General features: G+C 39.6%; 7 protein-coding genes and 4 pseudogenes across 10 annotated transcripts; 5 read left to right on the top strand and 6 right to left on the bottom strand.

Annotated features, from left to right (window-relative positions):
• Positions 1–5,188: 5,188 nt before the first annotated feature.
• Positions 5,189–6,091, bottom strand: LOC121740928 (RNA-binding region-containing protein 3-like). The gene is made up of 2 exons (XM_042133587.1): positions 5,858–6,091; positions 5,189–5,589 (listed from the first exon to the last, which is right to left on the bottom strand). Exons 1-2 carry the CDS (start codon positions 6,041–6,043, stop codon positions 5,407–5,409), a joined length of 369 nt encoding a protein of 122 aa, XP_041989521.1. The 5' UTR covers positions 6,044–6,091; the 3' UTR covers positions 5,189–5,406.
• Positions 6,092–8,288: 2,197 nt separating this feature from the next.
• On the bottom strand, positions 8,289–9,270 carry LOC121810413 (annotated as a pseudogene).
• Positions 9,271–9,432: 162 nt separating this feature from the next.
• Positions 9,433–11,883, top strand: LOC121741949 (protein SYS1 homolog). 2 transcript variants are annotated; one of them, XM_042134933.1, is made up of 3 exons: positions 9,433–9,833; positions 10,343–10,569; positions 11,681–11,883. In XM_042134933.1, exons 1-3 carry the CDS (start codon positions 9,625–9,627, stop codon positions 11,686–11,688), a joined length of 444 nt encoding a protein of 147 aa, XP_041990867.1. In that variant the 5' UTR covers positions 9,433–9,624; the 3' UTR covers positions 11,689–11,883. The 2 variants fall into 2 exon arrangements, with proteins under 2 accessions (XP_041990867.1, XP_041990866.1); XM_042134932.1 differs by lacking the exon at positions 11,681–11,883 and adding an exon at positions 11,281–11,538.
• A 55-nt stretch (positions 11,884–11,938) lies between these two features.
• On the bottom strand, positions 11,939–15,653 carry LOC121741947 (MAR-binding filament-like protein 1-1). Of its 3 annotated transcripts, XM_042134931.1 has the most exons (5): positions 15,302–15,437; positions 14,545–14,667; positions 14,403–14,459; positions 14,179–14,316; positions 11,939–14,017 (listed from the first exon to the last, which is right to left on the bottom strand). In XM_042134931.1, exons 3-5 carry the CDS (start codon positions 14,403–14,405, stop codon positions 12,167–12,169), a joined length of 1,992 nt encoding a protein of 663 aa, XP_041990865.1. In that variant the 5' UTR covers positions 14,406–14,459; positions 14,545–14,667; positions 15,302–15,437; the 3' UTR covers positions 11,939–12,166. The 3 variants fall into 3 exon arrangements, with proteins under 3 accessions (XP_041990865.1, XP_041990863.1, XP_041990864.1); XM_042134929.1 differs by lacking the exon at positions 14,545–14,667 and having other exon boundaries at positions 14,416–14,459; positions 15,302–15,653; XM_042134930.1 differs by lacking the exon at positions 14,545–14,667 and having other exon boundaries at positions 15,302–15,386.
• Positions 15,654–19,052: 3,399 nt separating this feature from the next.
• On the top strand, positions 19,053–21,153 carry LOC121741319 (trihelix transcription factor ASIL2-like). The gene is made up of 2 exons (XM_042134039.1): positions 19,053–19,382; positions 19,832–21,153. Exon 2 carries the CDS (start codon positions 19,912–19,914, stop codon positions 21,025–21,027), a length of 1,116 nt encoding a protein of 371 aa, XP_041989973.1. The 5' UTR covers positions 19,053–19,382; positions 19,832–19,911; the 3' UTR covers positions 21,028–21,153.
• A 158-nt stretch (positions 21,154–21,311) lies between these two features.
• LOC121741317 lies at positions 21,312–27,129 on the bottom strand (annotated as a pseudogene).
• Positions 27,130–36,550: 9,421 nt separating this feature from the next.
• Positions 36,551–42,968, top strand: LOC121741322 (annotated as a pseudogene).
• A 1,752-nt stretch (positions 42,969–44,720) lies between these two features.
• LOC121741320 (40S ribosomal protein S12-like) lies at positions 44,721–46,538 on the top strand. Its single transcript, XM_042134040.1, has 5 exons — positions 44,721–44,835; positions 45,296–45,341; positions 45,668–45,965; positions 46,157–46,222; positions 46,314–46,538. The coding sequence occupies exons 2-5, from the start codon at positions 45,334–45,336 to the stop codon at positions 46,371–46,373; spliced, it is 432 nt and encodes a 143-aa protein (XP_041989974.1). The 5' UTR covers positions 44,721–44,835; positions 45,296–45,333; the 3' UTR covers positions 46,374–46,538.
• A 1,272-nt stretch (positions 46,539–47,810) lies between these two features.
• LOC121810412 (stromal cell-derived factor 2-like protein) lies at positions 47,811–48,655 on the bottom strand. The gene is made up of 4 exons (XM_042211185.1): positions 48,647–48,655; positions 48,350–48,399; positions 48,140–48,269; positions 47,811–48,049 (listed from the first exon to the last, which is right to left on the bottom strand). The coding sequence occupies exons 1-4, from the start codon at positions 48,653–48,655 to the stop codon at positions 47,966–47,968; spliced, it is 273 nt and encodes a 90-aa protein (XP_042067119.1). The 3' UTR covers positions 47,811–47,965.
• Positions 48,656–51,384: 2,729 nt separating this feature from the next.
• LOC121741318 (trihelix transcription factor ASIL2-like) lies at positions 51,385–53,479 on the top strand. Its single transcript, XM_042134037.1, has 2 exons — positions 51,385–51,704; positions 52,155–53,479. The coding sequence occupies exon 2, from the start codon at positions 52,235–52,237 to the stop codon at positions 53,351–53,353; it is 1,119 nt and encodes a 372-aa protein (XP_041989971.1). The 5' UTR covers positions 51,385–51,704; positions 52,155–52,234; the 3' UTR covers positions 53,354–53,479.
• A 120-nt stretch (positions 53,480–53,599) lies between these two features.
• Positions 53,600–59,472, bottom strand: LOC121741321 (annotated as a pseudogene).
• Between the last annotated feature and the right edge of the window lie 1,476 nt (positions 59,473–60,948).

The raw sequence follows: 60,948 nt of genomic DNA, 5'->3' as shown, positions 1-60,948 counted from the left end.
TTGCTAATTTTATGCGTAATAGTTTTGCGATGAACCAACCAAATCCACCAGAAACAGCTGTCGTGCCATTCAGAATCGACACGCAGCCCCTCCACATTGGTGGGAACAAGTTAAATGGAGAAAATTACGCCCTTTGGTCCGTATTGATAAAGACGGCAATAAGTGGTCGGGGAATGGTCTCTCACGTCACCGGAGTGCCTCCTTCCCCACCGCGAACCGATCCAGCCTTCATACAGTGGCAATAAGCCGATCACTGTGTGATCACTTGGTTAATACAAAACATTGAGCCTCGACTGGTTAGTCGAGTTTCACAACATCCGACGGCGAAGCATATCTGGGATGCGTTGGCCGTCACATATGGGAGTGGAAGAGATAAAATCCAGGTGTATGATCTTCAGTTCAAAGCAACCACACTAAGACAAGGAAGCAGTTCATTAGAAGAAATATGGAGCCGCTTGGGAGAGATCTGGATTTCAATCGACCAAAAACAGACGAATCCAATGAAATGTCCAGAGGATATGGAGATTCATAACAAATTCATACAAGATCAGAGAGTATGTCAGTTTCTATATGCAATTGATAGCAAATATGAAACAACCAAGAGGGAGATACTGAAAATGGACCCGCTTCCCTCCGTCGACTATGCGTACAACCTGATTCAGCAGGAGGAGACACGACTCCGAGTGTTACAACAGGCAAACACAGGCGGAGCAGCTGCCACGGATGGAATCGGAACCGGCCTCGCCATCCGAGGGTGGCAGAACCCTACCGGCGGCTCTCGGGGTGGCGGTCGCGGCAACAACGGTGGTGGTCGCGGCAGCCACGGTGGTGGTCGCTGTGGCGGCAATGGCATAAATCGGCCAAGTGATGAAGAAGACAAGTCAAAATTGGTGTGTTCCTACTGCAAACGGAAAAGACACACAAAAGATTCATGCTTTGAACTAATTGGGTATCCAGATTGGTGGGAAGAGAAGCACGGCAAGCCTCCGCAACCGCAAACACCCTGGAACCGTGGCGGGCACGCCGCCCCAGCAGTTGGAGGCGACGGAGGCAACGCCGTGCAAGGGGTCGCGCAAACCGCTGGTGCTGTCCAGCCAGGAGGAAGGACCGGAAATGAAGCTGCTCAGCCGGCGAACACAACCGGGGCAGCAAACTTCGTCGCCGGCGGAAGTGGGAGTGTTATTCGTGATTGGAGTGAAGAATTGATGAGGAAAGAGGTGGCGCCCGATTCAGGTAGATTAGGGTTAGGGGGCTCTTTTATTGGAAGCCCCCAAATCTTTGGGAAATTGCAGGTTTTACCCCACCAAAATTCTCAGTCACAATTAGCCCCCAAATCTCCTGAAAATTCCATAATTTCCCAAACTACTTGCCAAAATCGATTTCAGCTTCTAGAGAAGCTTGGAGTTGTGTGTGCAGTATCTAATGGCCATGAGAAAAATGATAAATGGATTTTTGACTGTGGGGCAACTGATACCATAACATATGATGCCTCAGACCTTACCAACCTTTAGAAACCTCTAAAATCTCATATCCAAACTGCCAATGGGGAATTTACAGTGGTTGAGGGGGCTGGAACTGTTAACATTTCCCCAACTTTGCAGTTATCGAATTGTCTATATATTCCTTCGATGTCTCATAAGTTATTATCCATTAGTCATGTCACAAAAGAATTGAATTGTACGTTACTAATGCAACCACAATTTTGTCTTTTGCAGGATATCCGAACCAGGGAGATAATTGGGAGTGGCACTGAACGTGATGGGCTTTACTATGTGGATGAGATAGCTCAAAAAGGGACTGCCATGTTAACTCACGGATCAGCTGACCGAAAAGCTTGGCTTTGGCATCGGCGCTTGGGTCATCCATCTATCGGTTACTTAAAATTGTTATTTCCTAGTATTATTCCTAAGCATGACATGTACTGTGAAACTTGTCTTTTATCCAAAAGTCATCGGAACTCTTACCCATTAAGTAATACTCGTGTTAAAACCCCGTTTGCCTTAGTACACTCTGATGTTTGGGGGCCCGCACCAGTTATTGGGGGGCAAGGTTTTCGATATTTCTTAGTTTTTGTGGATGATTGCACTCGCATGACCTGGATATATTTCATAAAATAAAAATCTGAAGTTTTGTCACACTTTACCCATTTCTATAACCTTATCCAAACTCAGTTTCACAAAACCATCCAGGTCCTTCGGTCAGATAATGGGGGGGGAGTTCGTTAATTCTACCATGAAACAATTCTTCCAAAACAAAGGCCTTATACACCAAACCACATGTGCTCATACTCCCGAACAAAACGGTGTGGCAGAAAGGAAAAATCGATCTCTCCTCGAAATGACTCGTTCTATGCTTATAGAGTCAAAAGCCCCGAAACACTTCTAGCCAGAAGCCATTGCCACCTCAGCCTATCTCTTAAACCGATTGCCCACAAGTATTCTCAAACACAAAACTCCTCTACAAGTCTTGTCCACCTTCACAAAAATTCCTCTGCCCTTGACTCTTGAACCTCGCGTCTTCGGATGCTCTGTTTTTGTCCACATTCCTAAACATGAAAGAACTAAACTATCCTCATGCGCTATCAAATGCGTTTTTGTAGGATATGGGGTAAATCAAAAGGGGTATAGGTGTTTCGATCCAAAGTCCAACCGGATGTTTGTTACAATGAACTGCAACTTTCTTGAAACTGAGTACTTCTTTACCCATCTTAGCGGTCAGGGGGAGAGTAATGTTAGGGATAACAATGATACGGACCCGCTAAGTTGGATCTCAATGCCACTGCCAACGCCAAGCAATCCTGATGCGGATCTATCAGAGAAAACAGTAAGCAATTCCGCTGAGCAAGTCTCTGATGTGGTAGAGTCCATCGTAGAAGGTGGCATCGCCTCAAATATTTCTTCGTTAAGGTTATCCAATGTAAGTAATCATGTGGATACAGATAATTGTTTGGCTAACACTGTAAGTGCAGAAGAAAATTCAATTGAGACCGAAGAAAGGGAAATTGAGGAAGTCGAGGTCGAAGGAGTTGACCTTGACACTGGGAGGTACATACTTCCACCAAGGTCAAACAGAGGAGTTCCACCCAAAAGGTATACACCAGAGAGGATTGACAGGAAAAAGCAGTACTCTGTTGTGAACCTAGCCAAAGGCCATTTATCAGAGATGGCTCGGGCTTTCGAGAATGCACTATATGAGGAAGAAGAAATACCACAAACATGGGAAGAAGCTATGAAATACAAGCATTGGAGGGAAGCAATGAAGAAAGAGATTGATGCACTGATTCGAAACCACACATGGGAGAAATGTGCTCTACCAGAAGGGAAGCGACCAGTGGGTTGTCGATGGGTCTTCACTATCAAAAGAAGACCTGATGGCTCGATAGAAAGGTACAAGGCACGACTTGTCGCAAAAGGCTATACTTAGACATATGGAGTTGACTATTCTGAGACCTTCTCTCCAGTAGCTAAGATGAACACTATTCGGGTGTTGTTATCCATTGCTGCTAATAGGGACTGGCCATTACACCAGTTTGATGTGACGAATGCCTTCCTACATGGAGAGTTGAAGAAGGAAGAAGAAGTTTACATGGAGGCACCCCCAGGTTTTGCAACAGATTTTAAAGTAGGTGAAGGGTGCCGATTGAGGAAGATCTTGTATGGATTGAAGCAATCTCCAAGAGTATGGTTTGGGAAGTTTGCTGGGGCAATGATTAGCTATGGATATACACAGAGCAATTCAGACCATACGCTATTTTTTAAGAAGCAGGGTGATAAGATCACATGTTTAATCATATATGTTGATGACATGATTATTACAGGTGACGACCTAGAAGAGATTGAGGAATTAAAGAAAAATCTTTTTCAGGAATTTGAGATGAAGGACTTGGGGAATCTCAAGTACTTTCTTGGGATTGAAGTGCTAAGGTCAACCAAAGGAATTTTTCTGCGACAAAGGAAGTATATCTTGGACATCCTAGCAGAGACTGGTCTACTGGAATGTAAACCAGCAGACACTCCTCTGGCATTTAATCACGGATTACAAATCAGAGAAGGAGTCAAGTTGGCTGACCGTAGTCGATATCAGCGACTGGTCGGAAAACTCATATATCTCTCGCACACTAGGCCAGATATTGCCTATGCAGTTGGGGTCGTAAGTCAGTTCATGCATAAGCCGCAGACAGATCACATGGAGGCAGCACTTAGGATTTGTCGGTATTTGAAGGGAACTCCAGGGCATGGAGTGTTGTTCGCCAAAAATGGGCATCTTGAGATTCATGGTTATACAGATGCTGACTGGGCAGGGAACCCAAATGATAGGAAGTCTACAGCAGGCTACTTTACCTTTGTTGGAGGTAATTTGGTAACATGGAGAAGCAAGAAGCAGAAGGTGGTGGCTCTTTCGAGTGCTGAAGCAGAATTTCGTGGGATTAAAAGTGGGTTGACCGAGATTTTATGGTTAAGGAGATTGATGAAAGAGATTAATCTCTCTCCAAGCAAGTGCCAGTTGTATTGTGATAACAAAGCCGCTATAAGCATCTCACAAAATCCAGTACAACATGATCGAACGAAGCATGTGGAGGTTGACAGACACTTCATCAAAGAAAACATTGAGAATGGGATTGTCGAACTCCATTTTGTTCGCTCTGAGGATCAACTTGCCGACATCCTAACTAAAGCAGTCAACTCAAGGAGCTTTGAAGATGTGCTTTCCAAATTGAGTTTTGGAGACTCCACCACTCAATTTGAGGGGGAGTGTTGAGAAAAAGGAGAAGTATCAATAAGCATTAAAGAAGAATAGAGTTCCAAGAATGAAGTTCCAAGAAGCATTGAAGATGTGCATGCCTTGTTCCAATAATAGTGTAGTTCCATGAATATACATTTATTATAGGATCTCAAAGGTCACCAACATCCCTATAAATATATGGGTGTTGAGTACCATTTCATCATTCAATCAAATACAATTATCTTCTCCCATTGATTTCTTCTCTAAATATGTTGTCTATACCATTTAACATAATCAACCTCCATTCTCTGCAGCTGAGAGCTGCCCTTGTCGTGTCAGCGTTGCTCCTCCGCCACCAACGGAATTCGTATAATCTTCTGCTCTTATCATATTACAAGTCACGCTGATTCATGTCCTATCTACCTATGTTTTGTAGTTACAAACACAACGCAAGGGAGGTTCTCACTCAAATAAAAGCACATATCTTCTACTGTAACAAGAAGAATATAATGTGTTTTATAGAGATACATAGACGTAAACACACAGGATGACAAGCATACCCTACAAACACAACTTTACATTCCGATGTCTTCTACCCTCAGAAACCAATCATCGTCGTCGCTCAAATATAATCTGCACCAGAAAAGAGTCATTCTTCAAGTGCAAGAGTAGTAGTAGAACATATCACTTGTCTTCCTTGTCCGGATTCTCCTCCTCGTTCTCCTCCTCTTCCTCTTTTTTCTCTTCTTCATCTTCTTCGTCTTCTTCAGGAGGATCAGCAGGCATTGGTGGGGGTAGTGGAGTCTTCATGGGACTGAACTGAGGAAATATATCTGGTCTCCTTCCTGGCTTCGGCCTGTCCCACTCCTAAGGAAAGAGGATGCGTCAAAAACATTCTAACAATTAGTATGTAACTTTGCTGAATAGTGAATAGCAAATGGCAGCATTTAATTTCAAGTCATGAACATTTACAAAGATCTTTGTGCACCCTACCTACCTACCTAAATAAATAATCTTCACCATCAATCTAGTTCCCAACATAGAGTGAATATTGACTAACTTATTGGATAAAACAGTAATAAATAAGAATTAGCAAGCACATAAGGTGTTGGAGAAAAGAAAGAGCGATACTGACGATGGGGAAATCGAGGGGCGAACGGCGGGTCATCTTCTCTTCATCGGGAGCCATAGCGACCACTGATGACCTCATAGACCTGACGGAGGAGGGAATACTCAGCAGAAAAAAGGAAGAGGGTTTAAAGGGGGTTGAAAGAGTAGAAAACAAGGGCGGCAGAATGGAGAGGGCGGCGAAGAAAGCCATTGGCGACGTGAGCTCAGCTGCTGGGAACCATCATATTCATATACTATGACTATCTGCTAAGCCACCGCCACAATTTGAGATTTGGTTGGTTACCTATTTTCGGGTCGGTTAACCGGATCGGGCATGTTCTAAATTCCATATTCGGCCCACTTTCTAGATCCGAATCATACACCAGCTTGAAATAAATTGTTGAAATAATAAAAGACATAAGAAAAATAATAATTAAAATACTGTTAATAGTATTATTAGTGTTTTGATGATAGTATAAATGGTGAATAAATTGACATAAATGTGCATATTTTAATAATGACAATAATCATTTATTAGAATTAAATTTCGTAAATAAAAGGGATAACTGCCTTAAAAGTCACCAACTTTGCCCAAATTCTGGTTTTTCCCACGACCTATAAAATTGGCGTATAAAGTCACCAACTTTGCCGGGTTGCTGGTATCTCTCAAATTGACCCGACTCTGTGTTTTCCGGTAAGTAAATGGCCTATGTGGCAGGCCTGAAAGTTGACATGGATGATAAACGCGTAGTTTAGCAAGTATTTTGGATGTTTAATGTGAATTTTTCAGTGTTTTGTAGCATATTACTTGAGGTTGCATCCATTATCCACTATTTAGGTGTTTTGATGAGTTTGTCGAGTGTTTGTAGTTAAAACAGGTGAAAATGAGTTGAAAATGAGTTCGGGGCTGGAGTACAGAGACTTCGCCCGACCGGGCGTTCGTGCTTAAGAGAAACGCCCGGTCTGGCATTTTGAGCAAAGAAAGGACGTAGTCCAGAGAGTTCGCCCGACCGGGCATCTTGGCGACTTGAAATCGCCAGGCCGGGCGATTCGTGCGGGAAAATTACAATTGCTTTTATTTCCTCCCCGGGTATAAAAGGGACCTAGGTTTTCGACACCAACACACATTAGACAAGCCCAAAAGCAGTTTTGAAGGTTTGAGAGCGGATTTGAGAGACAAGGAGCTCCAATCCTCAACAAGATTGAAGACGAAGACGATTTGCCCATTCCATCCACCCTTAGGAGTATCTTTATTAGTTTTCCTATGTTCAGTTCACTTTCTATGGATTTATCTTGTGAATTTGCGTTGAATATGAGTAGCTAAATCTCTTGTAGAGTTTTGGTGAAGACTACAATGAACACTTTTGATTAATTCAAGGACTTTTGATTACCTATGCTATTGTGATTTCTTTGTTTCATTCTTGAGCTTTTTCAATTCAATTGCTTAGCTACCAATTGGGTTTGTTGACTTAGTTTTGAGTAATCGAGAGATACCTAATTAGGATTGATAAAAATGAACAAACACCTAGATAATTTACATTCGAGAGAAGGAATTCTAGAGTGAGGGCTTGAGCCTTTTGTTTTAAGGAGTTAATTGTGAAGTATTGGAAGGAGACTTCAATATTAATGTTTAATCAACGGGTTGAGTGCACTCGAGAGAGGGCTTAGCCTAGACTAGCGGCTTTCCTAGTAATCCAAGAGACTTCAATTGGGTAATCAAAGTTGTTGAATTGTCCGTATTGTGTTCGTTGTAGTTGGATCCAAAGCTCTACCTCGTTTTCTTATTTGAAACTTGCTCTTTTGTCTCTTGTTTTACTTTGTTTATGTTTAATAGTTACATACTAAAACCAAACATTTGCTTTGTCTAGATAGTAGTTAACATCGGTCCGTGGTACTTGAGTTTATACAATTTGTCTCTGTGGGATACGATACTCTTGCTTGCTTAGTGCTACACTAGCCCCGTACACTTGCGGGAATTTCTTGTGTTAAAATAAGTTGAGTCAATGGATTCATCGGAAAAATTTCTTTCTGTACTTGCTCCAAAACTCGAGAGAGGGCTTAGCCTAGACTAGCGGCTTTCCTAGTAATCCAAGAGACTTCAATTGGGTAATCAAAGTTGTTGAATTGTCCGTATTGTGTTCGTTGTAGTTAGATCCAAAGCTCTACCTCGTTTTCTTATTTGAAACTTGCTCTTTTGTCTCTTGTTTTACTTTGTTTATGTTTAATAGTTACATACTAAAACCAAACATTTGCTTTGTCTAGATAGTAGTTAACATCGGTCCGTGGTACTTGAGTTTATACAATTTGTCTATGTGGGATACGATACTCTTGCTTGCTTAGTGCTACACTAGCCCCGTACACTTGCGGGAATTTCTTGTGTTAAAATAAGTTGAGTCAATGGATTCATCGGAAAAATTTCTTTCTGTACTTGCTCCAAAACTCGAGCTTCGAACGCTTCATCCAATTTGGGAGATACCAGCTAATTTCCGTCCGATTTCCTTAAATTGATCGGTTATCGGCTAACGGCGGCCCCACCGCCGTCAACCGGAATCTCGGAGGTCCCCCCGGCCTCAGCGCCAACGCCTGGAGCAGCAGCGGCCACTGCATCCCCTGCTTCATACTGAAATCAACAACGTGGACTAAATCTCTACTGGCGAAGGATTCCAAAATCGCTTGATTCGCAGTGAAATGCACGAATTTCAGATAGGGGCACGTCTCGTAGAAATGAATCTGGAGCAGATCGGTGAAGGCGGAGTCCGGATTCGCCGGATACAATCTGTAAATTCACCTCGCCAAAGCTTCAGCGAAATAGGTCGCGGCCTTCCGCATCGCACCGGCTTGCGACACCGCTAGAAAACCGATGTTGTTCACCAGCGCTTCCGCCAATTTGAAATCCTCCTTCTGCACAACCTCCGCACACGCCATCAGTGAGTGAACAAGCCTGATTCCGTTCTCCTGCGAGTCAACCATCACAATCGACTCGCTCGACTCAGTCTCCTGCGTCGAAAGCTTCAATTTCTTGGCCGGAGATGGGGGTTTCGCCCTAGGGTTAGGGTAGACCGCTTTTCCCGGTATGGCAGTGAGATCCGACCCGAAATCAGAGTCCACAACCATTCTATTAACGGCGGAATCGAAATCCGGAGTAGGATTGAGGCCGGAAATCATGGATTCGAGCCAGGAGGAGAGATCAGAGGGGTTGTAATGAGTGGTGTCGGAGGCGAGCTGAGAGAGGCCGTCGTTTTCAACGCTGCACATGACCTGCTCCAGGTGCTCGATCTTTTACGTGATGTCGGCCATGTCGGAGGGCTTGACGCTGTAGTCGAGGACACTAAATTTTTTTTATTGCACAGTCAATAATTGTTGACCATGTCAGCCGCCACGAGACGCCACGTCAATTAAAAACGACACGTCAGCTCGCTCTTTCACCGGAAAAATCATCATCGGAAATCGGCAACTAAATGCAAAGTTGGTGACTTTATACGCCAATTTTATAGGTCGTTGAAAAAATCGGAATTTGGGCAAAGTTGGTGATTTGTAAGGCAGTTATCCCTAAATAAAACTATAACTATACAGCAAATAGTAGTATTTGAATTTAAAATGATCACTTCTGTAATTCTTCTTCAGAAAAATGTTGCAATTAGTAGGAGCATTTATTTTGCATTTTTTGGTGGTTAAACCCCGACGGAATTGGGGATCCTTTAATTCTTCTCATATCATATCATATCAATTTGGTGAAGAATTGGATTGAATTGAATTGAATTGAATCGAATCGAGGGCCGAAGCAGTTTAGTGATGTTCTATGGCGCGGCGGCGTGGGACCCGTGGCTGATAGTGGCGCAAATTGTGTGCCTTCAATGTCTGTACTACCTCACTCTAGGGTTATGCCTCTCGGTTCTCGTCGCTCCCCGCGTCTCCAAGATGAGCCTCGTCTATTTCTTCGATTTCGCCACTGTTACTGATTGGGGCGTTATCGCTTCCAGTTTTCTCACCTCTATTGCTGGGTGGGTCCTACTTACTTTTTTCATTTTCTTCCCCGATTTCATCATTTTATTGTTTGCAGAGAGAGCGAGGATGAATTTTGGGCTTATGTTTTTTTAGTTTTTCACTATGCTATGACACTTAAACCATGTTTAAGAAGTTCAATAACAAAAAAATTGACCTGCAACTGTGCAGGAAATACATGATTGATTGGACTTGGGACTCTTTTTTAGCTATTACCTGAGGATAAGTTTATTATTAGTAGAACATAAATTCATAATCAACCAAGATACTATGCTTATTGAATCTTCTCATGTGTATGCTACTGACGTATATCATATTTGCAGCATAATGTTTCCTTAATCAAAGATTTGGCTTCATTTGTTACACTTAGTGTTCCATAAAGCTCTATTATTCACTGATTTTCCGTCTAACTATGACCTTTGTGTTAGATGTGAAATATTATAGACTCTGACATGAGATTTCAGAAAAATCTCATTCTAAACATCACTGTGTTTTTCTATTGAAACAGAGCTGGAGTTTTGGTTTATTTAGTTGAGAGAACAAGGAAATGCTTGGATTTTTCCTCTACCCTTTACATCATACATCTTTTCATTTGCTTGTTGTATGGAGGTTGGCCCTCAACTATTACCTGGTGGGTTGTGAACATTACTGGCTTAGCAGTGATGGTACTGTTAGGTGAACATTTGTGCAAGAAACGTGAGTTACGAGACATTCCAGTTGGAAGATACAGATCAAGTAAGCTTCTTCTCTTTGGACGGAATGCTTTTTACTAAGCTGTAATTATATTTTCCCAGATTCTGTTCAAATTGTCTTTTAGGACCTCATTTGTCTTCCGCTTAAATTTGGTTCTTTGATGTATTTGTTTTGGTTTCACTCAAGTTCAATGCTATATGAGTCTGAGCCGCTCCACCTCCACTGGCATAGTATCAACTATTGAAGATTTATAGAACATTTTTACAGCTATTAAATTTTCCATTTATTAGCCATGGTAGAAATTGCAGATTGTAAAACTATGGTAGTCATCTAACAAATCTTAAGTAAATCAAACAGCATGCCTCAAACACAAACGATCAAAGTAATAATAATAACTAATTCCTCAAAATCCTTCAATTCTAATGTAGACTTCAGAACTTCCTCAAACCAATTTTTAACTTTCATTCCTGAGTAGCAGACCGAACTTCAGCATCTGTACATAGCATTATAGTTATTCTGACTTCTATTTAGACCAATGTATCATGTTCTACCCGGTTCATTTCGTTGAATTGCTAAAAAAATCTAACTTATTTGCCCATTCAGAGACTACCATTTTTTCTTGAAAGCAAAGGTTGAAACTTATCATATTAGTTTTAAATTATTAGGATAGAGACATTTTTTAATTGAAGTGAATAAACCTTTGCTTCTATACATCACACTGTATTCATGCCAGTGTCTTAATATAATATGCAGTGCATTAAGGATGACTCTGTAAGAAAGCTTTTGCAAAGGGCAAGGAGCTCATCTCATTTGGATCATGGGAAGTGGCTAAATGAAGTTGACCTTTCTTCTATCCAGTCTAGAGACATCAAAATACATATATCTGTAGATTTGAATTTCGCTCCCATCATTTCCATAATTAAATGGTCCAGTGTATTGAATTAGTTTGATCTAACCATTGACATTGCATGAGCATTTATAAGAAGTGCATGGAAATTGCTGAGTTGATAACTTTAATGTGTATCCATTTCGTCTGAACTACCCAAATTCATTGGGATTCAGATACATTTCTATCAATAGAACCATTTATAGGGTATTGAGATTCAACAGCCATTATTTTGACGCTGTTGCTAACTTGTTTCAATATACGCAGATGTCTGATTGCAACTAGATGCTGATCTCACGAAGGTGAGGCTACCGTGTGTGGCTTTTCATTAGACGTCTTGCTAGCAAAATATTGTATAAAGACGGAGCCTTATGATGTCTCATAATTCTTGCCCAGATTAAATGTAAATATAGTATTGTGTTTTGATTTTGGGATTCAAGTTTATAATAGATGTGAGATTTTTTACAGTATGAATTTACATTTTTTTACAGTATTTGTCAAGGGTCGCAAGAAATCAGCAGGATATGATGAGCTGTATATTCAGCATGCCTCAAAATTACCATAACCAGACTACTCTTTGCATACAAATAATACAAATGAACAACATCATTATGTATCCTCTCTTCCCATCAATCATCATACACTCCCTAAAATCAACCAAGTATGCAGCTTAACACGATCAAACACAACCCTCCAATCTCAAATAATGATGAATGTCGAAGCAAACCTGCGAATTTAGAAGTATATTGTTAACTACGAATTTACTTTCCTTGAGCTCACTTTCTTCCTCCGAGTATTTTTCTTCGTGGGTGCAGCAGCTTTGCTCGTCACTTCAACTTCTTGATCACTCACTGGAGTTTGTGATGAGCTGTTATTGCTTACACTCAAGTTGCTTCCCACTTCGACTTCTTGATCTTTCACTGGAGTTTCTGATGAGCCTACTTTTCTCTGAGTCGAGGTGCTTCCCACTACGAGTTCTTGATCATTTACCCGAGTTTTTGATACACTGATTTCATTCCTTAGCCGTAGTATCTCTCCCTTGGCAGAAGCTAGTTCCTCTTCTAGCTTCTTGCCTCTGCTCTCTAAATTCTCCCTCTCCTTCCCAAGCCTCGCAACCAGGTTTTGGGCGTCTTCCATGTTCTCTCGAGCCTCTTGAGACACCTGCCTTTGCTCGTCAAGGGACTTGACAAGCGCGTCCTTTTCATTCTCAAGGCTTGAAACCCGAGAATTAGAAAGCTCCAAATCTCTTGACAGCAGTGATGCTTCTTGGTTTATCTCATCAAGTGATTTAGCAGATGCTTCGAGATCCCTCTCAAGACTTTTCCGTGCTTCATTCTCTTCGGAAGCTTGCCTCTCCAATTCCTTCAACTCCATTTTCAATGAAGACACGACATTCTTTTCTTCTTTCAGATTAGAAACCGCAGTTTCAGCTTTCTCATTGGCAGCTGCGAGTTCTTTATTTAAGCTGTCGCATTTTTGCACTGCGGAGGCCAGCTCATTGGAGACTGTTTGAAGCTTGTTCTCTGATTCAGCAAGGAGCTCCCTAGCTGACTTCAACTCTCCGGCTAATGTTTCAGCACCTTGTTTTGCCTCATCAACATCCCTCTGTAGTGAATATCTAGTTTCACTCAACTCAGTCTGAACTTTGAAGAGCTTCTTCTCAATCTCCGAAAACAAGTGCCTCGACTCATTCAACTGCTTTTCTAGGCCAGATGCTTCATCTCTCGATATCTCCAGAGTTTCCTGCACAATTTTGAGTTCTTCCTCGAGATTCTTTATGATTTCGTGCTCAATGTTCAGACGCTCTTTTAAACTCTCTTTGTCATTTGTCAAATCAGAGATCAGCACTTCTTTATTGCTCACATCATCCAAAGCAACCTTCAGCTTGCCCTCGAGTTGTTGAAGAGCTTCTTCTTTTTCACTTAGAAGCTCGGCCTCTAGAGCTGCCTTCTTCTCAGAAGACGACTTGAACTCATTGTATTCCTTCAGAAGACCATCGAGCTTTTTCCTAGACTCGTCCAACTCAGCACGTGACGAAGATAAATCGTCATTCAGACCATCTAATGCTGTGTTTTTCAATTCCAGCTCCTTTTCCTTCTCCACAATCTCGTCTTTAAGGTTTTGGATCTCTGAATTTAAACTGCTTATCTGATCTTGAGCTTGCTTATAAACAGAGCTCAGTTGTTCCAACTCTCCTTCTTTTTCGATAAATTTAGAATTAACATTGGTCAGATTGACTTCCTTCTCCTTGACCTCTGAAGAGACCAAGTTTATCCTCTCCTCCAAGACAACTAGGGAGTCGAGTTTTTCCTTCAGCTGATCTTGCAGTTCTCTTTTCTCGTTGCCTGCTTCACGGAGGCTGGCTTCAAGGCGCTCAGCCTCGTATCTCTTCACTTCAACCAACTTCTTTTCTCTTTGTAGATCCTTTCCAAGACCACTAATTGTACCATTTGCAACATCCAACTGATTATCTAAGGACTGCTTCTCCTCATTTGCTTCAGCGAGTGCCTTCTTTCGCGCTTCTTTCTCATTCAATATCTCAGACTCGAATGTCTTCTCCAGAGAAGCGATAGCAGCTGCCTTTTCCTTTAGTTTGACATTAAGCTGTGCACACAATGTAACAGTTAACAATTAGCAATAAACACCATGAAAATTAACATTCAACAAAAGGAACTACACATTTCTATATGATACGGGAATTTGGGAAACTACCGGAGAAAGACCATGGATTATACAAGCAATAACCAAGAACCTGAGAGGCTTACTGATTCTATGTTTGCATCTGCAGCGGCCTTTTCCTTCTGTAGTGATGCATAGAGAGCAGCAAGGACACCTGACCCCAGAAATCCAAGTGCATTCAGAAGTGAAAGAAACGGGCTTGAAGACGCCTTTTTCTGCCCCGACTACAGAGCACAAGAGGCGCAACTTAGCACAAAATGAAACTAGAGATATGCTAATCAGTACTTGAATCATTGTAGACAGTGTTCACCATAAAACCAGACCTCTTCTTCTAGATTCTGATCTACTTTCCTCGACTCGGATTCAACTGAAACAACCAGAAAAGGGTCAGTCATGACAACAGCTCATAGAAGTATATATCTCCAAATTTGTTAACCATTAAAGAATCGTACTTCAATATAATATAATGAGAAGGAGACATAGTCATCTTCGCAGATTTTGGTGAAGGAGAACAAAGTTAGGTAATGCGCTATCTTAAGCCTCAGAAATTTGTCTCGTAGACACAGACCTTCAAACTGTAGATTAACCAAGAAATTGCAATCTAACTTAGGAAGTGACCAACACAATAGAACAAGAACGTAATCCCCTCAAGATTGCATAAAGAAGATGATAATGACAGTAACGTGACGTGATGCATCTCGAATGTCAGATAATACATTAGCAAATGTCATTCCTAAACAAAAACCTTCTTCATCACCTTATAAAGAAATTCATCTCAAAAGAAACTAACTAAGATGCCCAAATGTGTGTGAGTTGAAACGCCTAGTGATAGAGTGGTTAATGCCTATGACACTGGTCTCGGGTTCAAGTCCACCGTGGTGCGGCCTTTAAATTTCTGTTCACTTGCCAATAAAAAAAGACCCAAATTATAGCAATATACTTAATTTCCATAGATGACCTCAAAATCATTCCAAATTTCGTTTCTTTCTGTGTTGTTTTTTTTAGAATGCACCTTCATATATACCACCAACAAGAATGCTGATATACATTAAAAACAATCCAATAACAAATTCAGATTAAACACAAATCACTACATCAAAAACATACAAACACTAAACATACAGCTTTAATTTGGCGCACACAAAATAAAGCGGAAAAAAAGTAAAAAATAAAAAAGTAAACACATTTTAAAATGGTAGAGTGAGTGACCTGCAGCTGGCAGTCCTTGAACAGAATCGGCCCTCAAAGTAAGAAGGGGGATTGCAGCGAAACCCGTGTAAAGAATCGCTCTGCGATGGCGCAAGTTTTCATCTTTTGGATTTTGTTGCTGCAAACAAGCTACAGCAGCTGTCTTCTTTCGGCGAGAAGGCGCATTTCTTGGCAGAATTGGGGAAAGGGGTTTGGAGAAGATAGAATAGGGGAGTAAAGAAACCATTTGATCAGCCAGTTGTTGATTGTTGAGTAGCGAAGCTAGGATTTGTTTTCCTGGTTATTTCAATGGATGGTGTTAACACTTCATGTACGTTTGTCCTGCTCCATTTTCCTATCTGTTTCGATAGCATCTCAAAAATGTTGCTCTTTCCGGAATTACCCAAATGCCCCTCATAGGTAAGTTGTACTACTACTATTCTATGTCAAAAATGCGTCATTTTACTTTTTTTTTATATAAAATTGTATGCCAACGTCATTTATGCATTATCATTCCAGTTTTGGAAGGTGATGTTTTCAATCAGCTCAAAACGACCGTGTTTCCAATCATATTTATTACTCCATCGATCCTTTAAATTTTGTCACATTTTCATCAGGTACGGATTATCAGAAATGTAATAAAAAGTGAGTTGAAAAAATTAGTGGACGTGAATCCTACTTTTAGATATTAATTTTATAGTAATAAAATGTGAGTGAGAATGCGTTAGTGGAATGTGAGGTCTATTAAAAAAATAATCAAAAGTGAAATATGATAAATTTTGTGGAATGATCAAAAATGGAAATATGTAGCAAAGTTTTCACGGAAGGAGGGAGTATTTATTATTATTATTATTATTATTATTATTATTATTATTATTATTATTATTATTATTATTATTATTATTATTTACTCTTCATTTGAACTTCTACTGAGAATTTAAACTCACTACTTCTTTGAATCCTAGTTCAAGGCCATAAATATTTTTTTTATTTTCTCATTTCTTTCTGGCATGGGTCTTAAGAAAGGTTAAGAAAACTAGGTGAAATAACGTTAGTGTTAGGGCATCCACAATGGGACGCCCGATGGCACGCCCGATGCGTGCCATCGTCCGCGGGCGCCATCGTCCGCCCCGTTGTGTGTGCCCGCCATCGTCCGCGCCCTACGCACACGCCCGATGCATCGTCCGCGCCATCGTCCGCGCCATTATGGGCTCGGCGGACGACGGGCGCGGACTATAGGCCATCGTCCGCGCCATCGGGCGCCCCATTGCGGGATCGACGGACGATGGTCGCAGACGATGCCTCACGTTTTTTATTTTTTTTCTATTTAAACCTCGTTTCTCTTTCACTTGTTCATACGAACATCTCGCCTCTCTCGTTTCGCTCCTCTCTCACATTTTTACCTATCTCACATACCAAAATGAACCACGACGATGATACCACTAGTTCTAGCTCCTCGGAGTCGGGTAGTTCGCACTCGGAGACCTCGGCAGCCTTAGATGCAGCCGTTGAAGAGGCCATGGCGGCATGCTTACTCGAACTGCAGCGCGAGGAGGCGGCGGCGGCGAAGCAGATCCGCAAGCCTATTCGACGTCGGACGTCTGTCCGCCGCGACCACGCGGCAGCTCACCAACTTCTGGTTGAAGACTATTTTACCGATCAACCACGGTGGGGACCGACTGTTTTCCGCCGGCGGTTTAGAATGCAGCGTTACCTATTTCTCAACATTGTCCGGACGTTGTCGTCACGTGATGAATACTTCACGTATCGGGAAGACGGCATCGGCAGACCCGGCCTTACACCGTTGCAAAAGTGCACGGCTGCACTCCGTCAGTTGGCATACGGCACCACGACGGGCATTTTCGACGTGTACCTCCACGTCGGGGAGACAACAGGCCGGGAGTGCTTGAAGAGATTTTGTAGGGGAGTTGTGGAGGTACTACTTGGCCGATGGCATATACCCACGGTGGCCTGTTTTTCTGAAGACGATCAGCTGCCCAATGGGTGAGAAGAGAGTTTTATTTGCCCAAAAGCAGGAGTCGGCGCGGAAGGATGTCGAGCGGGCATTTGGTGTGCTCCGATCACGGTGGACCGTTGTGAGAGGCCGGCTCGTCTTTGGTTCAAGGAAATCATCGCCGACGTCATGTATGCGTGCATTATCATGCACAACATGATAGTCGAGCATGAAGGTGGGAGCATCACCGAGTGGAACAATGATGACGGTGCATCTAGCTCGTCCAGCACGACGACCGAGCCCCCCGCTAGAGGATTGCCGTCGGGCTTCGACGAGGTTCTAGCTAGACAGGCCTCAATGCGCAACCAACAAGACCATGCGCAACTCATGAACGACATGATTGAAGAAGTGTGGGCTCGTAACCGCCGTCGTTGAGTTTGCGTATTTTTATGTATTAATTTTTATATATGAAATGAAGTTTTTTCTCAATTTTTTGTTATTTAAATATTCAAATAAAATAAAATGCATAGGGCGCGCCTTAGGGCGCCCATTGCAGGTGTGGGGGTAGGAGGATAAAACTGCTGACGTGGCGCGCCTTAGGGCGCCCCATTGTGGATGCCCTTATATAGGTCTCACTTGTATTTGTGTATTAATTTTAAATAAAAATTGAGTGAAATGAGTTAGTAGAATGTGGGGACTATTGCCATATGTAGTATAAATGAATCGAGACTCCTATTTGCGGACGGACTAAAATAGAAAAACGAGACTCCTATTCACGGACGAAAGGAGTAATATCCAAACCTTGGTCAGTAGATTCCTTCTGTTCGTGAGTAACAAGTATTCCCTCTGTCCCAAGGAAGATGACCCCTTCCTTGGGCGGTACGGGTTTTTATGCAACTTCATTTTGTGTGTTAAGTGGAGAGAGTAAAGTAAGAGAAATGGAATAAAGTAGAGATAAATGTATTTTCATTTTTAATAATGGGTCATCTTGATTGGGACAAATCAAAAAGGAAAGTGAGTCATCTTTAGTGGGACGGAGGGAGTACATCTCTACACTTAATATATCATAGAATCTACAAGTTTGAATGCTAATAAATGTTCATTCATTCTACAATAAGAGTCATATTTTGTCATTTTCATTCGTCCCAGAGCTCTATTTTACTTTTATCATAATGGTAAGAATATCTCACATTTTATTACTCCCCACGTTCCCAAAGAATATGCATTTGGGTTCGGCACGGGTTTTAATGTGAAATTGGTAAAGTAAGAGAGAGTTGCAGAGAAAAAGTAATTAAAATATTGTTAGTGCAGAATGAGTGTCACCTCGTTAGAGAGAAAATACTTTCCAAAATTATAAAGTGCATATTCCTATGGGACGGACTAAAAATGAAATAATGCATATTCTTGTGGGACGGAGGGAGTATAAAACTATTATATATAATTGAGACTCATATTCCATTAAATTATTTAATTTATTTTTCTTTACACTTTTAAAAACTCTTATCCAAATCAAATAGTACTCCCTCCATATTAAAAAAATAGAAACATTTGAAACGGCACGGGTTTTAATGCAATTGGTAAAGTAAATGAGAAAAATTGTTAAAGTAAGATAGAGAAAAAGAAAAATGAGTAAAGTTAGAGAAATGAAGAAAAAAAATAGTGAAAGTAGAGTCAGTGGATGGTGGGATCCATGTGCTAAAATAGAAAAATTTTAAAATTTATATTTTTGAGGAAGTACCTAAAATGGAAATACTAATTCTATCTCATAGGAGTAATATAAATCTCTCTCTCTCTCCCTCTCCCTCTCCCTCTCCCTCTCCGTATATGGTTGGGCCCAAAATGGTGAGAACCTGCCAAGTATAACGAGCGCATTCCCGGCGCATACTAGCAAAGACCACTTCACAATACGTCCTCGGCCGATTCTACCAAAAAGATGCGTCTTTGTCCACTTTCTCTCTCCAACGCAACAAAATCCTTGACAAATTTCTCACTTCCCAACAATTCTTATGTAATTTAACTGGAATCCGGTCGTATTAAATAGCCCAACATTTCTCAATTTGGTTTTTCATTTATTATTTGTGTTCTCATTACCGGGCAAAAGCTTGAATCTTGAATGCACCTCAACAGCATAATTAAAACAATTTTCAGGTAAGATTTTTTTCATTTAATTGGCATTTCAATTCGTGGGATCATTTATTTAATTTTTAGTAGATTTCTTGAAATTCGTGTTTGTTCTTGGATATTATTATGTACAGTATCTAGTTTCCTTCTCTTGAAATCGATCTTTATACACTTTTAATTGCACTAGGTGAGTTTATTACAATTGGGAAAGTTGTATAATTTTGTCCCCAATCTGGAAATTCATTTTGGTGCTGTCTTTTTAGCAATGATCATAAGGATTTTGTGTGTGATTCGAGTTTTTTAGAGGTAAATCTTGGGCTCTAGCTGGATTGTGTAATGAGTTTTGGTGATGAATGGCAATAATGATCGGACTTGAGTATGCTTAGGCTGTATAGGATAATTTATTTTAGTCTTGTGTGTTTGGAAATTATTTAATTGTTTCCTTTAACTATCTGAATTTTTGTGTCTCTGTTTAGGTCTTATGAGGAAAATTTGAGCGTTTCTTTTGCTGGATACTAAAAGATAAAGAGTTGTTAAACTTGGTGTTTTGAGCGTGATGGATGATGAAAATGATGTTCCTTACCGTTCCAATACTTACGCCGCAAACGTACAAAAACTCCCTGTCGAAAATGCCAGCTATCCTCGAGATATTGGCAATTCGTACGGAGAAGACGATGACAACACTGATGATGGTGAGGAAGATGAGAAGGCAGTGAACGATGTGGATGATGATGACGACAATGATGATGATGATGGAGGTAATGGTGTTCAAAGGATAAGTAACAATGATTATGAGTATGGAGATGAAGATGAAGATGACAACAACGACGATGGAAATGGTGATCAGCAGCGCCACCCGAAGAAGAGGAAGCTGAAGAATCTGATCTCAAGCTATGAGTTTGCCCCTCGACTGCCGGCTCCTCCTCCTGCCACTCCATCGGCTCCGAAGCCGTCGTACGGGGGGCGCAATCCGCTCACTGATTGGACCGAGCACGAGACGTTGGTCTTACTTGACACTTGGGGAGATAGATTTCTCAAGCATGGGAGGAAGAGCCTGCGTGGCGAGGAGTGGCAAGAAGTTGCGGAGAAGGTATCACTGGGATCGAAAATAGAAAGAACCGACACTCAGTGTCGAAATCGTCTGGATACGTTGAAGAAAAAGTACAAAAAAGAGAAGCTGAAGTTTGGGGATTCAGGGAGTGAATGGGTGTATTTCAAGAAGATTGATGTGCTACTATCGTCATCGCAAGTGCAGCAAGGCGGTCTTTCATGTGGGATCGACTCGGGGGAGTACGTATTCATGAACCCTAAAGTTTATCTGAATCGGTCGAATGGATTGGATGAGATGCGGGACAGCCCGGGAAACTCAAGCGAGGGCGAGGAAGATGAGTCCGAGGGCCTCCCTCCCAAGAAGACGATGGGGACTGGTAAAATTCGAAGCAGTGCAGCTCCCTACAAGATGTTGGCAGATTCTTTCGAGAAATTCAGTGAAATATACGAAAGGATCGAGGATAGTAAGAGGCAGCAGATGGTAGAGCTAGAGAAGATGAGGATGGACTTGCACAGAGATTTGGAGATGCAGAAAAGAGAGATTTTAGAGAGAGGCCATGCCGAGATAGCTAAGATCCGACAAGAAGAGGATGAAGACAACGCTGAGAATATCAGTGGTTGATGTGCTTGTCTTGTCTCTCTCTTGATTATTATTTGGACAAGTTGCAGCAGTGTTTGTGTAATAAAACTTAGGTTGTGAAACTAATTATGTTATGTAGGTATATGGTGGATCTCTTCTTCATCGTTATACTTGCTTGTCTCTCACTTTGGTTTGCACATATCAAGGATCACATAAAAGAGGGGTTTTTGCATTATCCATAATCACTTTTAAACCTTGTTGGCTTCAACCAAATAAAAACGCGCAACACAAGGTTCAAATTTCTTCAAAATAAGGCAAAATCTGCATACACAAAAAGACAATTTGAAATTCGAACTCACCCTTATCTTGGGGTGATTGTCGTTTCCAATGATCGAAAATGAAATGCAGTCACTAGGTTCTGTTATAAACCCTTTCTCAAAAACAGGATTATAAAGAACCACCTATAAATAAAACATCACCGGTCACCTGCCGAAACATATGGAGAAATGATCGACATCATCAAACATTTGACAATGATCATAACTCCCAAATCCAGGTTCTGCTAGTCGTAGCTGCAACTTAATATAGGTATAACTGCCATCACACATTTTGAGAACCCTCGGGTTTGTCCCTCTCCATGGGCTCTGCAGCGGCTGGTGGCACTTCTTGTCCAGCCCCTGCTTCCGTGTTTTGGCCAGGGCTGGAACCAGCCCCTTGAGGTTGAGACTCGCTGCCTTGAGATGGAGCTGGAGAGGTTGGCTCTGGTTTTGCTGGCTTTGGCTTCGTCATTATTGGCCGGCAAAACCTGTGAGAAAATTGGGTCTTATCAGATGCTTGTGAAGATTTTAGGGCTACCAATCAATGGAAAATCAAAATTTTGCAGTTTGTAGGCGAAAAATTTACCATGCCAACAAGCATGCGTATGTTTAACAAGAAAAGGCAAATGCAATACGGTCTGAATTTGAACTGCTAGGAAAGAAAAGGATGGAGTTCTAAGGAATTTTTGAAGTACCTATCAAGGGCTTCAGCCTTTTTCTTCACGTCCGCAGACAGTAAAACTGGGTTGGCATGTTTTGGAAGCGAGTCTTGTTGCTGTTTTTTCTCTCTCAACCAAGCTTCAGCTCCCACACATTCATTCAAAACCTGACAGTTCATAACATTTAGTGAGAATTCTGTAATAATATATTGATGCACATATGGCAAATAATATATACCTTTTGCTTCTCCGCCACATCAATATGGTCAAACTTGGGATCAGTGGACATTGCAGCCTCCCTGTAACTATTGATGCAATAAGCAATTTGGTCAATCACAGATCCCCTCTCCGTGTGCTCCTTGTAGCGCTCCTCTATGGGATCACCTTGCTGCAGGGTTTTGGACAACTAGTTAACAAACCATCTGGTAAAGTAAGAAGAAAACAACAAACGTGATGTAATGAGTTTCCATTTTTTACCTTCTTGAGCTCCTCCAGCTTGGCAACATATACACCTTTGGTTTCATCTTCACCATCCTCATATAACCAATCTTCTACCTCCTGGAGTCTAGCAATCAATTGCTCTCGCTCTAACTCCGTAGCAAAATCATGATACTTATCATGAAGCTGCAGAGACATAAAAACATTTCAGATAAATACTTAAGGTGATTCGCAGTAACAAGATCAAGACCTTGTACGTACTTTAATCCTCATATCATAAACATAAGACTCAACAGCATTCTTCTTGTCTTTAGTTTCCTCCATGACACGATCCTGCAAAGCCATCTCGAATTCCTTCTCCACGGCTTTTTGCACATCTGGAGCAGCAAGAGCTCCAAAAACAACTTCTGACACTGGCACAGTTTTCTTGTTAACCTTCTTTTTCGGAGCCTCCACCTGATGAGCATTAATACAGTGATATTACTAGTAGTCCAAGACAAATACAAGCACCAAAAGAAAAGGCATACTGTAAAAGGAAATGAACAAGGAACATTGTAAACATAATCCCTGCAATATTAAGAACATGTTATACATACATTAAATCAACTGGAATGAAAATCTACTAGTTTGGAAGCCTGCAAAAGAGAGAGTATTCTATACCGCATAGGATAATAATTACTGGACTTGCACGTAACCCCAATAAATAGAACATGAGAAACAAGACAAAGGTAAAGAAATGGTAAGATTTAGAGAGCAGATAAGTGAAACACCAAGACAAAGAACCAGAAACGGACATTCCAAAGTCATTAGTAGGGTAAATACTCTACAGAAAGATAGAAGTAAAAATTTATAGGAATCTACACATATAAAAAAACATATTTCAATATAAGCATGCAAGTTACCTTGACATCTGTTTCCATCTGAACAGGCTTATCTCCTGACTCTGGCACACCATTTTCAGCTGCAGGAACTTCAGTTGTTGAGTCCTGCATATTTACATCAGCAGCACTTGGTGGAGCAGGGTCAGCAGGAAGTTCATCAGTCTCCATCTTAGCTGGCTCTTTGTCAGACTCTTTAACAACTGGAACCTCTACTTCCTCTTCTTCAAGCAGCTGTTTCAAGAGAGGCCGTCATGTTTTTTAGGAAAGTAAATTTTTACCAATAATATTGTATATAACACATAAAGAAACAACTCGCCAAGCTAGATATATAGATGTTTCACTCCTCCTGCCAATAAATTCTAGCACAACGCTACAATATCCTTTATTACCAAAAGAATTGCTAACATTTTTGCAATTTTTCCTGTTCTTTGGGTCTATGTTTAATCCCCACAAGATTAAGTCATTCTCTTACATTGATAAGCATATAAGCTAAGGACCCCTAACTTAACCAAAACCGGTACTCCCGCCTACAAGACATTTCACACTTTCATGTGGAACCGGCGTGGGATTTATATTATCCTTCCCCTTTCAAACTGGAACGCCGAGTGGCAAACCCAAATACAAGGCCCACCCTCCATATGCTGCCCCTTAGGCCCACACCTTCAGTGGCAATGTGGCATGCACCCATTTGGTCACACTTTCGGGTAGCCCCTTTCCATAGGCGTCTAGATCCATGTTTAGCCACAATTTTATGTCGAACCGATATGAGATTCATATCATATATAGCTCGCAGTTTATAGACTAAACCATCTTCATTAAACAAAAAAAATCTGATTAACCTAACATATGTTTTTCCATCGTGTATATGTTAGCTTTTGACAAAAGTCAAATTGCAAAAAGGTCCCGAAAGTCCGTCTCATTATATTCATCCAAGGATGAATGGAGTATCTCTACCTCCATTACTATAATACTAATAAGGAAGCAATCCAACTGTTAAAGCATGAGGAAGAATATAATTTTACACATGCATCATTCATGGAGAAACATATTTGAGTTACGATGTACGTAGTAACCCCACACATTAAGTAAGATAGTTGCAATCCAACAATCTGCTAGGGCAAGAAATTATTATTCATTATCCTATCAAGATAACAAACTACAACTATAACGCTGACGAAGAAAACTAAGACTTTCCATTACCAGAGCTATCCTATTATAAGCATTTAAAATTGGCATTAGTGGCACCAATAATGAGAAGACCTTAATTAAGCTCACTCTTTGAGTGTTCCCTAAAAAAAACTGGAGTATTACTCAGCAATTAGGATGCGAATCTATCGTGAGAGCCAAGAGCTTACCGTTGCCGATTCGACAGACACAACACCATGAAGATTAAGACGCACTTTGACTTTCAATTTTGCCTTCTCACCATTTGCCGACTGAAAAGGCCCAATCTGCAATCAATGTGTCAAAACAAAAGGAAAATAGATGTTGAGTAAGTGACAGGGTTACACACGGTATTGATTGACGGATTAAAACAAATATGCAACGCAAACTTACTGTATAATGGCTGATCTTTGCTGGAGCTTGCAACTCACTGACATCAGAATATTGTACATCTAATGTGAAAGTCTCAGACCTATAGAAAGTCGAAGCTTTCATGCTAGGTATTGGGTTGCCCTTTGGGAATACAATGGTGCTCTGCAGATTATCACCACCTGCTCCATTTTGTGTATCTCCAGCAGGAGCTTTCCATGTCAGAGCAATGGGGAAAGGGAAGCTCTCGTTGACCTGCACATGAAAACTATATTTCAGCATTTCTGTCACAGCCTATGATAGGAGACTGTTTCAGAGGTATATTGTTTTGACGACAAAGCACTACATGAAAGTAGAAGATAAGGCTTTTGAACCAAGTAATTCATACGCCAACCAATAACTTTTATATTGAGCCATATGCAGTGCTTGCAGTTATAAAAATAAGAAGCTATAACTGTGAATACATTAATAGACAAAGCCAAGATAGGAATGAAAATGCACCTGGAATTCCCAAACTTTGAATGTAGGACTAAGAATAGCACATTGTAAAGCACAGCCTTTTGCAACACATTCACTTGCATTCATTGTACGCCTGGGCTCCATCCCAAAGAATTCAGTCAAAATCTTAATCATAGCAGGGTCTCAAGAGCCTGATCCCACAACTTCAACTGAGTGTATATTCTGAATAGTCAGTCCAGCATCTGCTAGAGCCTTCTCCAGCGGCTTCTTCACACGCTCCAAAACTGAGGTGCTAATTTGTTCAAACTCCTCTCTCTTAATAAATCCTCTAACATCTTTATCATCCATCAAGCATTCAATGTTCAGAGGTGCTTCAGGGTTAGCACTGAGAACCTTCTTCAACTTTTCACAACCAGCACGGAGCCTTAGACAACCTTTGCATTCTGATAGACATCAATCTTATATTCATCCTTGAATTTCGCAGCAAAATGCTGGAAAAGAGCTTCATCAAAATCTCTTCCACCCAGTGACCGATCAAAAGAGTGAGCCAAAATTTTTAGCTGACCTTTCTTGAATGCAGCAATACAAACTTGCAAACTTGCATGCCCCGCATCAACAAAAGCAACGTTCATTGGTTCATTTTCTGGTAGATCAGTCTTATATATACCATAAGCCATAGCAGTAGCGGTAGTCTCATGAATAAGACGAAGAGGGTGTAAACCAGCAATGGTGGCTGCATCAATCACAGCCCTCCTCTGTAGATCAGTGAAATAAGCAGGAATTCCAATGCAACAATCCACAACCGCTGTTGCACTCAAGTTCTTTTCTGCAATGCTTTTCAAATTGGAAAACAGCATTCCCAATACCTGACCTGAGTAGGCGAAAACGTCTTATTTTCTCCCAAATACCGAGCATGTATTAAGGGATAACCATCAGGCCCTTCAGTCACCAAGAAAGGCAATGACTTTAGATCACGCTGCAGCTCCGGATCAGAAAACTGGCGTCCAATCAGCCTCTTTATTTGAGATATTGTATTTTTGGGATTCATCAGACTTGATGCGGCCCCTGCTGTACCTAGGAAACGCTGTTTGTCTCCAAAGAATACAAGAGAAGGAGTTTCCCGCTTTGATTCATCGTTAAGTACTACATCAATACCTCTTTGCCTTGCAACAGCAACAACACAGCTCTCGTTTCCAAAATCAAAACCAACCACACTCATGTTTGCTTGGTGGTTAAGATTGGTAACACGGTCACTTGACCACAAACTATGAGGCCACAACCTACGGCACAAATATCCAAACAAATTCAGCCACCAATCACTCGGACAGACGAATTTTACAAAACAACAGTACTGAAGTAGTATCCATGTCGGCAGACTTAGACACACATTGAAAATAATTGTAGAGGTTTAAGCAAAGGCATAGACCTAGCTAAATTACCGCAGAAAATCACATTACACTCAACCACACTACTTAAATTCTTAGTCGCGGACGACTAATTACACCTCGGGCGCAAAACAAACAACAAAAGTAACCTACTTTATACTTCAACAGCTCCAATTCCACCCAAACAGGCTAGTACTTGAAAAAGAAGACCAAATTCAGCAAAATTTAATAGGCAAAGATTCAACGCATCGAAGTAGGAAATTAAGCACAAAATGAGGACACCAAACAATAGAAAAAAACAACCGATCAGATCTAAAAAGGATGAAAACGAATGTTAGCAGCAGAGGTTTGAAAGTAGCAATACCTGCAGACAGATCAAGCGCGCTCCGATAGAGAGATTATGGAACTGTCTCCAAATACAGTGAATGGTCGGGGCAGCTAGGAACCTCTAGAGTTATTTGCTCGAGAAACTGCAGAGAGATGGGGGTTTTAAGACCATCCACAATAGGCGCCCAGCGACCGCCCAGCCGAGCGCCGGCGCTAGGCGGTTCGCTGGGCGGTCTAATGCAGCCGCCCAGCGGCTGAGTGGAGAGAGAAACCGCGCAGCGCTGGGCGGTTATGTGGCGCTGGGCGGTCGGCTGGGCGGTCCGTTCGGCGCTATTGCAGCGCCCAGATCGCCCAGCGCATCGCCTAGCGCGAAAAAATAAATTTTTTTTTTCGAAACACTATATATACGCGCTTTGTTCGTCATTTTCATTCGCACGACTTGTTTTAACGAGTACTCTCTCTATCTTAATTTCTGTTCAAGATCAACAACGCAAAATGAGTAATGCTGGTGATAGTAGTGGTGGTAGCGGAGGGGATGCTGAGGAGTACGAACGTCGAATGGTCGAGGCGTTGGACGCCTATACGACCAACGCGATAAACCAATGGATGGAAAGGGCCTTGCAGCCGGCGATACCTCGACCTCCCCCAGTGGTCCACGCCGCAGTGTGATTGATCGGGATCACGTAGCTGCACATCAGCGCCTATACGAAGACTACTTCGCACAGAAGCCTCGGTTCAACGCCAACCTTTTCAGGCGTCGTTTTAGGATGACCAGGAACCTGTTTATGCGTATTGTCAACGCTTTGGAGTCTCGATATCTGTATTTCCGCTTCAGACACGATGCGTCTGGCAGACCCGGCCACACACCTATTCAAAAGTGCACTGCGGCAATCCGGCAGTTGGCCTACGGAGGCGCGGCAGACATGTGGGACGAGTATCTCCACATCGGTGAGACGACTGCCTTGCAATGTCTGAAGAATTTCTGTCTGGGAGTGATAGAAGTATTCGGTGATCAGTATCTGCGAAAGCCTACCCCCGAAGACTGCCAAGATCTGTTGCGGATGCACGGGAGTCAGCATGGGTTCCCGGGTATGTTAGGCAGCATAGATTGTATGCATTGGGACTGGAAGAACTGTCCCGCAGCCTGGAAGGGGTTCTACACGTCCGGCTACAAGGGAAAGAATCCCACGATGATCCTGGAGGCCGTAGCTGATTACCGGCTTTGGATTTGGCACGCGTATTTTGGGATAGCTGGTTCGAACAACGACCTCAACGTCCTCAACTCGTCGCCACTTTTCAACGAGCAGTGTCAGGGCGTCGGTCCGGCCATCAGTTTTGTCGCCAACGGCAACCAACATGATATGGGCTACTACTTGGCGGATGTGATATACCCTAGGTGGCCCGTCTTTGTGAAGACGATCCGATGCCCAGGAGATGCGAAGAAGGCCTACTTTGCGGCACGGCAGGAGTCGGCGCGCAAGGACGTGGAGCGCGCATTTGGTGTGCTCCAGTCTCGATGGGCGGCAATTAAGGGTCCAACGCGTTTGTGGGATGTCCAATGCATTGCTGATATCATGTACGCATGTATTATCATGCACAACATGATTGTCGAAGATGAAGGTGGCGAACTGACCAATTGGGTCAACGACGATAATGAAGCCGGTCCAAGCCACGGCGTGGCCGCCCCCAACGTACGGAGTGGGGTACCTCACGATGAAGCCGGCCTCTTACAAGCACACGCCGACATGCGCCAAACGGCGGCTCATATTCGACTCCAAAAGGATTTAATTGAAGAGTTATGGGCACGGAGGATTGACCGCCATTAGTTTTTTTTAATTATGTAATTTTTTTTAATTAATGTACTTTTTATATTTTATTAATATTAGTGAATTTTCTCGTTTTTGTGTCGTAAATTTAATTCCGTATATTGTGTGATTTTTAATTATTTCATTTTGTATATATTTGTTAATAATGATGTGGATAGTATGTGGCTGGGCTATGGCTGGGCTATTGCTGGGCTATTTGCTTATTTTGATGATGTGGCAGGAGGATTTTTAGTGCTGATGATGTGGCAGTGGCTGGGCTATGGCTGGGCTATTGCTGGGCTATTCCTATTGTGGATGGCCTAAGAGAGATGGTTATGTGGGGGAATTTTCAGTTCGAATTTATTTGTGGAAAATAAAGAAAAAGAGTTGTTCTCTTAGTCTAGTTGCGCATTCTAGAAAGATCTCTCTTCATTTTACATTTGGGCTCTTTAGCTGGACTGGGCTGACTGGACTCTTTTGGTTTTGTAATCGTCATTTTTGGGCATAGGCCTACTCTTTGAATTAATTTTCGTGCAATAGTATTTCCTTTATTCCACAATTTGTACAAATTTTCTTTAATTATAATAAAAGCATGCAGAGAGTCGACATTATGTGTTTGGAAAAGTGTTTCAATAGCAGTTTGGCAAGAACTGTATGAATGGGAGCAACACAACTAACTAGCTTTATAATTCAAAAATATTGATACACACTGCAGCGATATGGAAAAATGTAGTACTACTAATGTATTTTTGCTTCTTCGGAGTAATATTTAGATATGATAAAGTATCATAATTTCTGTAGTATATCATCTAAGACACAATTTTTAAGTATATCTAAAAATGAAAATATTGATATCTGAGATATTTTTTTTCAGAATGAGGGAATATAAGAGTGACCACTATAATACCGCCTTGGCGGCCTATTGTGTCTGTTTTTCATAACATAAACGACTATAATCTCAACAGCTGGAAAAATAAAATGAAATTAACAACGATATTTATAATAAAGTTGGGTAGTGATCTATGGCAAACACCCCTTAACCAAATAACTAGAGAACAAATCATAGCCACAAGATCAAGAAAATCAAGGGCTATTATTAATACATGTAATTTTTGAATTTAAAGGATAAATTAGTTCCCCTATCACTAATTTACTTCATAATAACAAGGCGGGGGTATAATGGTCATTGCACAAATAAAATTAGGGTTAAACTCTAATTAGTCGCTCATTCCTGAAAATCATTTCTCCCGCTCTTCTATTTTGTTACGTTTAGGAGATATGCAGATGTGGCTACAGCTTCGGGCTAAAAAGATTTGGGAATGTGTGAGTCAACCAAGAGTGCACGTGTCATTTCCAGGAGTTTCCTATTCTTACGTTTGGCTACCCCGTTTTGCTCATGTGTATTTGACAAGTAGTTTGGTGAACTAATCCTCTTTCTGAAAAGAATTGTATCATTTTTGTGATAACAAATTCCCCCCCCCCCGGTTGTCCGATCTAAGGTTTTGGATTTTCTTGTTATACTCTGTTTGCACGAGATTATAAACATATTAAATTTTTCAAAAACTTCGGACTTAGATTTTAAAAAATATACCCAAGTCAAACGAGAGCAATCATCAATAAATAACAAGAAATATTTAAGCCCATGACTACCCGAAACAGGGCGCAGGACCCCAAACGTCGGAATGTATCAAGGCAAAAGTAGTGTTCATACGAGAATTATTAAGCTTGTACGAATGTCTATGGCTCTTGGCCAAAAAACAAGTATCACATGTGAAAGAAAATTGAGAACTTGCTAATTTAGGAAAAAACATGCGTAAATATCCTATGGAAGGATGTCCTAACCGGGATGCCAGAGCCAACCCTGTGATTCTGTTGGTCTGTGAGTCAGCATCGCAGTACCGTGTTGGGCCATCTGGTCCACATAGTACAGACCTCGATGTTCAATGCCGCGCCCAACTGTCGTCCCCGTCCTGATATCCTGTAAGACACAAAAATTTGGCTCCACTAGAAGTTTACATTTCAATTCCCTAGTGACATGAGTAACAGATAGTAATCTGTTTGCTGTCTGGACATACTTCTTGTGTGGAAAAGTGATATTAGTAAAATCAGAAGATTTATAAGACATAATATCATTATAAGAAATAATATCAGTAGCACCACAGTCAAATATCCATTCACAGTCTTTATTCTGGGTTCCGGATAAAGAGGAAATAGCAAGGGCTTCAAATTTTTTGTGACATAGAATATTGGGGTCAATTTCGAATTCAGATGTAGTTTTGGGCATTTCAGCTAGAGCACATAAACTGAGGGACTGATTTGAAATCATATAGGGTTCAATTTCTAGTTTAGGATTTTTTCTCGGGGTCAAATTGAGAGGGACGAAACATAAGGGGGCCTTTTTTAATTTCTGGAAAGGAGTGGAATATAAATTCCAATTTTTTACCTCCATCCTAGCCGCCGAAGGTCTCGCTGTGTCGTCGCCGGTCTGCCCTCCACCGTCAGTTATGTCACGGTTCTGGGTCGCGCCGGTGCTACCCGTTGGAATTTCGGCGTCGGCAGCCCGGTCTGTCACCACCAGCGCTACACGTCCGCTACCCCCGTTTCTGCTTCCGTTTCTGGTTAGGGCTTTCGCCGCCCTTGCCTTCTTCATGTCATCCCACCAAGCGGGGAACCCAATGATGTGGAAGCATCCTTCCTTGGTGTGTTTTTTTCCCACACAGTGTGAGCATGTCTGTCGGCTCCTATCCTCACCGGAGCGTCGATTCCAGGGCCGATTGGTGGTGGTTGGTGGCTGATTGAAGTGTCATCGGTCGGAGATGGCGAGCCCAGAGCCGATGCCTTCCTTCGTGTTTCCTATTTCGGCACCGAGGAATCTGCTCATTGTTTGATTCGCGACGTACAATTTCGTATGTGACGCATGCCATTGGTAACGGGTCTCTTCTGACTATCTCCTTTTTAACTGCATCGTACCTATCATCCAACGCCGTGAGGAATTGATATAGTTGTACTGTCTATTTATCCATTGGCTTTATTTCTCGACGGTCAATCGAGATCCATAGTCCCTGGAACTTGTTCCATAGAGCTTCGGGTGACATTCCTTCTTGTCTGACGACGTTGGTTTGACGATGTAGGTCATAAATTTGGAGTGGCATTCCTTCTTGTCCCACTGCCATACGTTACGGCGAGGCCTTCCTATAGGTCTTGCACAGTTGCATATTGTGAAACTTCATTGATAAGGTCTGCCTCAATGTTGTTGATAAACCAATTAAACACGTAGTGATCGCGTTGTTGCCACTGTTGGAAGAGTGGATCTGACCGTGGGGGAGGACTTGAAACTCCATCTATGTGACATATTGTTTGCCCAAGGATTGGACCAGAGAGTGTAGTTTTCGCCATTGAGTTTGGATGTGACAGTGATTTCGCCCAAGGGTTCTGGGTGATGAGTCTTCATCTTGTTGGTTTTTGGGTATGAGGACTGTTTGAGGAACTCCGCAAATTGTGCTACTAATTCTGGTGGGAGTAACACCAGTTGTTGGTTAGTTGTTCCGGTGTGCTGAAAAATTTTGTTGTCGGAATCGGATTCTGACATGGTTATTTTCTGATTTTGCAGGTACAAAGGGCTGAGGAAGGTTAAGGACGGTGATGAATTTTTTCTTAGTCCTTACCCGCTCGTGATACCATATTAAAAATATTGAGATGATTGTAATTGCTTGTGTATTGATACCAATCGGTTTATGCCTAGTTATAGGACTATTTAAATTGTATTTTTGGTAGTAAATATTCTAATTCTAGGCTATTTAATAGTGTATCAATTACATATTAATTGAGTATCAATCACATATCAATTGAGCATCTTTTCCTCCTTTGCCGTTTTAGGTAAGTCTTCATGACTACCTACCTAAGTAGTCATGTTTGTTAGTTGTGTTTTAATATTAGATATAATAGGGTCCACAGGGATATAGCATGTGGGTTTTTATGGATTTCGATTCTTCAATTATAATCAATGAGATTATGAGCTCAATGTAGATGATAATTGAGTATCAATCACATATTAATTGAGTATCTTTTCCTCTTTTGCCGTTTTAGGTAAGTCTTCATGACTACTTACCTAAGTAGTCATGTTTGTTAGTTGTGTTTTAATATTAGATATAATAGGGTCCACAGGGATATAGCATGTGGGTTTTTATGGATTTCGATTCTTCAATTAGAATCAATGAGATTATGAGCTCAATGTAGATGGTAGGGTAGGGGTACTGGGGATAAATTATTATCACTAATATACATGATGTGAATTATTATTAAACCATTATGTAAGCTGTACACATAAATATGTATAGACAGATGTCTATTAATTATTCAAATAAAATATCACATGCATTAGTATTAATTTTCATTTTCCTCACATACTAAGGAAATTTATATACTCAATTAGTATTTTTTTTACAAAAATATGCGATCATACTATTAGTTTGCTTTTATTTTTTTTAAGTACTTATATTGCTTCACATCTTATATTGCCTTGAGTAAAAAGCTAATAGTCGGAAAATACATAAATTATAGACCATTTCAAAATTTTACCACCAACTTTGAACATGATAAAAAAATACATAAACTTTTAGTATGTAGGAGTAGTTAATTTCTCATTGTCAAAGTATTCTAGAAAAATTAACTAAAATCAATGTGGCATATATGTCCAGTAACTATTTAAACGCAGAATGACATAGTAAAATTAGTTTTGCTATGACAAATCAACATATATATAAATCAAATTGGGACACAAAATGTGAATGCATACTACATTTGGTTTATTTATCTCCACTTTAGATGTTTATGCGTAATAGTGATTTGGTCTATTCAAAAAGAATTACGATCCTAGTCAATCAATTACACTTTTAACTAGATGTGACATGGGTTAATCTCAAACCCTATATTGAAGTGCAATTTTTCAAAAGTTGGATGATCGTATTCTATGTATTCTCCTAAAAAGCAGCATGAAAATAAGCAAAGTTTTGGATAATAAATATTCAGATGGATGGTGTAGCTGCCGAATAAGAAATCAAAGATAACGAAAAAGTTTGGACATTCTATGTGTTTCTCTTTTGCTTTTACTTTTTTCTTTTGCTTTTCCCTTAATTTGGTCCAATATTGAAATATGTATTTATTTGAGATTTTATTTTATTCTTGAATAAGTGCTGTCATATTTAAACTTAATATTATATCAGAATTCTCATAAGTGCTCCAATATCTATGTAAGTCTTTCAATTTTTTTTTTTCAGATTTTCAGATAATAATTAGAATTTTTTAGAGAATTAATCATAATCAAGCTTGGTAAAATGATGTTTACTTTGAGTAGTAGTATAATATATAGATACAGATAATCTAAGCGTGATTTTAATAGATTGATTAATGTTGAGTCTGTCTATGTTTTATGAATCTCAACTCAAAATGTAGTTTGACAGTTATGTAGACTTATTTTTAGGTAACGTCATATAAGTTGCCTTCTTTATGTGTTTTCAAAGGAAAAGACGGAGTTTTGCCCTTTCATGCTATCCAAACTTCTCTCCTTTTTTCTTTATTTCTTTTGGAGAAAACGTTTGGCACGAAATCGAGCAAAGAATGATATGTTTGAGACTCTAATCTATGACCTTAGCTCAAGAGTATATTCTGCCAAAGATAGAGGAGTAATTATTTGTAAATTAGGTTTACAATACATAGCTTACACATAGTCTATATAAACATGTAGTCCCTTTGTTCTATTTACACTGAATAAGAATAATCCCTTTTACCGTTTCTTTAGTTTAGCATTTGTGATGAGAACACGTGGAATTACTTTGTGAGTTTAGCTTTGTTGAGCCTTTATGCATGTAGTGGTCTTGCTCGGGACGAGCAAAAACTTAAGTTTGTGGGTATTTGATGTGAATCAAATGATGCTAATTCTACTTCAAGATTTCTCCTATTTTTTATGTTAAAATTATCTATCAATTAATCATTAAAGTTTTATTATTACATATTAGTTGATAGATGTACATGTGGAGTGACTACAATGAGCCAAAGCGGTGGGGTCTGATTCAAAGTGTTCGTTGCCTATTAAGACAATGTCCAAATTCTTTTATCTTACCACCGTTATCTTCTTCTTTGAAATAGCTTCGCGTGGGTACCTTGTACGCTTCAATCGTAGCTCGGATGAAGAAGTTATGGCCATTTGACGAAGGCTGAGCGGAGCAGTGCGAACCCCGCGAAAACGCCCAGGAGGGGCGTTTTTCTTGGAAACTGCCGAATTTAGTCTTCAAATTGGTTTCTGGAGCAGTTTCTATGGGATTATTCAGATATTCCAGACGAGAAAGGATGGGAAAAGAGAGGAAAAAGGAAGATTGGAGATGCAATCATTCAACTTCCATCATCTATTTGCTATCATCTGCACATCAATTTCATGAGTTCTATGGTTCTTCTTTATTGGTCGTGGACGGGTAAGTAAACGAATTTTTCTAACACTATTCCTAATACTTTTTTCTCTTAATTCTTTCTATTTTATCAATTTTTGTCTCTTCCTACTCCCTATATGAGACATTGTTATTGGGTGCATGGATAAGCTTTGAATGGAAAAAGAAAAGAGAAAATTGCATAGGAAGAGCCGAGGCCCAAAGTTATCCCTTTGTGTGGAATCCATTATCCATCAAATCTTTTGATACAAACAAACAATAATATCCCATAACCTTTTCATCATTCCCCCCTTACCTTCTCCTCCCACTTTTCATTGCTATATTCTTTCAAGGCAAATTGTTAGGTGAAGATGAGCTACCCCTCTTCCCATTGGGTTTGGGTGGGTGCAACCGCAAGGCAGCGGCCAGCTGAGGAAGGTGGTGGTGCGGTTGTGAGGGTGTGTGTGTGTCTGTGCTCGTCCACCAATCATCCGGGCTCGTTTGGGTGTAGGCGACACTGTGGAGAGTATAAGTGGGTTAATAGGCTGCGATCAAAGCCTATTTAGTCTACCTAATCATTTCAATGTAAATTTTCTAAAGCAAGGTCAGCACAAGATGTATATATTTCTTCAATTTCTACGATAAGTAAACATTAGTAGCTCATGCAGCAATACTAGCTAGTTCTGTATATATGAATTAACAGTTTCATGAATCCGAAGGTAAGAGACTGGTTATGAACACTGATTCATGCTTCATGAAGTATGGTGATCTTAGATGCTGGAAAAATTGCATTCGTCTCTATGCCATCACTGTTAAGAAAAGGAAGAGGAATTAGTAAAAAAATTAATTCAACTTTACTATGCTAAAGAAAAGGGTGAGAACATTAATTGTGCTTCCCCTTTTGCCTATTTCTAAATTGCAACAATGAATCAACAACAGAGCCTTCAGCAATTTTAGTGAGTAACTGTCTGATTTAACATTATATTTTTTGTGTATGATCATACATTATTATACATCCCTTTACGAAAATCATAACGACCAAAATCATAGACGCGTCCTCTAATTAGGGAGGATGTGCTGAACGACCAAATAAATAGACAAAGGAATATTTTGGCACTAGTAAATTATTTAATTTTAATGAACAACTTAATAAAGAGAAAAAAAATGAATTGAATCATTTTGGCACTCACTGCCAAACGACCAAATAAATAAAGAGAGAAAATAAATGAATGTGCTGACACAAAAGGGGCTAAATTTGAATTTTAACCAAGATGCAGGGTTACAAAACTAGAAAAGCAAATTTTGGCATTATTTTTTATTTTCAAATTTGATTCAAGTTTTCAAATAATAGGGTTTTGGCAATTGGGGGGTTTTGCCTCTCAAATTTCCAGATTTTCACAAGAGGTTTTTATTTTTATTTTTATTTTTATTTTTTTTCCGTTAATGTTTAATTCCGAGAATCCATCTCCGACTTTGTACAATTAACCAATTTTCTCCCTTTTTAGCTAGTTTTCTTTTGCAATATAAAATCTGGTGATAGTATATTTTTCAAATCTCAATCTCCCTCCATCTCATTCTCTCGCGCTCTGAGTGTGTATAAGTATTGATTGATCTCCAAAATCCATAGTTTTGGCCTGCAAAGTGTTTGCATTTACGGCCAAGATGGAGGCCATACTAACCGATCGTGCCCGCAACAGCCTCCAGCAACTAATGCACCGAAACGCCATTTTCATGTGCGAGCGCCTCTGCGCTGAATTTCCTTCGGAGGTTAGTTTCTTATGATGGAATATTAAATGCAATGCGGAACAATAGAATCATGGAATACTTATCATTTACAATTATTTCTGTAAGTGCGTTGCTCGTAATTATGTTTTCTTGAAGGAACCCCTTTTCGAGCTTCAGCTTAGTGGCAATTTTATTGCAGTTTGAGTTTTGGCATACCCTCTATATTCATACCAAGTTGATAAAACCATGTTGAGTTTATTTCTAATTTCATTTTAGGAAGGTTTAAATTGCAATTCCAGTCTGTTGCTACTTGCTTAGTACCGTATTTCACTTCTACGTCATGTCAAACAAAATTTGTGGTTTCTGACTTTGTCGAAGTTTTAATTTGCATTTCTGTATATAAATATGTGGGAATTTCTGGTTATAACTTATATCATAGTGATGTGTGTTGTATGTAAAGGATAGTGCATCTTGAAATTCACACTTGTGATTTTCTAAAGTATTGATGAATGTGGCGATGGGTAATTATGGGCTAGCTTTAAATTAAAATGATTTTGAATAGTTTTGCTTCATTGATAATTTGATATTTGTTTTGTTCAATGCAGAAAAATCTGCAGTTGCTTGCTAGCTGTTATTTACAAAACAATCAAGCACACTGTGCTTATCACATTTTGAAGGGTATGCACCACAAGTTTTTCTCCTTTTAACTGAATCTTGGATCAGTTGGCTAATCGTGCATGATTAGTGATTACTGATACTTCCCTTATCTTTGTAACATTTAATAGTGGCATTGTATTTCACTTTTGCCTGGAAATTGTCTTATATAATTTAATCTTTGTTGCCTTTGATTTCAAGGTACACATATAGCTCAATGCCGCTATTTGTTTGCACTGGCTTGCGGCTTGCTTCCAGATGGATCTTTTGAATGAAGCAGAAGCAGCGTTATCCCCTAATGAGTCTTCTGCGGAGGTATGCTCACTGATTATAAAGTCTTTCAGCTATAATGATTGTATGACTTGTGGGCCTGTGGCTGTAGATGTTATTTGTGGAAATAGTCCTTTGTATAGTTATAGTAGTTAGTGGTTTCCTTACTTGTCACGGGTTCCAAATGGAGCTGCTGGGCACTTCCTTCTTGGACTTGTGTACAGGTCTTAACATGATACCCTTATTCAATCCTCAATTACATTGGATTTTGCTGTCTTTTTGGGTTGGGTTGCATTGGATATTCTTTGTAAATGAAAAATAAGTTGGTCACTAAGTCACTTTTAGATAAAATTTTCTATTGGTCGAAGTGAAAGATTCTATTTGTGATTTCCTGTCTTTATTAATTAAAATTGATACATTAAGGTAAACAAGGTTAATGCTCTATATTGAAATTGCACAGTACTAATGTGACTTTCTTTAATCATCAGGAGATGCTTATATTGTGATCTGATTGTAGAAATATGTGCAATGTGTTAAGGTTGGCCTTTAGAAAAGCATTTGTTGTGGACTTTTGTACATTAAAGTGTTTTTTCTTTGTTGACAGGAGAATGTTTGCTGCTATCTTTCTAGCTCCATATGATTTCAAATGACTATTAATAAACAACTCTATGATCTCTATCCTAGATTTATCATTTAACTATGGGGATTTCAATATTGTTTCCTTATTTATTGGGCAAATAGTTGCAAGGGATTAAGGCCACCCCAGTTCATAGTTCACTGGAAAGTCTGTTGTAAAGCCTGTGACTCTGGGATTCCTTATTCTACTCGAAAACAGAGTAAAAGGGTGCTCATGATGAATTATCAAATGATGACAGTGCAGAAAAATACTTTTACTGAACGTGATATATCAAATGATTTTTCTTTCATGTTCTTGCTTGTATGGGTTAGCTACCTTTTATATGATTACGAGAAAAGAGAAAACAACTATTGTGACCAGTGTTGTCAAAATGTCGTTCGGGTCGCTGGGGTCGCCCGGGTCGCCTGGGTCGAGACCATCACCGCCCCAACATGGGTGGGTTGATCGAGATACAAGGTCGCCGTTGGGTCGCCCTAAACACGTGCTATATCTGATTTTCTCAAATCTCTCACATGTTTTCTGACTATCTCAATCATGATTCTCTATATATATGCTTGCACCACATCAAACTTTTCAAACCTACTTTCTACATTTTAGAATTCGGCCTCTTCACTCCTAAACAAATAAACAATTCAAAGATCTTTTGCTGCCACCCTTCATATATTCCTTTGTTTTGATATTTTCAGACAATGGTTTCAATTATTTATTGTGTTATGACTTATGAACTGTTTTGATATTTTGATCATTTCTATTTTCCACTTTATCTCTATTCACATGAATTGCGTCTACATTTATATTATTTGATATATTATAAACATTAGAGCAATATATTTATTTTATTTAATATTAAAAGGCAAAAAAATTAGCCTAGATTTGTGGGTCTCTCGACCCCGTCGACTTGTCGACCCGCGACCCAACTTTTCACCTCATCGACCCGGTGCGCCCGCGACCCTAACAACACTGATTGTGACTGCTACCGAAGGTATGATGACAGTTCCTGAAATCTGGAAGTGTCAAGATAGTGCCCCTTTCATGCTGTTAACTGTTAAGTGTGTTTTACTGTCTTACAACCCAATAATCAAGATATAAAGTTTGACGAAATGAAAATTCTCAATTGGTGTTGAGAAGTATTGTTATGTTTGAATACTGAGTGGGAGATTTCAGAACTAGAAAATGAATTTTCTGGAAATTATGATAGAATGAAAGAAATGCATTTGTTTCTTAGGAGAAGGAGAGGCAACTGGGTAGAAAATTGTTAACAAGCTAAATATTCCATTATATTTGTTCTTCAACATCTTATGTTGTTATCACAGGCATACGGATAGAAAGCAGAGTGCTATCAATCACTTCAATCAGGCTCTATTTCGTTGGATCCATTGTTGTGGGCTGCTTATGAGGAGCTCTGTATATTAGGTACTCCATATTTTTTTACATTGTTTTTTTTTTCATTTTCTGCAAGCTCTGACTGTCTGACACCGTCTAGCAAAGGAATGACAAATGTGTAGCCTTTTATGAGGACTTTTTCTCACTTTTTTATGTTTTGCTACACTCTTGAGCTCTGTATATTAGGTATCTAAGAACATAATTTCTAGTAACTTCTGTTGCTAGGCTGATGTGGAATATTAACATGTGAAATTACTGCACATGTGGGAAATGGATTACTGTTCTAACTATCATGGAATTCGAAACATTTTTATCCGTGTAAAGTTCTAAGTGTGATAACTAATGCTTATTTGTCTCCTTTTGGATGGGTCTTTACTTGAGCAATGTTTGCTCCCATTTTAATCAGTATGTTGCCAATATCTTTTCATTTCTAGTGTAAATTTAATCAGTACTATAAAAAGTCAATCTTTTCTAACCAGATAGAGGTGGCATCATTTCAGGTGCTGCTGAAGAAGCAGCTTTAGTCTTTGACGACGGAGCTTCTCTTTTTATTCAGAAGCAATACCTACAACGTGGTATGGCTTCCCATAGTTTGCAAGCAACAATTGAGGATCATGAGATTACTTCAAACAGGACTTCAGTATCTGATGATGTTAGTCCAAAGACATTGAAGCACACTTGTGGTAATAACCTAAGAGAGATATCTGGGAACTGTTATGGAACAGCTTCACATCAGCTCCCACATGGTGGTCCCACCAGCTTGCCATTTTACCATACTCCTTCCCCAATGGCTACACAAGAACAGGTACAATCATTTATTGATGATCTTCAATCATGAAACGATGCTGTTTCTTCACCTAGATATTGCTGCTGCATTATTCTGTTTCAGCTCTCATGCCTGTGGTCATGGTCATGGTCATGCTCACTGTTTTATATTTAAGCTGACTGTTGGTGATGACATTTATTTTCAAAGCCTCCTCATCTAAAATTGTGGGTTTTTATGATTTTATCGTTGTTTTTGCTAGCTGTCTGACTGAAATTAGTCATCTTTCTTTGATGGTGTTCTTTATTTATTTGTTTATTTTTGGGTAAATTGAGGTTAATCTTTTTGGAGAGCGATCGACTAACATTCACTTATGATATTATAGAAATGGTTATCCTTGTTCTTTATCGTCTGTGCTAAAGAATGCTAAGTTTGTTCTTATACTAAATGTATTGCAGTTATCTGGAGTTGCTCCACCTCCGTTATGCAGGAATGCACAACCAAATGGTTCAAATATGAGAACATATGGAGCTGATACATCCCAACGAGTAACCATGAACTCTGCTGTTGCATGCCCTAGAAGAAAATTTGTTGATGAAGGAAAATTAAGAAAGGTGAGATACTAGTATTTTGCTGCTGTAATAATTTTTTGCATGCTTATACTCATTTTAGCCACCCAGAGCAAGCTTGTTTTTTCCTTTGTTCCCCTTTGAATTTATTTCCTCTGAGTATCTCCTTCATCTGTCCAACACATTTTCCTTATTTACCGAGTGATGATATAGCGTTTCAGACTTCAGAAATAGGCTCTGCAAAGTTTTGATCAGTCTCTTTTGTTTCACACATTTTCTTTAAGCTCACGACACATATTGTGAGGGTGCTGGAATTATATCAACGAGGGACAAGTTTTGGAACTAACAAAGAATCATTGGTATAGGGTCGAGTTGGAGTCAGAACTTCTTTGGTGCTAGCTTTAGCTATAGGGATTGAAGTTGTATAATTCTCTGGAATGATTAATTGGATGACAGATAACTGTCCCTTTGTACTGCTAATTTCCTCTAACAAAATATATCTTTTTGTTTTAAAGAAAACACAATTAGTGAAGAAATGGCCTCAAAGTTTGTCAGTTAATTCATGTTTTTAGGCAACTGAGAGACTATATTCTGATTCCGGGCAACGACGAAGCATGAGACTTGCTGGAGAATCTCTTAACGCAAATTCAAACAACGAAGCCTGAGACTTGCTGGAGAATCTCTGAACTCAAGATTGCTTGGTTGCACTTGATAGAGTTATCTTATTTTGTTTGTTCTGTACTTCACTATCAAGCATTTATTATCATTACTGGTTCTAGACTTGTGTGTGGATGTCTACACTGGCCTGTATTCTACATCTATTTGACTGTGATCTGGTATATGATCTTACTCAAGCACAGGTTGGGAAGGCTTATTTTGAAATGGTTGATTATCTTGAAGCTGATCGTGCCTTCAGTCGTGCACGCATTGCCTCTCCTTACAGTTTAGACGGAATGGATATATATTCCTCAGTTTTATATGTGAGTTTTATCTTTGAAATCAATTGTTCTGTTGTCATGCTTTAGTTTCAAACCAGTATCATTGTCCCGATGAATATGAAGGGGAATATGCTTTGAAATTGTGGTCTTTCCCTTTCTAGTGTTAATCTATATTCTATAAACTCATGTTCTTTTAGTTTTTACATTCATTCTTAATTTCTTTTTCGGTTGCTGTTTCAGCTCAACCCATGAATTTTAGTTTTTACTGACACCATCTGCCTCATCTTAAAAGCATTTGAAAGAAGATATGAAGTTGAGTTACTTGGCCCAAGAGCTGATATCAACGCGTTTAGCTCCTCAATCATGGCACCTTCCATCATACTCTGCGCTTTGCTTTCTATGTAAATAATGCTGCTTTAAATTTTATTTTAGTATATGCATAGCATGTTTTGTCCTGTCCCAGTGGATGTCTTTGCTTCTGGCATACATGGTGTTTGATGTGTCAGTGATGTCTCTAGAACCCTTCTGCGGAGCTAAAGATAATTGCATGATTCATATGCAATTGCTGCTGATTTGTGCATGTGGTATGCCAGGTTTGCTATGGGTAATTGCTATAGCTTACAGACGGACCACGAAACTGCTCTCAAGAATTTCCAGCGTTCTGTGCAATTAAATTCAAGATTTGCATATGCCCACACCTTGTGTGGTCACGAGTACGGATCACAATCTTATTCCACATTATATACGTGTAGCACATTGTTGACTGCTGCTATTTTTAGTTATTAATCCTGTCTTTCTTTATAGATTTGTAGCCTTGGAATATTTTGAAAATGGTATCAAGAGCTACCAGAGTGCCCTTCGGATAGACTCCAGACACTATAAAGCTTGGTATGGACTAGGGATGGTATATCTCCGGCAAGAGAAGTTTGAGTTCTCAGAGCATCATTTCCAGATGGCTTTCCAAATCAATCCGCTTTCTTCTGTCATAATGTCATACCTTGGGACGGCTTTGCATGCATTGAGGGTAGATATATTTATCGCGAAAAAAACTATCCCAGCTTGGAATTTGGTTTCAACTTCATTAACAATTCTCATAAATTGCAACAGAAAAATGATGGAAAGAGCTGTATTAGCTGATAAGAAGAACCCTCTCCCTCGATATCAGAAGGCGAACATCCTTTTGAGCATGGATAATTTTGATGGGGCCCTAGCAGTTCTCGAGGAGCTCAAAGAGTATGCCCCATGCGAAAGTAGTGTCTATGCGTTAATGGGTAACATTTATAAGCGGAGAAATATGTTTGATAACGCCATGCTTAATTTTGGACTAGCATTGGATTTGAAACCATCTGCAACCGATGTCGCTCTTATTAAGGTAACAAAATCCTTTCTTTCTCGTTTCTGGACTTTATCATAGTGCAACAAATGTCACATTGTTGCTTGTTATGACCTTCTATAAAATTTCTTAGAATACACAAACCTCCTTGCAACCTTTCCTATGCTGGGCAAACTTAAATACGCAATAGCATGTTTACGTTTGGATCCACCCCATTAATCTCCAATTTCGGTTTATGTATCCCTAGTTTATGTTTATTAATCACAATAGGGGTATTACTGGGGTGGATGCACAAGAGTGTGCCTCTGTTTATATATTATCATAGTTGTTCCGTCCATCGCTTGTTATATTTTGCCATCTTCGGTCATTGAAAAGTTGCACGTACCAGATGAGATAGACGACGGTGATTCCAGTGATTGAATTGATGATGGTGGGATGTGTTAACTTTATATGGTCCGTGGTGGTGATCCTCAGTGAGTCTGGTCGAACACAATAATTTGTTCCCCTGCATATAGATTTCATTGTTATTCGAGGAACTGGTCGGGACAATGATGGTGCTGAGCGACTGAAGTTGTGTATAAATGCATGGGCAACCTCAAGTCCAAGTGAAAATTCATGTACCCAACTCAACTGTGTATTCCCTTCCCAATTCTATTTTATATTGGTGTCTGATTCGTTGTAACTCACCTCGACTGTAGTGCATAATGTAACTTGAAATACACTCACATATACTAGGAGTAATATGTATCTTCCTTCTTTCCAGCAATTGTGGCACAAATCTTGAAGAAAGTTCCAAAAGCTTAATAGAACGTCCGCTTGAGATATTTGCTTTTGGCACGGGATGTAAGAAAATTATATTTGGTGGTTAAATAAAGATAAAATAAAGTAAAAAGAGGGAATGAAGTATGAGAGAAGTAGGAGAGATATACAGCTCTTTATTCATTCCTATGATAAGAAAATTGATTTATTGATGTTTATTTGGGGTGAATTTCATGCTTAATTTTGATTCTAATGTAGGGTCTTTTGCATTTTTATTCTTGAAATTTTGGTGATCACTTGCAATAGAGAGTTGTTACTCAAATGTTGGGCATTGATTTGAAGCAATGAGTCTTCGAATCTGAGTGCAAATTCGATCATACCCAATTTTAAAACACCAATATATAACGACACATAATATTTCAAGCTTGGGCTCCTGGGCCAAGCATATTGGGCTGAATTCATTTTGCGAAAGTCCACAAAAACTAGGGTTTGGGGGTTTTTCTCTTTCTATCCTCCTCTATAAAATTGCGACGAACACCGTTTATTTTGGTCCCTTATTTGCGTTTGCAGCTCAACACTTTGCTCCGCAGCCGCAGGTACGTTACCTGTTTCTCACTATTTCCTTTTAATTGTTTCGTTTCCGAACGTTTTGTTATTATTTTCTTACGTTTTCTTCAATTTACGTTGATGCTATTGTTTGTATTTTTTTTGTTCTGGTAACTTTTTTTGTAGCTATCAGAATTTAGCATAGAAAAATTGTCGTTCTGTTATTTAAATAATTGGCTTCTGAATTAATTTGATCTCGGAGTTTAGTGTTGATTTATGGTTTCTGAATTTTGAAAAGTGCTACTCGCATTGTTCGTTTAGTGGTTTAGTTTCGTCTGATTTATATCTATTGCTAGATCATATATCATCTTTTGGACGATTTACTTTCAACACAGAGTTCTTATATGCAATATCAATTTATATGTATATCTTGTCATGCGTAATATGTAAGCCTTTGGATCCACCTTATGTAAATTATGCTGATTTGTGTAATTGTTTGATTTATTGCAGTTCATATAAATAGAATCCGTCTTTAGCCCGAATCCAAAATGTCTGGGTAAGAAGCTCTTCAATTTTTTATATCTGTTGAATTAATTTTGTATGTTAATTATGATTACAATTTCTAAAATGAATGCACAGATCTTTGACAGTGATTTGTCGAATTAGTTAATCGATTTTAAGAGAAGAGGTGGTGATATGTTAAGTTTGGATTTGTATATCTGTTGAATTTCCTTTGTATGTGAATGTGATTCAATTACTAAAGCAAATGGAAAGATCTTTTAATTCCATTTTCAGATTTTTTGTTATTTTCAAGGGAGACCAATTAGGAATGCAATTTTGTCAACGTGGAATGCGGATTCTAAAAACCTGGATGTTTTGCAGAGAAGAGCCTGTTGTTGTTGATACCCCAGTGGCGGTGGCGGCTTCCACCCTTGGTGAGCCTATGGATATCATGACTGCTCTGCAGCTTGTGCTCAAGAAGTCGATGGCACATGGAGGTCTTGTTCGGGGTCTTCATGAGGCCGCAAAGGCCATTGAGAAGCATGCTGCCCTCTTGTGTGTGTTGGCGGAGGACTGCGACCAACCTGACTACATTAAGTTGGTCAAAGCATTGTGTTCCGATCACAATGTCAACCTTATTTCCGTTGCAAGTGCCAAGACCCTTGGGGAATGGTCTGGTGTAAGTGAATTCTGATGGTTTTAAGTTACTGCCTCGAAATTAGGATGTCATCTTTGATTTATGCCGTTACCACATATGATTTGTCTTTGACAACTGTGGTGATGACAGATCATCTTGAGCCGGTTGTCTTATTCTTACTCGGGAATTGTTGATATATTATTTGATTCTAGTGTTGAATGTTGCTTGTGTAGTTGTGCAAGATTGACTCTGAAGGCAAGGCCAGGAAGGTTGTCGGAGCTGCTTGTGTTGTCGTGAAGGTAATGTTGTGAAATTGATGGATTTCTTTCTTCTCAATACGTGGTGAGATTTGATTGACAAGAGCCTGACTTTGAGTTTGTTGTGGTTTAGGATTTTGGTGAGGAGAGTGAAGGGCTTCACATCGTGCAAGAGTATGTCAAGTCTCACTGAGAAGCTCCCGGTTAAGTTGGTTGTTATGGAAAACCATTTAGGGCTTTAGAAATAGAAGCAGTCTTTTACTATGCTTTTAGTATGTCTGTTTTAATTGTTTTTTACTATACCGAATTCTAATGCTTTTGACGACAATATTTGAAATTTTGCTCTTGATTTTTGATACGTCCTCTTATTGTTGAGTACTCCCTTTTTTCAACTAAGATTACATATTTTTCTTTTCAATTTGGAACTTCAATTTGTTCCAAATAAGATATTCATTTCTAATTTTGATGAATCATAATTTACATGGCTCATATGTACGACGGTGACAAACACTCCCTACCAGAAATTTAAATGAGATGTTAAATTTAAAATAAAATATATTGAATGATTTAATTTAAGTTAATAGCAAAAATATGAAAAAAACATGTTAGTGGCTATTAAAAAAACTTAGTGGAATTATTTTGACATTGAAAAAGCCATATCATAACAGTGTAAAGAACTTTGTTTCACATAATATCACACCTAGTACTATTTCTGTTATGACTTTATGTAAGTTAGTTATATTGTTATTTATGATTTACTTTAAATACTCCCTCTGTCTCCGATTAAGAGTTACACTTTGATCGGACACATGTTTTAAGAAATGTAAAGAAAAGTTGGTTGAAAAAGTTAGTGAAATATGAGACCCACTTGTTTATATTGGTTTTATAATTAAATGTGAGTGAATTAAGTTAGTGGAATGTGAAACCTACTTACCATTTATAGTAAAAATGAAGTGTGACTCTTAATTGGGGCGGATCAAAATGGAAAAATATGACTCTTAATCGGGGACGGAGGGAGTAATTTTTTAGTCCCGCGCAGATCACCAGCGTAAAACTAGCAAGTTGCACCAACTGATAAAAACATCACCAAATAAAGACTACGACTCATATTCATCGTAATTCCTGCTGCAACCACGATCGAATCCAAATATAAAGAGTTACTTAACCAAATAAAAAACTAACGTACCATTCTCAATTATTTGATCACAAAGATTTATGGTAAATATAGTTCATTGTTGGACAAAATAAATATTAAAACCCACAAGGGAAAAACTTTCGCCTTTTTGGAGTACAATATATTTTAATGTAAATACAATTTCACTACAAATATAATGTATTTATAACTTTTAGCTCTTGAGATAAAAAAACTAATTTTCATTACCCACCCCTACATGTACAGATATTTATGTTTCTGTTAAGAGATGAATACCGTTTGGTTTGGTATCGATATAAACCATTGAAAATACACTTATGAAAACAAATGGATATTCGAATATTCAAATTTTATATCCGAATATCAATGCAAATACTCGAATAGTGTCACAAATACGAAACGATAACACCCCTACTTCAACCACAATTGAACATGCGAGATAAGTTGTGGAATTCATAGTTAAGTCTAGATGCACTATAAGGAAATTACATGAAACTATTTTCAAAACTTTGCAATGTTCAATGCAAGTGTGTTCTGTAATATAGGAGAAATGGGAGAGCAATTCCCTAGTAAATTAACAGAAATCTCTTAACTATGATTAGTCATTACTACTACGGGAGCCGAGAGGAACTTCACTTGGTTTCGGTAACCGGAAGATAAACGCCCTCTGCTGCTAACCAAATATTATCGGGTTTCTTCTCACCAACACCACACACCTGAAACATAACCACAGACTATATGAATTTATGATCCAGATCGATGCTGCAACTTTTTTAATCCGTCATTATTTCTTTCTTAGTTCTTACCTCTTGCTGCCCCCCGGCTATGCGTTGGTATTTCTTGTTATGGCTATGAAGGTACCCACCAGTATCTACATGCCGAAGCCTTACCCTTTGATCTTGCCTCCATGTCTTTCCATTTCCCTCAATTTCAACACTGAAGCCACACACAACAAACACAATGAATGCCGAAGCCGAATCACATAACCCACAAGGTTCATAGTTATATATCTTTACCTCCAGTGATCCCCAGTGTCAGACTCGGTATCGCTGCCAAAGCAACTGACCTGTATATTTTTCCATCACGTATTTAAGCTTAAGACAATAATAGGAACACTCAATACAAAATGGAATATCAAACACAATGGATCTATATAAGTATCTAAACAAAGACATAAAAAATGTATTTACTGTGAAACTCATTCAAATTTTGTAATTTGCATTGACCAGCGGGGAGAGGAAAATTCCCTTTCAGATCAACTAAGTTGAATAATTTTTCTAGAAAAAACATGGCCACGTCAATTAAACAATTACATAGTCCATGGACAATGTTGATTAGTAAGATCTAATCATATTATTAATAAGTATACCAGATACGATGATTTTCAGAACGAAGGCAACAAGGATCTTATGTATTAATACAAGTCACTCATGTATTGCAAGTGGGATACAAAGGGGATTGAAAAACTCCATTTGAGAAAATACTAGACAGCCACACAGTATTAAATGAATGGAAGTACAACTGCAAAACATATAGGTCGTAGAAATACAAGCTCCATGCAGAAGTGTATAGCATCTTAACTCTAGTGCCACAAGAAGATGGCATTGCAAGCTTAGTACTTATAGGAGCTGACTTATTGGCATTAGCTTCTCTCAATAAACTCATGCACATGGAGTTATGCATAAGCTATATTACATTAATCAACTTTAAGAAGTTCAGATTTTTGCTTAGAAAGTTGCATCCCATCTAAACTTATAGACTCTGGATTTAACAAGCTGCCAATAGAAAAAAGGACATGGTGATATTTCAAATTTTAGGACTGATATAAGCTTAAAACTCCACAATATATATTATTAATAAAAGAATGATATGTTTGCTTCTACAAATTTCTATTGGTATAATAGAAACTAATGTCAAATTACCAGGTCTCAATGGATTGAAGAGTTTGGAAATATATATGAATATATCATATCGATATTAGCAAAGATATTTGATATTCAACCCTTATTCTGAACTAATTTTGACAGATTTGAAATTCCTTGAATTTACATCCCAAATCTAAATGCAACTTTAATATTGCTGACCACAACACCGTTGCAAAAGTGCACACGCTGCACTCCGTCAGTTGGCATACGCACCACGACGGGCTTTCGACGTGTACCCCTCCACGCTCACGCAGGGAACAACTGTCCCTAGGATGTGCGTGAAGACTAAGTGGGAAGTTAGTCGGTGGTACTACTTAACTTGGCCGATGGCATATACCCACGGTGGCCTGTTTTTCTGAAGACGATCAGCTGCCCAATGGGTGAGAAGAGAGTTTTATTTGCCCAAAAGCAGGAGTCGGCGCGGAAGGATGTCGAGCGGGCATTTGGTGTGCTCCGATCACGGTGGACCGTTGTGAGAGGCCGGCTCGTCTTTGGTTCAAGGAAATCATCGCCGACGTCATGTATGCGTGCATTATCATGCACAACATGATAGTCGAGCATGAAGGTGGAAGCATCACCGAGTGGAACAATGATGACGGTGCATCTAGCTCGTCCAGCACGGCGACCGAGCCCCCCGCTAGAGGATTGCCGTCGGGCTTCGACGAGGTTCTAGCTAGCTAGACAGGCCCCAATGCGCAACCAACAAGACCATGCGCAACTCATGAACGACATGATTGAAGAAGTGTGGGCTCGTAACCGCCGTCGTTGAGTTTGCGTATTTTTTATATATGAAATGAAGTTTTTTCTCATTTTTTGTTATTTAAATATTCAAATAAAATAAAATGCATAGGGCGCGCCATAGGGCGCCCCATTGCAGGTGTGGGGGTAGGAGGATAAAACTGCTGACGTGGCGCGCCTTAGGGCGCCCCACTGTGGATGCCCTTATATAGGTCTCACTTGTATTTGTGTATTAATTTTAAATAAAAATTGAGTGAAATGAGTTAGTGGAATGTGGGGACTATTGCCATATGTAGTATAAATGAATCGAGACTCCTATTTGCGGACGGACTAAAATAGAAAAACGGGACTCCTATTCACGGACGAAAGGAGTAATATCCAAACCTTGGTCAGTAGATTCCTTCTGTTCGTGAGTAACAAGTATTCCCTCTGTCCCAAGGAAGATGACCCCTTCCTTGGGCGGTACTGGTTTTTATGCAACTTCATTTTGTGTGTTAAGTGGAGAGAGTAAAGTAAGAGAAAGGGAATAAAGTAGAGATAAATGTATTTTCATTTTTAATAATAGGCCATCTTGATTTGGACAAATCAAAAAGGAAAGTGAGTCATCTTTAGTGGGACGAAGGGAGTACATCTCTACACTTAATATATCATAGAATCTACAAGTTTGAATGCTAATAAATGTTCATTCATTCTACAATAAGAGTCATATTTTGTCATTTTCATTCGTCCCATAGCTCTATTTTACTTTTATCATAAATGGTAAGAATATCTCACATTTTATTACTCCTCACGTTCCCAAAGAATATGCACTTTGGGTTCGGCACGGGTTTTAATGTGAAATTGGTAAAGTAAGAGAGAAGTGCAGAGAAAAAGTAATTAAAATATTGTTAGTGCAGAATGAGTGTCACCTCGTTAGAGAGAAAATACTTTCCAAAATTAGAAAGTGCATATTCCTATGGGACGGACTAAAAATGAAATAATGCATATTCTTGTGGGACGGAGGGAGTATAAAACTATTATATATAATTGAGACTCATATTCCATTAAATTATTTAATTTATTTTTCTTTACACTTTTAAAAACTCTTATCCAAATCAAATAGTACTCCCTCCATATTAAAAAAAATAGAAACATTTGAAACGGCACGGGTTTTAATGCAATTGGTAAAGTAAATGAGAAAAATTGGTAAAGTAAGATAGAGAAAAAGAAAAATGAGTAAAGTTAGAGAAATGAAGAGAAAAAGTAGTGAAAGTAGAGTCAGTGGATGGTGGGATCCATGTCTTAAAATAGAAAAATTTTAAAATTTATATTTTTGAGGAAGTACCTAAAATGGAAATACTAATTCTATCTCATAGGAGTAATATAAATCTCTCTCTCTCCGTATATGGTTGGGCCCAAAATGGTGAGAACCTGCCAAGTATAACGAGCGCATTCCCGGCGCATACTAGCAAAGACCACTTCACAATACGTCCTCGGCCGATTCTACCAAAAAGATGCGTCTTTGTCCACTTTCTCTCTCCAACGCAACAAAATCCTTGACAAATTTCTCACTTCCCAACAATTCTTATGTAATTTAACTGGAATCCGGTCGTATTAAATAGCCCAACATTTCTCAATTTGGTTTTTCATTTATTATTTGTGTTCTCATTACCGGGCAAAAGCTTGAATCTTGAATGCACCTCAACAGCATAATTAAAACAATTTTCAGGTAAGATTTTTTTTCATTTAATTGGCATTTCAATTCGTGGGATCATTTATTTAATTTTTAGTAGATTTCTTGAAATTCGTGTTTGTTCTTGGATATTATTATGTACAGTATCTAGTTTCCTTCTCTTGAAATCGATCTTTATACACTTTTAATTGCACTAGGTGAGTTTATTACAATTGGGAAAGTTGTATAATTTTGTCCCCAATCTGGAAATTCATTTTGGTGCTGTCTTTTTAGCAATGATCATAAGGATTTTGTGTGTGATTCGAGTTTTTTAGAGGTAAATCTTGGGCTCTAGCTGGATTGTGTAATGAGTTTTGGTGATGAATGGCAATAATGATCGGACTTGAGTATGCTTAGGCTGTATAGGATAATTTATTTTAGTCTTGTGTGTTTGGAAATTATTTAATTGTTTCCTTTAACTATCTGAATTTTTGTGTCTCTGTTTAGGTCTTATGAGGAAAATTTGAGCGTTTCTTTTGCTGGATACTAAAAGATAAAGAGTTGTTAAACTTGGTGTTTTGAGCGTGATGGATGATGAAAATGATGTTCCTTACCGTTCCAATACTTACGCCGCAAACGTACAAAAACTCCCTGTCGAAAATGCCAGCTATCCTCGAGATATTGGCAATTCGTACGGAGAAGACGATGACAACACTGATGATGGTGAGGAAGATGAGGAGAAGGCAGTGAACGATGTGGATGATGATGACGACAATGATGATGATGATGGAGGTAATGGTGTTCAAAGGATAAGTAACAATGATTATGAGTATGGAGATGAAGATGAAGATGACAACAACGACGATGGAAATGGTGATCAGCAGCGCCACCCGAAGAAGAGGAAGCTGAAGAATCTGATCTCAAGCTATGAGTTTGCCCCTCGACTGCCGGCTCCTCCTCCTGCCACTCCATCGGCTCCGAAGCCGTCGTACGGGGGGCGCAATCCGCTCACTGATTGGACCGAGCACGAGACGTTGGTCTTACTTGACACTTGGGGAGATAGATTTCTCAAGCATGGGAGGAAGAGCCTGCGTGGCGAGGAGTGGCAAGAAGTTGCGGAGAAGGTATCACTGGGATCGAAAATAGAAAGAACCGACACTCAGTGTCGAAATCGTCTGGATACGTTGAAGAAAAAGTACAAAAAAGAGAAGCTGAAGTTTGGGGATTCAGGGAGTGAATGGGTGTATTTCAAGAAGATTGATGTGCTACTATCGTCATCGCAAGTGCAGCAAGGCGGTCTTTCATGTGGGATCGACTCGGGGGAGTACGTATTCATGAACCCTAAAGTTTATCTGAATCGGTCGAATGGATTGGATGAGATGCGGGACAGCCCGGGAAACTCAAGCGAGGGCGAGGAAGATGAGTCCGAGGGCCTCCCTCCCAAGAAGACGATGGGGACTGGTAAAATTCGAAGCAGTGCAGCTCCCTACAAGATGTTGGCAGATTCTTTCGAGAAATTCAGTGAAATATACGAAAGGATCGAGGATAGTAAGAGGCAGCAGATGGTAGAGCTAGAGAAGATGAGGATGGACTTGCACAGAGATTTGGAGATGCAGAAAAGAGAGATTTTAGAGAGAGGCCATGCCGAGATAGCTAAGATCCGACAAGAAGAGGATGAAGACAACGCTGAGAATATCAGTGGTTGATGTGCTTGTCTTGTCTCTCTCTTGATTATTATTTGGACAAGTTGCAGCAGTGTTTGTGTAATAAAACTTAGGTTGTGAAACTAATTATGTTATGTAGGTATATGGTGGATCTCTTCTTCATCGTTATACTTGCTTGTCTCTCACTTTGGTTTGCACATATCAAGGATCACATAAAAGAGGGGTTTTTGCATTATCCATAATCACTTTTAAACCTTGTTGGCTTCAACCAAATAAAAACGCGCAACACAAGGTTCAAATTTCTTCAAAATAAGGCAAAATCTGCATACACAAAAAGACAATTTGAAATTCGAACTCACCCTTATCTTGGGGTGATTGTCGTTTCCAATGATCGAAAATGAAATGCAGTCACTAGGTTGTCTGTTATCAACCCTTTCTCAAAAACAGGATTAAAAAGAACCACCTATAAATAAAACATCACCGGTCACCTGCCGAAACATATGGAGAAATGATCGACATCATCAAACATTTGACAATGATCATAACTCCCAAATCCAGGTTCTGCTAGTCGTAGCTGCAACTTAATATAGGTATAACTGCCATCACACATTTTGAGAACCCTCGGGTTTGTCCCTCTCCATGGGCTCTGCAGCGGCTGGTGGCACTTCTTGTCCAGCCCCTGCTTCCGTGTTTTGGCCAGGGCTGGAACCAGCCCCTTGAGGTTGAGACTCGCTGCCTTGAGATGGAGCTGGAGAGGTTGGCTCAGGAGTGGCTGGTTTTGCTGGCTTTGGCTTCGTCATTATTGGCCAGCAAAACCTGTGAGAAAATTGGGTCTTATCAGATGCTTGTGAAGATTTTAGGGCTACCAAATCAAGGGAAAATCAAAATTTTGCAGTTTGTAGGCGAAAAATTTACCATGCCAACAAGCATGCGTATGTTTAACGAGAAAAGGCAAATGCAATACGGTCTGAATTTGAACTGCTAGGAAAGAAAAGGATGGAGTTCTAAGGAATTTTTGCAGTACCTATCAAGGGCTTCAGCCTTTTTCTTCACGTCCGCAGACAGTAAAACTGGGTTGGCATGTTTTGGAAGTGAGTCTTGTTGCTGTTTTTTCTCTCTCAACCAAGCTTCAGCTCCCACACATTCATTCAAAACCTGACAGTTCATAACATTTAGTGAGAATTCTGTAATAATATATTGATGCACATATGGCAAATAATATATACCTTTTGCTTCTCCGCCACATCAATATGGTCAAACTTGGGATCAATGGACATTGCAGCCTCCCTGTAACTATTGATGCAATAAGCAATTTGGTCAATCTCAGATCCCCTCTCCGTGTGCTCCTTGTAGCGCTCCTCTATGGGATCACCTTGCTGCAGGGTTTTGGACAACTAGTTAACAAACCATCTGGTAAAGTAAGAAGAAAACAACAAACGTGATGTAATGAGTTTCCATTTTTTACCTTCTTGAGCTCCTCCAGCTTGGCAACATATACACCTTTGGTTTCATCTTCACCATCCTCATATAACCAATCTTCTACCTCCTGGAGTCTAGCAATCAATTGCTCTCGCTCTAACTCCGTAGCAAAATCATGATACTTATCATGAAGCTGCAGAGACATAAAAACATTTCAGATAAATACTTAAGGTGATTCGCAGTAACAAGATCAAGACCTTGTACGTACTTTATTCCTCATATCATAAACATAAGACCTCAACAGCATTCTTCTTGTCTTTGTTAGTTCCCTCCATGACACGATCCTGCAAAGCCATCTCGATTCCTTCTCCACGGCTTTTTGCACATCTGGAGCAGCAAGAGCTCCAAAAACAACTTCTGACACTGGCACAGTTTTCTTGTTAACCTTCTTTTTCGGAGGCCTCCACCTGATGAGCATTAATACAGTGATATTACTAGTAGTCCAAGACAAATACAAGCACCCTGTAAAAGGAAATGAACAAGGAACATTGTAAACATAATCCCTGCAATATTAAGAAACATGTTATACATACATTAAATCAACTGGAATGAAAATCTACTAGTTTGGAAGCCTGCAAAAGAGAGAGTATTCTATACCGCATAGGATAATAATTACTGGACTTGCACGTAACCCCAATAAATAGAAACATGAGAAACAAGACAAAGGTAAAGAAATAGTAAGATTTAGAGAGCAGACTAAGTGAAACACCAAGACAAAGAACCAGAAACGGACATTCCAAAGTCATTAGTAGTGGTAAATACTCTACAGAAGATAGAAGTAAAAATTTATAGGAATCTACACATATAAAAAACATATTTCAATATAAGCATGCAAGTTACCTTGACATCTGTTTCCATCTGAACAGGCTTATCTCCTGACTCTGGCACACCATTTCTCAGCTGCAGGAACTTCAGTTGTTGAGTCCTGCATATTTACATCAGCAGCACTTGGTGGAGCAGGGTCAGCAGGAAGTTCATCAGTCTCCATCTTAGCTGGCTCTTTGTCAGACTCTTTAACAACTGGAACCTCTACTTCCTCTTCTTCAAGCAGCTGTTTCAAGAGAGGCCGTCATGTTTTTAGGAAAGTAAATTTTTACCAATAATATTGTATATAACACATAAAGAAACAACTCGCCAAGCTAGATATATAAATGTTTCACTCCTCCTGCCAATAAATTCTAGCACAACGCTACAATATCCTTTATTACCAAAAGAATTGCTAACATTTTTGCAATTTTTCCTGTTCTTTGGGTCTATGTTTAATCCCCACAAGATTAAGTCATTCTCTTACATTGATAAGCATATAAGCTAAGGACCCCTAACTTAACCAAAACCGGTACTCCCGCCTACAAGACATTTGACACTTTCATGTGGAACCGGCGTGGGATTTATATTATCCTTCCCCTTTCAAACTGGAACGCCGAGTGGCAAACCCAAATACAAGGCCCACCCTCCATATGCTGCCCCTTAGGCCCACACCTTCAGTGGCAATGTGGCATGCACCCATTTGGTCACACTTTCGGGTAGCCCCTTTCCATAGGCGTCTAGATCCATGTTTAGCCACACTTTTATGTCGAACCGATATGAGATTCATATCATATATAGCTCGCAGTTTATAGACTAAACCATCTTCATTAAACAAAAAAAATCTGATTAACCTAACATATGTTTTTCCATCGTGTATATGTTAGCTTTTGACAAAAGTCAAATTGCAAAAAAGGTCCCGAAAGTCCGTCTCATTATATTCATCCAAGGATGAATGGAGTATCTCTACCTCCATTACTATAATACTAATAAGGAAGCAATCCAACTGTTAAGCATGAGGAAGAATATAATTTTACACATGCATCATTCATGGAGAAACATATTTGAGTTATGATGTACGTAGTAACCCCACACATTAAGTAAGATAGTTGCAATCCAACAATCTGCTAGGGCAAGAAATTATTATTCATTATCCTATCAAGATAACAAACTACAACTATAACGCTGACGAAGAAAACTAAGACTTTCCATTACCAGAGCTATCCTATTATAAGCATTTAAAATTGGCATTAGTGGCACCAATAATGAGAAGACCTTAATTAAGCTCACTCTTTGAGTGTTCCCTAAAAAAAACTGGAGTATTACTCAGCAATTAGGATGAGAATCTATCGTGAGAGCCAAGAGCTTACCGTTGCCGATTCGACAGACACAACACCATGAAGATTAAGACGCACTTTGACTTTCAATTTTGCCTTCTCACCATTTGCCGACTGAAAAGGCCCAATCTGCAATCAATGTGTCAAAACAAAAGGAAAATAGATGTTGAGTAAGTGACAGGGTTACACACGGTATTGATTGACGGATTAAAACAAATATGCAACGCAAACTTACTATATAATGGCTGATCTTTGCTGGAGCTTGCAACTCACTGACATCAGAATATTGTACATCTAATGTGAAAGTCTCAGACCTATAGAAAGTCGAAGCTTTCATGCTAGGTATTGGGTTGCCATTTGGGAATACAATGGTGCTCTGCAGATTATCACCACCTGCTCCATTTTGTGTATCTCCAGCAGGAGCTTTCCATGTCAGAGCAATGGGGAAAGGGAAGCTCTCGTTGACCTGCACATGAAAACTATATTTCAGCATTTCTGTCACAGCCTATGATAGGAGACTGTTTCAGAGGTATATTGTTTAGACGACAAAGCACTACATGAAAGTAGAAGATAAGGCTTTTGAACCAAGTAATTCATACGCCAACCAATAACTTTTATATTGAGCCATATGCAGTGCTTGCAGTTATAAAAATAAGAAGGTATAACTGTGAATACATTAATAGACAAAGCCAAGATAGGAATGAAAATGCACCTGGAATTCCCAAACTTTGAATGTAGGACTAAGAATAGCACATTGTAAAGCACAGCCTTTTGCAACACATTCACTTGCATTCATTGTACGCCTCCATCCCAAAGAATTCAGTCAAAATCTTAATCATAGCAGGGACTCAAGAGCCTGATCCCACAACTTCAACTGAGTGTATATTCTGAATAGTCAGTCCAGCATCTGCTAGAGCCTTCTCCAGCGGCTTCTTCACATGCTCCAAAACTGAGGTGCTAATTTGTTCAAACTCCTCTCTCTTAATAAATCCTCTTACATCTTTATCATCCACCAAGCATTCAATGTTCAGAGGTGCTTCAGGGTTAGCACTGAGAACCTTCTTCAACTTTTCACAACCAGCACGGAGCCTTAGACAAGCCTTTGCATTCTGATAGACATCAATCTTATATTCATCCTTGAATTTCGCAGCAAAATGCTGGAAAAGAGCTTCATCAAAATCTCTTCCACCCAGTGACCGATCAAAAGAGTGAGCCAAAATTTTTAGCTGACCTTTCTTGAATGCAGCAATACAAACTTGCAAACTTGCATGCCCCGCATCAACAAAAGCAACGTTCATTGGTTCATTTTCTGGTAGATCAGTCTTATATATACCATAAGCCAGAGCAGTAGCAGTAGTCTCATGAATAAGACGAAGAGGGTGTAAACCAGCAATTGTGGCTGCATCAATCACAGCCCTCCTCTGTAGATCAGTGAAATAAGCAGGAATTCCAATGCAACAATCCACAACCGCTGTTGCACTCAAGTTCTTTTCTGCAATGCTTTTCAAATTGGAAAACAGCATTCCCAATACCTGAGTAGGCGAAAACGTCTTATTTTATCCCAAATACCGAGCATGTATTAAGGGATAACCATCAGGCCCTTCAGTCACCAAGAAAGGCAATGACTTTAGATCACGCTGCAGCTCCGGATCAGAAAACTGGCGTCCAATCAGCCTCTTTATTTGAGATATTGTATTTTTGGGATTCATCAGACTTGATGCGGCCCCTGCTGTACCTAGGAAACGCTGTTTGTCTCCAAAGCATACAAGAGAAGGAGTTTCCCGCTTTGATTCATCGTTAAGTACTACATCAATACCTCTTTGCCTTGCAACAGCAACAACACAGCTCTCGTTTCCAAAATCAAAACCAACCACACTCATGTTTGCTTGGTGGTTAAGATTGGTAACACGGTCACTTGACCACAAACTATGAGGCCACAACCTACGGCACAAATATCCAAACAAATTCAGCCACCAATCACTCGGACAGACGAATTTTACAAAACAACAGTACTGAGGTAGTATCCATGTCGGCAGACATAGACACACATTGAAAATAATTGTAGAGGTTTAAGCAAAGGCATAGACCTAGCTAAATTACCGCAGAAAATCACATTACACTCAACCACACTACTTAAATTCTTAGTCGCGGACGACTAATTACACCTCGGGCGCAAAACAACAACAAAAGTAACCTACTTTATACTTCAACAGCTCCAATTCCACCCAAACAGGCTAGTACTTGAAAAAGAAAACCAAATTCAGCAAAATTTAATAGGCAAAGATTCAACGCATCGAAGTAGGAAATTAAGCACAAAATGAGGACACCAAACAATAGAGAAAAACAACCGATCAGATCTAAAAAGGATGAAAACGAATGTTAGCAGCAGAGGTTTGAAAGTAGCAATACCTGCAGACAGATCAAGCGCGCTCCGATAGAGAGATTATGGAACTGTCTCCAAATACAGTGAATGGTCGGGGCAGCTAGGAACCTCTAGAGTTATTTGCTCGAGAAACTGTAGAGAGATGGGGGCTGTAAGAGAGGTGGTTATGCGGGGGAATTTTCAGTTCGAATTTATTTATGGAAAATAAAGAAAAAGCGCTGTTCTCTTAGTCTAGTTGCGCATTCTAGAAAGATCTCTCTTCATTTTACATTTGGGCTCTTTAGCTGGACTGGGCTGACTGGACTCTTTTGGTTTTGTAATCGTCATTTTTGGGCATAGGCCTACTCTTTGAATTAATTTTTGGTAAATAGTATTTCCTTTGATCCACAATTTGTACAAATTTTCTTTAATTATAATAAAAGCATACAGAGAGTCGACATTCTGTGTTTGGAAAAGTGTTTCAATAGCAGTTTGGCAAGAACTGTATGAATGGGAGCAACACAACTAACTAGCTCTATAATTTAAAAATATTGATACACACAGCAGCGATATGGGAAAATGTAGTACTACTAATGTATTTTTGCTTCTTCGGAGTAATATTTACATATGATAAAGTATCATAATTTCTGTAGCATATCATCTAAAACACAATCTTTAAGTATGTCTAAAAATGAAAATATTGATATCTGAGATATTTTTCAGAACGAGGGAATATACGAGTGACCACTATAATACCGCCGCGGCGGCCTATTGTGTCTGTTTTTCATAACATAAACGACTATAATCTCAACAGCAGGAAAAATAAATGAAATTAACAATGATATTTTCAATAAAGTTTATGCATGAATTTCATATCCAGCTTGAGCTTCTTTTGCTAAATCCGACGTTCCACCGCCACCGTCGCCGCACTGAATCCTATGCCAGACGCCGATCAATTCCAAAAAGGCGCGCATTATATCCCCAAAAAAATTGTCATTGTTCAATTCCAAATAACGAAACAGAAGCTCCTCCAGGAACTCCCGATGCACTTCCTCTCCACTCTCCACACGCGCCGCCACTAACCCTTCCATCGATCGACGGAAATCCTCGCACGGCATCCGCGAATACGTCACGATCACCACGACATTACGCTCCGGTTCCTCGATCTCCACCTCCGTCGGGATACTGGAGGAGTCGGCCGCGCGGCGAGGAGGAAAGGTGTAATCACCCGGGGATTCGGACTGAAACGACGGGCTCAGGCTGATTTTCGACATTTCTTCTTCGCACAGCTCGCGGTAGAACGATCGCAGATTCTCGAATGAGATTCGACCGCTCTGTACGTCGTCGTATTCGACATTTTGCGGTGAAGCTTCGTTATACGATTTCTGCATTTGTTTGCGCAATTCTAGTTAATTTTCTTTTTTTATTTTTAGTTTTATTATGTGATTGTGTGAGAATACAATGTGGTATTTATAGTACTTAAAAAACTCGAATTGCCTCTTACTTTTTGTTTGATACTATAAGTAACAACATCTTATACGGTGAAATATCTGGAAAAATGATCTACATTAATACAGTAAATCATTGTGAAATCTCTATTCCCAAAATAGACCAAGAGAATAAAACCTTAAATGATAGTACTATAAAATAGAATA

The sequence above is a fragment of the Salvia splendens genome, chromosome 7 (genome assembly GCF_004379255.2).
Source record: "Salvia splendens isolate huo1 chromosome 7, SspV2, whole genome shotgun sequence".
NCBI lineage: Eukaryota > Viridiplantae > Streptophyta > Magnoliopsida > Lamiales > Lamiaceae > Salvia > Salvia splendens.
Note: the sequence above shows the minus strand (reverse complement) of the source record. Positions and strands in the feature narration are given on the sequence as shown.

What these genes read in the sequence shown, in the direction of transcription:
- LOC121810412 (XM_042211185.1), bottom strand. An exon ending in GACACTGGGGATCACTGGAG is followed by an intron (nt 48,270 to 48,349) that starts GTAAAGATATAT and finishes GTGTGGCTTCAG; the next exon opens with TGTTGAAATTGAGGGAAATG. An exon ending in TAGCCGGGGGGCAGCAAGAG is followed by an intron (nt 48,050 to 48,139) that starts GTAAGAACTAAG and finishes GTTATGTTTCAG; the next exon opens with GTGTGTGGTGTTGGTGAGAA.
- LOC121741318 (XM_042134037.1), top strand. Translation starts at nt 52,235, where the DNA reads ATGGATGATGAAAATGATGTTCCTTACCGTTCCAATACTTACGCCGCA.
- LOC121740928 (XM_042133587.1), bottom strand. Translation starts at nt 6,043, where the DNA reads ATGGCTTTCTTCGCCGCCCTCTCCATTCTGCCGCCCTTGTTTTCTACT. An exon ending in CGCCCCTCGATTTCCCCATC is followed by an intron (nt 5,590 to 5,857) that starts GTCAGTATCGCT and finishes CTCTTTCCTTAG; the next exon opens with GAGTGGGACAGGCCGAAGCC.
- LOC121741949 (XM_042134933.1), top strand. Translation starts at nt 9,625, where the DNA reads ATGTTCTATGGCGCGGCGGCGTGGGACCCGTGGCTGATAGTGGCGCAA. An exon ending in TTTCTCACCTCTATTGCTGG is followed by an intron (nt 9,834 to 10,342) that starts GTGGGTCCTACT and finishes CTATTGAAACAG; the next exon opens with AGCTGGAGTTTTGGTTTATT.
- LOC121741320 (XM_042134040.1), top strand. An exon ending in CCCTTGGGGAATGGTCTGGT is followed by an intron (nt 45,966 to 46,156) that starts GTAAGTGAATTC and finishes TTGCTTGTGTAG; the next exon opens with TTGTGCAAGATTGACTCTGA. An exon ending in CTGCTTGTGTTGTCGTGAAG is followed by an intron (nt 46,223 to 46,313) that starts GTAATGTTGTGA and finishes GTTGTGGTTTAG; the next exon opens with GATTTTGGTGAGGAGAGTGA.
- LOC121741947 (XM_042134929.1), bottom strand. Translation starts at nt 15,527, where the DNA reads ATGGTTTCTTTACTCCCCTATTCTATCTTCTCCAAACCCCTTTCCCCA. An exon ending in TCAAGGACTGCCAGCTGCAG is followed by an intron (nt 14,460 to 15,301) that starts GTCACTCACTCT and finishes TGGTTGTTTCAG; the next exon opens with TTGAATCCGAGTCGAGGAAA. An exon ending in ATCAGAATCTAGAAGAAGAG is followed by an intron (nt 14,317 to 14,415) that starts GTCTGGTTTTAT and finishes TGTGCTCTGTAG; the next exon opens with TCGGGGCAGAAAAAGGCGTC.
- LOC121741319 (XM_042134039.1), top strand. Translation starts at nt 19,912, where the DNA reads ATGGATGATGAAAATGATGTTCCTTACCGTTCCAATACTTACGCCGCA.